Source organism: Ixodes scapularis, unplaced genomic scaffold, assembly GCF_016920785.2.
Source record: "Ixodes scapularis isolate PalLabHiFi unplaced genomic scaffold, ASM1692078v2 PGA_scaffold5__190_contigs__length_132052651, whole genome shotgun sequence".
NCBI classification, from domain to species: Eukaryota; Metazoa; Arthropoda; class Arachnida; order Ixodida; family Ixodidae; genus Ixodes; species Ixodes scapularis.
In genome coordinates, this window is record NW_024609880.1 from 6,582,424 (window position 1) to 6,634,378 (window position 51,955).

Below are 51,955 nucleotides of genomic sequence, written 5' to 3' on the forward strand. Positions count from 1 at the left end.
TGCTTTGCTTAATGTAACAGCGCAGATTGCATTTCTTGGTCTAAACGTATGTTCCGCGTCGTCATTCGCTGAGCGGACTTCGCAGGTTGCAAAGATTGGCTCTCGGAGTGTTGTGCGGAAATCGACAGGCGCGAACTTTTTGTGCATTTTGTGTTTGCACAAATGTGGATGTATGTTTGATAAAAATAACTGCTTTACTTGGTCCTATATTCAGTGCTGCAACTATTATGCAAATAGCTTACATGCGTAAACGGCGCATCAACGTAACAAATTGTTTTTGTTTTAGGGATTCGTTGATACTCACAAATGTGAAGACGCCGTGCGTGCTCGCCGTCATGTTTTGCTCATGAACCAAGAGATAACTAAAGCGCCCCTGAACGTCGACTTGATACAAGACCGCATGATGTGGACGTTTCAGTCTTGCCAAGAATGGATCCTCAGCGATGCTGGAGCCCTCACAGTCCTTGAGGAATTTCCGGCAATGACGATTCTCGGAATGGTAACTCAATATTATCTTCTTTATATTTAGTCTTAAAGTTTCGAGATTTTTACACGTCATCAGGACTTCAAAAGTTTCTTACTACCCGTTTTATCGCCTGTGAATGAGATAGGGGCTTTGGATACGTGCTAAATTAAATAATTTTACCTCGTAATAAGGCTAGGCAATCAATTAGTTAACATTCCGATTAATTAACTATTATTTTACTCTGAATCAAGCGAGTTTAACTGGCATATTGGTCGGATTTAGAGTTACGAAAAGTCTTATAAACAAAAAAGTAAAAAGAATATTCATTTAATTCTTTTTGTGTGTTTATAACACAATTGTCTCTCATGGCTACTTGAGTGTTTTATATGATTATTATCTAGAGTGGTTTTGAAGTTTAAATAATAACGCACAAATATTTTATTTTAAATGTTTTCCATGCTTTTCTTGTGTGTGAGCACAACGGCAAGTTGATATTTGAACTTGTTGTTGTACAAATATGTACATATATTTCATTTTAAATGTTAGCCATGCCTTACTTCTGTATGAGGCACAATGACAAGTTGTTATGTACTAAGCCTTATAAGACGTAGTAAAAACTTGTCAAAGAAAAAATCGGTTGTTCTAGGCCTTTTCTGGACACAATATCTTGCCTCGAGATATCAGCGCGACATATAAATTGATTAACTAGTCAATATAAAAGAAAACGTAAATTGAAATTATTTTAATTGACGCCAAGCCTTACTCCACTATAGTGACAGTAAGTGGTCATTTAGTTAATATATGTATATATATATATATATATATATATATATATATATATGTATGTGTGTGTGTGTGTGTGTGTGTGTGTGTAAACAATCCGTGTGTACAAATCCATAGCGCATAAATGTACTTTTGTAAACCAGCAACACTGTCCATTCGTTGTTTATTTTTCAGTTACTACAAGACGTTAAACTGCCGTTCGGCAAAGACATCCGGAGGACATGGGAGCCAAGATGGAAGCATTTAGAGCTTCTACACAGGTGTTCCTCAAAGGAAAAGAACGCCACTCTGAACCTCGAAGAGCTGCTTGAAGGTATACTTTAGTTGGTGTTTTTGTAATCTATCACAAGTTTCAGACTGCGACGACGCAGAGGTTTACCTTCGTCCACCATAAATATCGGGGCCATTCGTTTAAGACAGGGTTAACTTATACTCAGAAACAACTTTCTGTGGCGTTTCTGAAGTGAAGAGTGCGTGCGCATAGCCTTGATTGGCGCTTAAGATGCGCGGGCGTTTTTAACTTGGACTACATTGCCAAAAAAGTTGCCCAAGTCACCCCCGAGTATAGTGCATTGTCACAGATGGCAATGCTAGCTTGTCAGGGTTATATTTTCAATATACGAGCTAGTAATATAAAACAAATCCTTGCTTTATTTTCTAAACATAATATAGAGGAAATATAAGCGACTAAAGTCAATGACAGGTTAAGAAAAATCTAAAAGAAGAAAGCCGATGGACGCTTGAAATAGAGAGAAGGTTTCTCCTCTCCCCTACAAGCTTCTGTCCGCTTCCTCCTCTCCAGCTCGTAGATTTTTTCTTAACCTGTTACTGACTGTAGGGCAAGAAGGATTAAATATGGGTAGAACCAACGTTTCTTGAAACATGCTTAAAATTCCTGTGCATCTACTTCCCGCAGAACACTCGAGAAGCCAATCACACCAATCCACGAAGAGAGCTCGGCGAATAAAAAGGCCAAAGCATGTTTAGACATATGAATGGAGCGAGAGATGTCACTGAGCATGACGGTTCACGTACTGACTTCATGCTCAGTGTCACGTTACAGACTTCATTTTTAAGTCAAACATATTTTCAGCTTCTCCATTGGCCGAGTTTTCTTCGTAGATTGCATTGATCGGCCCCTCGAGTATTCTCAAGGGAAGTGGCCGCACGGGCACTTTTAAAAGCAGAGAAAATGCGGTGGCACGTTGGGCATTGTTTTACGTGTGTACTGCACATATATTGTAATTCATTGACTCCAATTTTCTTCCTTTACTACTTCTTGGATGGAAAGGGAACACTTGATGCAGCGTACCATTTTTCGCTTTTACACATTGTTCTAGCGAAGGGGGCTCGAAGGGGACGCTTCGTCATCCGCTGGTCGCGCTCTCTAGATCGCACTGATTGACCCACTAAATGTTTTGAAGGAAATCACATCTGCGGGTATGTTTTAGAGCGTAAGACTAAACGAGAAATAAAATGCTTAGTGAAACCTATATAATTATAATTGATCTGAAAGCGCGGCGAATGAGCAACTCGCAGCATAATAATACAGAGGAAAATACATGTGTTCATATTCTTGCTTTCTTGTTGTAGGAAGTCCGGACACTGATGCCACTCATCCATTTCCAGGAAAATGAATTTGACATCTTTTTGGACGGTGTCCTGACAGTGAGTGACATCAGAACCACAGTAAAAGCTGTGTGCACATTGCTGGCAGTGATACCCTTCTCGTCTTGAAACTGTTTCGAATTTTGTTAGGTTTTTTACTGCGAACAGAAGAATCAATTTTTGCTACTCCAATAAAGTATATGATTGGACATGATGTTTACTGTTCTGCCTGTCACCTAGTTAATTACGTACAGGAATGAAGTGTGTTGACTCTGGCCAGACTGATGTTTGTCAACCTGTCGAAAAGACCCAGTGCTAGCGATTAATGAACAATCTAAAGACACTTTGGTTGGTAGAAAAAAATGCCCCTTGTGGAGCAAGAAATACAAAATACGATTTACTAAAAACTAACTAGGAATGTAAAAAAAAAAACTCATTTGTCATAAAAGAGGGTTAGAAGTACAAAATATGGTTTACTAAAATAACGCTAACATAATCTAAAGAACTCGGGATTTATTGAAAGAACCAAGGAGGGTTCCGAATAAAACATGAAATAGGGTTCATAAAGAAAAACCACAGAAGGATCCGTAAAGAACCTCGAAATAAGGTTCATTAAGAGCACGAAGAAGGGTTCTGGAAAGAACCCAAATGGGGTTCATTAAGAAGAACCAATAAAGGATACGAAAAGAACCCTTAAATAGGGTATATTAAGAGCACCAAAAAGGGTTCTGGAACGAACCCGAAATAGGGTTCATTAAGAGCACCAGAAAGGGTTCTGGAAAGAACCCGAAATGGGGTTCATCAAGAGCACCAAAAAGGGTTCGGGGAAGAACCCGAAATAGGGTTGATTAGGAAGAACCAAAAAAGGATCCTAGAAGAACCCCTAAAGAGGGTTCGTTAAATAGAACCCAGAAGCGTTCTGAAAAGAACCAAAAATAGGGTTCATTAAGAAGAACCAATAAACGATCCGAAAAAAACCCCGAAATAGGGTTCATTAGAAAGAACCCTTTTTGTGGGTTCTTTTCTGCACCTTTAAGGGTGCCGCCCATTGGACAAGCGAAAGAACCTTAAAAGGTGCTAGTTGGCACGCTTTTTTTTTTTAGAGTGTACGGTCTGGACCGTTGCCGCCACGTGGTGCGGGAGGGGCTGTGCCTCCAGCAGGTCAGTATGGAGTCGACCTGCTTCGTGGGTTTCCAGATGTATTATCGGGACCCCGCACAGCCAGCAGGTGTCAGGCGCTCCCAAGACCCGTAGCGCCGCCGGCTGCGTGTGGCCACGGAACGGGAGTGGGACTTGGTGGTCGGGCTGGCCAGGCGTTGGTCTGAGTTGATGCTTCCAACGCCGGCGGGAAACGAAATGGACCGCCCCTAGTTTCCTTCTGAACAGGTAACGATGGAGTAAACCTAGTTCATCTTTTGCGCAAGGGAAGGGATCAAAATTTAAAGTTGTATTATGTCATTCCCTGGGTGTTGGGCGGAGCGCATACCGATCGGGCGGCGATTATTAGTGGAGGGACCTCCGTAGAGAACCTCTCGGTTGCCCGTCGTCGAGAGCCGGTAGTCCCGGCCTGCCGACCTTTGTTGTCACCCGCCGATCCGAGCTCACAGTCTGATTCCTTGTCCAGGCACGGGGATCGCCTTTCCCACGCCAGCGCAGCGTAGGCTGGCTGTTCCGGGCTATCAATGCCCGAGTCTCGCTGCGGAACCACCCCGGGATCGTCGCGGCCGAGGCCAGATGGCCAGGGCTCGCCGTTACCATCGGTCTTGCTCCAGACCTCACTGGTGGACTGCTCCGGGGTTCGTTACGGGCCAGGCAAGGCAGCTTCGCTCTGACGTTCCTTGTCCAGCTTCCAGCCTCGCCGTTAGCGCGATCAGCATGCTTTTGACATACCGATTCACTCGCTCAGTGATATTGGCTTGGGGATGGTACGGTGTTGTCCTCTTGTGCGTTATGTTCAGCGCCAAGCAGGCGCTGAACGTACGTTCAGCGCCTGATCGCGCTAACGGAGAGACACCGAGACTGGGATGAGCACATCGCTGAGATGGGTTTTGCCATCCGGAATACCGTGAACACATCGACTGGTTTCACGCCAGCGTTTCTGAACCTGGGTAAAGAGATCCCGTCTTTGCTGGAGAACGAGTTACGGAGCAACAAGGGAACACCAGGACGTCCGCTCTCTAGGAACGCGGAACTGCTAACGAACCGCTTGTCTGGGGCGCTGCACGATGCTATAGAGAATCTTGATGACGCAAGGATCGAGCAAGCGGCACAGTATGACAGGAGCCATAGGCACATGGAATTAAAGGTTGGTGACTTGGTCCTGAGAAGAACCCACCCTCTGAGTAACGCAGCTAGCGGTTTCGCCGCATCGCTTGCTCATAGATGGGAAGGGCCCTATGAAATAAAGACGCGAATGTCATGGCTTACTTATAAACTCACTATGTGTGATACAAATGAGGAGTCGGGTCCAGTTCACATCGCGGACTTGAAGGGGTATTACCGTCGCGACGGGGAACATATTCAATGAAAACTACCGCCGCCGACCCATTCGGCCACAGAAAGTGATGATTTTCCGGTGTCTGACAGTGTTCTTTCTAGACAGGATGCCTCCTTGGAGAAACCGCCCCAAGGGTCCATACTAAGGAGGCCCACCGGACGGGCCAGGTCCCGGGGCGGCTGGACCCCAGTAGTCCGGTCGACCAAACCCTCGGGGCGGCCGTCCAGGGAGGCGTCAGCACCGGGGATGGCCGAACGGCGGAGCGGGTCAGCGCCGCCCAGGCTCCGCAGGTACCGCGAGCCCGGCAGCCGGCAGGCCTGCGCGGCACGGGGCAGGGCCGTCCGCAGCAACATCACTGCACCAGGCAGGGCCCGTCCGCGACGGAGCCCCCGCACCACGGAGCGGGTTTGTCTACGACCGGGGGACCTGCCTGGAGTCGGCCCCCCTGCCACACCGTGGCCACGTGGACGGCGTGGGAGGAAGGAGGGGCGGTCTATTTCGTTTCCCGCCGGCGTTGGAAGCATCAACCCAGAGCAACGCCTGGCCAGCCCGAGCACCAAATCCCACTCCCGTTCCGTGGCCACACGCAGCCGGTGGCGCCACGGGTCTTGGGAGCGCCTGACACCTGCTGGCTGTGCGTTGTCTCGATAATACATCTGGAAACCCACGAAGCAGGTCGACTCCATACTGACCTGCTGGAGGCACAGCCCCTCCCGGACCACGTGGCGGCAGCGGTCCAGACCCTGAGGGCAAGCCGCCCGGACCTCCTGGCTCCCGCTGCCTTGGCCTCCGTCCAACCAGCCCGGCCTCTCGAAAACCGTGCCGCCGCACCGGCTGCCGCAGCCGCCGCCATCGAACCCGCCACCACGACGGCCCCTACAACACCTGTTGCCATCACATCCTGCGGGCCAAGCCATCGGGCCAGTGTCGTCGATCAGCCCCCTCCGTCCCCCTCGACTTCCGACGACGCCATCATGGCCGAGGTGGAACAACTCCTCGGCCAAAACCAGTGAGCACCCGGGGCCCTCCCGAAGACCGGGCCTTGAGGGGTGCGGAAGTGTGGGAAGCCGAGGTGGACGACGGCGCGCGAGGGAGCAGGAGCGGTGGCCGGCGGCCCGGTGCGCGGGACAGAGGGCACGAGAGATTCCGCCAGGCATGGGAAAGACACACGGACGAGCACTGCAACAGCAAGGCTACAGCGACCAGCCGAAACAGTGTGGGAACCACGGTGTTCCCCGCATCTCTATCTAGGCCTAGCTCAGGCAGGCCGTGGGGCGTCGCCACCTGGGGGCGCGTCCCGGATGCGAGGGCGAAGCCGTATTCCTTGGTGGACGGCTTTCCGTCGTCCTTCTCGGGTGATTTGCCTAAGGCACACCCCTCGGGATCATGACTTGGACGCGTCCGCCCCTCCGGGGAGCCACCTACATCCGACCCACCCCGGGCGCGTCAATTCCCGCAGGCTATATAAAACGGCCCTAATCCAACGGGCGGGACTCTCGCTGGAAGAGGCTCTGCTCGACGGAGCCTTCATATCTTTATCTGATCCTCCCCCTCCGTGATACTGTTAATAGCGGCAGCGCGGACTCCGACTGGCGATCCTGTCAAAAGAGACAGCGCCGTCATCTCCACCATTGTTGGCCCTCGGGCAAGCGTGTGACATTGCAGTCAATAAACACGTCTTTATCCGGACCCAAGGAACCTTCTGTGTTTCTAAGTGGTACCCCATAAAAGGGGAATACCACATCTGGCGCCCCAACGTGCGACCTGTCCGGCGACCCCAAACAAAGCAGCACTCTCGCAATGACAGCGAACCAGGCCAATTTCCGGCCAAGAACTTCGTGGACAGAGGGAGAGGCGAACGCCCGAAACCCGATGCCACTCAACGGCTTTGTGGCCACGCCAGCCACGCACGGACACAATGAGCAAGCCGAGCTTCCCTAATGGGTATGACTCACAATGCCCGGAATGCAACCGTGGCACTCATTCTCGGAACGCGCCAGCCTTCATCGCTGAGCCAAGCGCACCCGTGACTTTCGAAGTCAACACGGGTCCGACGAGACAAGAGACAATGACGCAACAGCAGGCAAATGCAGCCTCTTACAGCTTCGATCTCTTAACCTCAGACTGGCCGTCAGCTTCTCCACACGGAGATAACACTGACGCCGTCTACGAGCCGCAGCACAGCACAGCTGCTACAGGCGCAACAAACCAATTGGCGGGCCCATACAGAGGGAACAACCCGCCAGCCGCACATGCGGAGAGCGATTCTCACCACAGAGCAAAACACGCTTGGCGCGTATCACCCCCTGCTAGAAAACGCAGCTCGGGTGATCGAACGCCTGACGGGCGCACTGCAAACAGCAGTTAGGCCCTCGCCGCCGACACGGCCACCGGTCAGAATCCCTATCCCGACATACCGAGGGTACGGAGACCGAGTGAGTGCGACAGACTTCTTCGAAAACCTGAAAACGTACCAACAGGCCATGGGAATGTCGGACCACGAGATACTTGAACGCATCTTGCCAATCTCGTTGGTCGACCAAGCGGTGCGGTGGCTCCGTCTAACCGGAAGCCAGCTGTCGTCGATCGAGCAGTTCCGCAAGGCATTTCGCCAGGGATTCCTCCCTGCAGACTACGAACGCAGGATGAGGCGAGAGTTCGAAAAACGGACCCAACACCAGACGAGTCACTGTTGGAGTTCGTTAGGGCGATGCAAGAACTCTTTGAGCTAGCAGAACCCTCAGCGCCCAATGCAGAGCGGGTAGAGCGAGTCATTAGACAATCGCACCCGACTTTTGCGGCGTATCTCCGAGGCAGTCGCTTTCGCGACTTGAACGAACTGGCCTCGGAGGCTCGGCGGATTCAGGGAGACATTCTTGCCGCACGAGCGTATCGTCCCCCACCCCCAGCATCAACGGCACTCGAGCCGCGCTGCGCGTGGAACGGTGACGCGGCGTCCCGAAACAGGAGACACGAAGGTGCCCACTACATGTACGACATATCAGATCGTGCGCTCGACCCGTACTCCTATGAACGGCGGGCAGCAGAGACTGCGCCGCAGTTCAACAGGCGAGATCGGACCACAGAGTTACCGACGCCACGGGAGGAAACGCGGCCAAAGCGTCCAAACACACAGGACGAAAGGCGCGGCGCACATCAAAGCGCACGACAGGACTCAAGGAAAGTCCCGCAACAACGTTGCTTTCGTTGTAATAGCACCAACCACCTGGTTCGACAATGCCCAGAACGGCAGAACCCTGCTCCCCAACGGTTGGGAAACGAGCAAAGCCGCCGGTAACCAACCCGGCGGCTCAAAACGGCATGAAGCAAGAGACTCTTTTGCATACTGCCTACAGAATAGGCTTTCCGACCGGCACGCTAGCGCCATTCATAGCCCTGACGATTGTCGGTCGGACGTTCAAGGCACTGCTGGACACAGGAGCCAGCGCCTCGCTTTTCGGCGACGAAGTGTTGACCCACCTCCAGCAAAACTCAGTGCATATGAGGGAGGGCAACACGGCCTTTCGACTCGCGTGCGGTACCGCCCATTCAAGCGGTACTGTGCGGTTGGTTGCGAGATGGGAGAATCGAGTAAGACGGCAACGCTTCGTTCATCTCCCCAGTCTTTCCGTTCCGATCATCCTGGGCAGAGATTTTCTCGCCAAAACAGGGATCGTGATCGACGTGAGTAGCGGTGGCTACCGAGAGGGCACACTCGCACCTCTGAAACCCTTCTGCGAACCCCCAACGCCAGAAAAAACACTGGTTAAGAGGGCGCGGTACCTCTATTTATTCGTCCGTTTCAGCCACCAGATGGCGCGCGGCTCGAAACGTGGTTGAACGCGCAACTTCTAGATGGCGCCAGTATCGAGGTGTGAAAAGGCCCGCGTTATCCGCTGCGTGAAATAGATCCCGAAATGTGCCGTGTTCTCCCGGCGGAGGAAGTTTCTCCCTCCCTCGCGCGCGCTTGGTATGTACGCGCGGTGGCCGAGTCCGGCCTCTGCGCTGTGTGATGCAGTGGGTGGCGCTCGTTTCTGTTCGGAGGTAGGAATAAAAATGCCGGTCCCCTTTTTTACGACGCTCGTTTCTATAGCTTGTTTTTCTTTTTTTTTAATCTCAAGGGACCTACAGTACCGCCTGTTCGAAATCGTCCTTTGCGGTGAGCGATTGAGAGTCAGGTTAGCATTTTATTTGGGTCAGCACTACACGTTCAATGGAAACCTCGGGCGGCGATGTAAATATGCATTGCTCCCCAAAGTGTGTCCAAGGTGCGCAATGACAACTGGAAAGGGTATTGAAGGCGCGCGACCGTCGGTTGGTAAAATACGTGCGTTAGTTTCATTTATTCAGTCTAATCATTTTTGCCAACGTCTTTTATCTGTTTCGACAAATGACATGGTCGAGTCTATTGATAACCTTAGCTAGGTTGGACGTACGGAGTGTCCGGGCTTTAAATAAATTTGCTTCGTTTATGTGAATGGATAACTGATTTCTCTTTTCCGTGCTCGGTGCTATGCAAAATCGCTGAGATGTTATGGTAGCTCAGTGTGGCGGCATTTTGCACGCTGACTCGCTATTGCATTCGCTGTGCACAACATGTGTTCAGATGGAATGTGCCAAATCGTATTCCGATCGATATGATAGATTTACTTTGCTACAGTGTTAATTATATTTTCCTGATTTAAACTGGTTCGTCCCTGACCTGAGCCTAAGTTCAAATTCGAAGGGCAGACAGACTTAGCGTCGTAACAGCCGTAATGCGCAGAAAGAAATTAGTACCATGAAAGAAAAACAAAAAGATACGAGGTGGCTCAGTGTTATAGAACTAATGAGTGTGCAAAAGATGCCATCGTACGTGTTTTTTTTTTGCTTTTTGTTTTTTTTAACTCTTCGCATCGCTGGGAAACGCTCAAGGTAGCAGCAAAGACAGCAAGCTGGCGTGAAATTTCCATCGAGCGGAAAACGAGTGTCATTTTTATTTCATCATGCGCTTTCATTTTGATATGGCTCAAAATGGGCGCGAAATAGTAACAGGTAAGGCAACAAAATTTAGATGTTAGGTCTGGAGCACCGCCATACTCAGCCGTGTTGGGGGCATCTCTCGCGAGTCAATTAGGCAAAGGTAATGCGCGTTGAACTGTACTTACGTGAGAGTTATCCATTTCAGCGAAACCTTGATTTTGCAAAACTATTGTGGCTCGAGTCGTGGCTTCCAGTACTTGGAAGCCACGAGCGAGGAATAAATGACAGTTGATTTTGAAGGACAATCGCGACGTGGAAACCCATAAAAGAGAGTTCCAATAAGACGAGAGCTTCCCCTTCTCTTCAAGTGCGTGGGTTACGCTCTCAATCCTGCACCTGTGGTAACACTGCAGGCTCCTAAAATCGCTTTGAAAACGTTCCTGATCGCAACAACTTTTTTTTTTTTTTTTTGTCGAGGCGCTGTTTCATTTTTTTTTTCTTTTTGTCTACCTTGATACCCTATCAGCGCAAAAACTACCATAAACTAAAAAAAAAAAAAATAGTGGGCCTACAGCGACAACGCACCCACTGGGACCCGAGTCAAGGCAAGAACAACTAACTACTAAAAGGGAAAAAAAATCATGTTCGCATACACAGACAGAACTCCTCCATCGAAAGAAATGAATCATGCGCTTGTTCTGCCAGTCTCGTTGTGCGTCTGTCAAAAGCCACAAAGGAGGAAGACAGTCAGCGCCTACACCACTCCCCTCCTCCCCCCTCCCCCTTCCCCCCTAAAAAGAAGAAAAGAAAGGTTTCTTGGGCGCGCGCGCGGTCGCCCAAGCGATGACCTTGGAAGGGTATGCGTTTGTAGCACGTTTGTCCCCCGGTTGTGCCCGGCTTGGGGCCAGCACATCCATCGTGCCATTACATCCATCGAGCAAATCCGTCCAATCTCGTGCCAGTACATCCATCGTGCCAGTACATCCATAGTGCCAGTGCATCCATAGTGCCAGTACATCCATTTCGGGCCAGTTCATCCAGCGTGTAACCAAATCCAACGTGCCATTGGATCCATCGTGCCACTACATCCACTGCGCCATCACATCCATCGAGCAACTTCATCCAAAGCGTGTCATTACATCCATCGTGTTATCATATCCACCAAGCAGCTTCATCCAAAAACGTGCCATTGCATGCATCAATTACGCAAATTTTCTCCGCTACACTTTTCGTTTCTTTCTTTCTTGAAAGCTACTTCAGACATTTGCGTTTGCTTATGAACGACTCTTTGCGACCGCTTGTGCCGGTGCGAGCAGCAATTGCGAAAGGGTTAGTGTAACTCTCTTAAGGATGGTTAAAACATTTGCTTTGACTGCGTTGACTCCCCATTGGCTCGTCGTGAGGATCGTCCATTCGTTGTAACCAGTCGTAACGCAGTCAAACGCAAATGTCTGAACCGACTCTTTTAAGCGCTGTTCAGACACTTGCAACCGAGTGCGACCGAGAGAGAAAAGACGGCGTAAGACCTGCTCCGCGGCAGCGCATCCGGTCCTCCGCCGTCGCAAGAGGCTTAAAAATCGGTCTTGTCTCACGGTAGTACCTGGTTGCAAGTAGTCGCATCGTCACGAGAGGTGGCGAAACGCATCATCATAATAACGGGCCAGCACGAAATATACTGATGTGGGGAGCGGTGTAGCCTTAACCCAGCAATTTGGCAATCCTGAATATGTTCGGAGTTTTCCATACTCAAGCCTGGAAGGTTTTTCTGCTATCTGTACATTTGTAAACATGGTTCGCGTGACGCAATTTCACCATAAAGTGCCTGCAAGGCAGAAGATCAAAGAGCGAATCCGCTTAGCATGCCTATCATCTTGCCCTGAGCCCGACCTCAGTGAACGCAGCAGCAAACGAGCCATATATTTTTCAATAGTTCACATTATTTCAGGAGTTATACACCGAAAAAAATGAATAATGCACAAAAGCAAGTAAAATTACCCATTGTGCGTCATGCACCTTGTGCGGCCCTTGGCCTCACCGAAGCCGCACGAGCCTCCCCCAGTCCTGATGAATTTACCGGATTTAACGGAGCACGAACTTCAAATTATCAAGAGGGAGTATGGGTGTCATGCCATATGAAAACAGTCCGCGAACCCGTCTCGAAAGTGTTTGGTCCCGACGTGGCCGTCGTATGCCCGCTTTGCGCATGCGCCACCACTTCCGCCCTTGGGAGCCGATCCTAATGACAAGGCGTTATTTTCCTTGTTTGTTGTTTCCACATGTATGAAACATTAGTTACTGCTCTTTAACTCTCATAATTAACTCAATAGAAACGAGTTTAATTTCGCGGGCTCGACATTTCGCGAAGTGCCGGTTTCGGAAATTTCGCGGGCAGAACATTTCGTGAAGAGGAGATATACGCAATGTATTCGTATTTATGGGGTGACTTATTCGCGTGACCAATTTTTCGCGAATTTGCTAAAATCGTGAAATTCAGGTCCTCGCGAATATTAGGTCATCGCGAAAATTAAATCTTCTACAGTAAACTACTTTAATATGGGATTAGGACGGTACACATAATCTTACTTTTTATTTCGCTTTTCGACAAGAAAAAAAAAAGTTTGAATGCCCCGTTGAGTTCAGTTGTGATTCACTAATGTTCTGTGGCTTACCCCTTGTTTGCTGAGGCTCCGAACCAATGAGAATATGAATACCGCAAACAAAGTAATCAGCTTAAATATAATTGCGGCCCCACGGCGGCCATCTTGGCTTCTATGGATGTACTAGCACGATGGATGTAATGGCACGCTAAGCATGATAACAGGAACGGCGAGCAATTACATCCACCGAGCCACTACATCCAGCGAGCAACTACATCCAACGAGCAACTACATCCGCCGAGCAGCTACATCCATACGCATGTCAATACATCCATCGAGCCCGTACATCCACCGAGCCATTACATCCATTGATGGATGTAATGGCTCGATGGATGTACTGGCTCGATGGATGTGCTGACACGTAATCGTGCCCCTGTCTCAAATGCCACGGTTCGTTTCTCCCAAGTGCCCGTCTTATCTTCCCGAGTATCAACTCCGCAGTGATTCTGAATCATTCCGATGCTTTCCAACGTTGCAAAACTGTTATACAAATATTTGCACAGAAGTATACACTGTTCGCAGAACTATCTACGGCGCTAAAATTCAAAAGCGCCGTGTTGGATTCGGGAACTCGTGTAGGTTTAGCTCATTGTTGGAACATTCTTATTCGCTCGATGAACTCCACAAAACGTGTAAATATTAGAATGAACTTTCCAGAGAACGATAGTTGTTGTCGGGGTTCCAGGCGACCGGACAGGTCGCAATTATTGGCTGATTAAAAATTTTATTTTATAATCACAATCGTATCATCAAGGGCACGCCATTTCCTCATCACTTCTACGAAATGAGTTGCTGTATTCGTAGCACACACAGACGGAAACGGTTGAGACTGTGCCCAAATAATATCTTCTTTTGGCAGGTACTGCGCAGCGATTACACACAATGCCTCTAACATAAACATGCTGCTCCACATGTCTATTCACAAGATGCAATACATCGTTCTCAAAACTTTGTTGAAATGGGCATGAAAGCGCGTAACCGTCACTTTTTTGAAGTTCTACTTAGAGGTGAAGTGTTTACCGTAAAAAGTCGTTAATTATTTTTATTTTTTCCGTTCTACTACAAAGCTCGATTCACTTAAATTTTTGTTTTTATATCGTCTATACAGCGCTTTTACGTCGGTACTTTCGTGTTAGAGGCCATCACATAATGTGCGAAAAAAAAAAAAAAAAAAAAAAACGGTAGGATCGATGCTGCATAGCCTTTTTTTTGTGGACATCAAGAAAAAAAAGATAGTAGTTGTCTTCACTTCGCACTGCATGTTTTAGCACGGAAGTTCCTATTTGGTTATGATGTCTTTATTTTCTTAAAAATTGTATACAGTAAATTACCGAATTACAAAAACGTCGAAATTGTATAATTGCTTTTCGTTGGGACGCCATGACGACAGCGACACTCGTGTTCCCTCGTGGTTTTCGCAAGCATTTCTACGATGAATTGCCAGGATCGCGAGATGCAACAGCGTGACACTCCGTCTTCTGTGACGTCATTTGTTGCACTTCGGGACCACTTTTGATGTATGGCCGGCATAAGACGCTAAACACACCAGTCGGAGATGCGCTGCAGGCGCCATAGTACTGCTCCTAAAAGTAGCTGTCACGTGCTTTGCTCCGCGACTGTGATTCCCTCACAGCGGCTCTGACTGAGGGTTGCCAAATTACGGTTAAACGGAGTATAGACAAAACAGACCGGAAACGATCTGCCCGCATACGATAGTCAAACTCCAACAAAAAGGATTAGTTTCTTCCCAAGCTGGACGACATTTACCGGGCATCTTTAGAGCTGCGAAGCTCAAAATCACGCGTACTCATAAGATTTTTTTTTCTCGCGTGTTTGTGATTTTTATGATGTCCTGCAAGCAAGAAAAAAATATATATGGTGAAGTCACTCCGAGGGGGTACCGATAACTGCGAGCCACGAACATGAAGGATTCGCTAACATCCGTCAGGAGTGTGAACGGTAAATCGTCACGCAAACATATTCTCACAAGCTGCAAATATCTATTTGGCTTAGCAAGTAGAATACTAGTATACTAACGACATGTGATTATTGTACACAAGATACCATTTCTCGGTTCTTCAAAACCATTTTCTAGTCTGAACGGTCGCGCTACGGGCCGCGGCTAGCCGTGCCCTCGATAGACTACGGAGCTGCGTTGTGTCGTCTGCTACTGTACCGCCAACAGGAGAGCGATAGCTCTGTGTGCTCCACAGACGCGTGTTGCGGTATAACTCTGCACGTCTGTCCTAGAGGAAGACAAAAAGATAGGCTCTGTGACCCCCTCCTAAGCTAACAAAAACAAACAGAAGTATACTCGTTTGGACTGAAAGGTTTACAAAATAGTGACCAGAGATTGGAAAAGCATATGTCACAGAACTTGGTTTATGAAATGGCATCATTGTTTCGAGCAAGAAATCACCTGCTCACCACTGGGATGATGAAATCGTCACTATTTATTGCGTCAGGTATATTTGCGCTCATGAAGAAAAATCTGAACACATCCTTCTCCCAAAGTCTTATGTCGAATAATAAACACTTTTTTAAACATCTATGCACAAATAACTCATTTTTTTTCTACACTTGTATATACACGTTAATTAAACGACGTCAAACCGCATTTTTGATTAGATCTTGATGTCTACACCAACTACATTCATATGTTTTAGGGCTTTATTGAATGATAACTTCAACTATAGTTAATGGAACACGATGGCTCGATCTCAACAAAAACCTCAACGTGCGAAGCTTCCACAGACGGTCGCTTGCGAGTATTCTCAATGTGAGACTTTAGAAGCTTTCGCTTGCCATAGGGAGCTTGCTTTCGACTACAGCACTGCACGGGCCTGGAAAGCGCGGAGCGCGCTGCTGTGGGGAGAGGTTGACTTACAAGATGACGTGTTACGTAGTCACGTAAGATGGCGTCATTTCGTGCAGCGTGATCACGTAAGATGACGTCATTTCGTGTAACAAGATCATATAAGATGATGTGTTTGTGTCACGTGATCACGTAAGATGACGTCAGTCACGTATGAACTGACGTCATCTTACGACAACGCCAACAACATTAGTGCCGTCCGGAACCATTGACCTTAGAAACGCGCCTCTTCGCTTGAAGAGCTGATATGCGTTGATTGTTATTTGTTTCTTTTGCCTACTACAGACCATTCAAAAACTCGCCTTCTGGGTGCCACCAACTTCGTCTACTGGGCTGTGAAGCGCGTTCGAGCGTGCGCAATACCTCTCTAAGCCGAAAGATTGTACACTGAGTATCCGTTCACAGCTCAGTGACTTAGGCATTTTTCGTCAGGATAGATGCTCCCACGAGAAGAGCGTAATGAATATGTGAATAGAATTGGAAATTTGAAATGTTCTTGTCCAATCGCATTTTTATTTGGTTATCAACGCTTTTTAGCGTCATCACAAGACGTTCAACCCATAATACACTGGTGATTAAAAAATAAGCACCGAAAAACATGCACCGATTTTCGCTCAAAAATAGACACCGGAAAAAACATACCGTAATCATTACCCATGTCACCGTTTTGGGTGATATGTGAATTTCCAGAAGAACAGCGAGTTATCACCCTCCCCTAGGAATACCTTGACTACAGAGCAGGCGACCCGTTTTTCCCCGCGTTTGATTGCGGTGACCACGAACCGTACGGAGGTCACAGGACGTCCGTGAAAAATAAAAGGGAGGAAAACAACGATCTACTCTGTGCACGCTACATCCCCGATTTCCACGACCCCAAGGCCGAAGGGCGTTTGTGTGAAGGATAACAATAAAATAAAACTTTGCGTCAAAAAAAAAAAAGCCCGTTTTTAAAAGAAAAAAAAAAGTAGAAACAAGCACAACGCGTTGACGGACCGCGAGGTTGTGGAACACCTCGCGGTCCGCTTGCCACAGGACGGTTGTCTTCGACCCATAGCTCCAAGGTGAATTTGCCACTTGCGAAAACACGGAGACCTACCCAGCGAGAACCAGGAAAGCAAGACACGCACACTGACGCCTCGGCGAGCAGAATGAAACAGGATACGGGCGCGGAATACGGCCGCGGAAGAACACCTCGCACAGTGCCGATCCGGCCGACCTTCGAACGGACGATTTCGCATTTCGTAGACAGCGAGCGCCACCGCACGGGAGAGAGAGGTACCTTAAAAACGACGAAAACAAGCACCGACACCTTGGTTCTTTATATTTGCTGTAGTTACGGAACAAATCGACTTACATGAATAATTTGAATATTATTCGATTCCGTAATAATATTAGAAGACATTAAGCGCAATACTTCTTATGTTTGAATTTAGATAATTTTGTAAATTCGCTCCGAACGCAAGAGTGCCGAATTAGCCGGTTTTGACCATTTTCATGATTTTTTAAAGAATATAATTAAATTTATGATGAAACATTTGTTGCGCTTAGTGTCTCGATAATGACTCAATGTCTTTAAAGCCGAAATTTTCAAGAAGATCCGCGCAGCCGTTATTATGTGAGAATTTTTTTAATTTGGTGAAAAACCTCATGTATTCTCTATGGGGCTCTGAGGTGCGCCCCCTCTTAATGGGGCAGACAGCAGCTGCGAAAACAAGGCAACAGAATCACAAAAACCGGGTATCAACCCCTCAACAGGTACCCCGACGCGTTTGCAAACAAGCGCCGTAGCGTCGGAGGTCACCCACCCCCTGCTGACTGAGTCCTGCTGCGGGTCAGGGCAAGAAAAAGCCCGTTTGTCGACATTATTGCGGCGCCATGACGCCATGTTCACAGAGCGTCCCGGCTGCACAAACGAAGTGCGGCACAGGATCGACACGGGCGATACGCTTCCTCGGAGGCAAAACGCACGACCCGTCAGTCTGGCTAAACGAAAAGCCATCGACGTCGCTTTGGACAAAATGATCGAGACCGGAGTTGTCCGGCGGTGAAACAGTCCCTGGGGATTTCCCGTTGTGCTGGTCCCAAAAAAGGAGGGCAGCTCACGGCTCTGCGTAGACTACCGCCGTCTAAATGACGTAACGCGGAAAGGCGCATATCCCCTTCCGAGCATTGACTCGATCCTTTCCAACCTCGGCAGCGCACGGTATTTCACAACCCTGGACGCTAGCCGAGGCTACCTCCAAGTTCAAATGGAGCCAGGTGACGAGGCAAAAACAGCCTTTGTGTGTCACCGCGGGCTTTTCAAATTCACAAGAATGCCCTTTGGTCTGTGCGGAGCGCCAATGACGTTTCAACGCTTGATTGGCCGAGTACTGGCAGAAGCCAAATGGAAACATGCAATGGCCTATTTCGACGACATTGTCGTGTACTCCAACACCTTCGAAGATCATCAACGAGATCTGAAAGATGTGTTCGACAGGCTGAAGGCTGCGGGTATCACTTTAAACCCAGAAAAGGCCCAAATAGCCGAAACCCGAATCAACTTGCTTGGGTTCACGCTCGATTCCGGGCGCATCACGCCGAACCCCGAGAAGCTGAAGTCTATCCGGGAGTTTCCGGCGCCAACAGACGTAAACGCGCTCCGTCGCTATGTGGGAATGGTAAATGTTTACCGCCAATTCATCCCAAACTGCGCATCACTTCAAGCGCCACTGACACGGCTACTGAGAAAGACCGTGAGATAGAATAGAATAGAATAGAATAGTTTATTCCAGGTTTCTTTCAAAAATACCTTTCAAAAATACACAAAAATCGCTGCACCTCTAAAACGCTCGAGGTCACAGCTGAACTAAAGCTGCCCGCCTTGAACAAGCCTTTCGTGACCCAAACGGACGGGAGCAAACTGGGTTTGGGAGCGGTCCTGCTCCAAGAGCACGAGGGAGTGCTTGGTCCGGTAGCATTTGCTAGCCGCTCGCTGACACCCGCTGAGGTGAACTACAGCACATGTGAACAAGAGTGCTTGGCCATTGTATTTACCCTGAAACGCTTCGACATTTATGTCGACGGGACCACGTTCACGATCGAAACAGATCACCAGAACCTAATATGGCTGTCCAGACTTCGCGAACCCGCAGGACGGTTAGCAAGATGAGCCTTGCTACTGCAGAAATACGACTATGTCGTGCGGTAGAGGAAAGGCAGCACAAACGTGGTGGCGGACGCACTGTCGCGAGCCCCCGTAGACTGCGTAAATCTTTCCACGAGGACCCAGGCCGAGCCAATGGCAAACTCCAAGCCACGCGAAGCCGAAAATCAGTCCAAAATGGAGGCAACACCACAGACCTCCTTGGACGAAGATGTGAACCACGTAGACGCAGTGAGCGCAGTGGGGATCGTGTCCAGCAAAGAAGAGCTACTGAAAGCTCAGCAGAATGATCCGTTTTGTCGAAAGGTGATCGACGGACTCTCGAGTGAGTCGGACTCTGTGGAGTCGGGCGGCGCGTCCGCCGGGCGTACGACTGCTGGTATTGCAGTGAACGCCGAGTGTCGGGATGTATCTGGTACTGGTACTGACACCCTGGATCAATATCTGCTGAACGCCGACTGGCTCCTGCTGAAGTATATCCCACTGAGAAGGACACAGATAATGTGTTCAAGGTGGTAGTGCCAAAAAGTCTGAGGTGCGCAGTAATGCGTTACTATCACGACTCGCACTTGGCCGGACATCCGAGCGGCTCCAAGACTTACACAAAGTTATGCCACATCGGAACCTGGCCGGGCATGAAAAGGGACGCATTCCGCTACGCCCGCAAGTGCCACACTTGCCAAAGCTTCAAACCAAGAGGCGGCAAAACTCCGGGCCTAATGCAGCCGATCTACAACTAAGAACCATGGTCTTTGGCGGCTTGCAACGTGGTCGGACCTTTACCAAGGAGCCCCAAAGGACACCAGTATCTATTGGTTGTCACTGACCACTTCAGCAAATGGGTAGAACCTTTCCCACTACGAAAGCTGACGGCCCGAGCAATCACTGAAAAGCTCATGGAGGTGTTCACCCGATTCGGGTTCGCTGAAGCTCTTCTAACAGATAGAGCAAGCTACTTCGTCGGGAAGGTATTTATGGACGCTTGCAAAGCGCTGGGCATCAAGCACAGAACAACCACCCCCTACCACCCACAGGCGAACATCACGGTGCGATGTAACAGAAACATCACACCCATGCTGGCAGCATTTGCCGAAAAGCACCGCGACTGGGACGCATACATTCCCGAGATTGGGTTCGCTCTCCGTTCCACTGTCAATCGTTCGACAGGCTTCACCCCCGCCTTCCTCACATTTGGAAGAGAATTGCCGAATCCAATGGACCGCGTCCTGAGGGCAAACGCTGGGGTGAGCGACGCACAGTCGAAACAGACTGAACACGCGCGCACGCTACAAACCCGTATGACGAAAGCTTTCTCGGAGGCCCTTCGCAATCTCGGGGAAGCACGAGCTAAACAAAAAGCTCAGTACGACCGCTCTCGCCGGAATCTCCGCTACAAAGTAGGCGATCTCGTGCTCAGACGAAACCATGTTCTGAGCGACGCCAGCAAAGGCTTTTCTGCTTCACTGGCATCAAAGTGGTTGGGCCCGTACCGAGTGCACGAAGTATTTTCAACACTCGTGTGCAAGCTGACTGAGAAGGACTCAAGAAAAATCAGCGGGCCTGTGCATGTCTGCGATCTCAAACCCTACAACGAAAGGGAAGAAGAAGGGGACGAACAAACGCAGCCCCCGCAGCAATATGCACGCAAAACGCGAGACAACGCCGACGATGAACAACAGGCGTCTCGCTACAATCTGCGAACTCGGAAAAGCTAATATCCGAAGTTTTCGTAGAGGCAGCCCCAGTAAGTGGCGAAATGTCACATTAAGGGAAGTGCAAAGCACAATGCACCTGCTGCCTTCGCGAACGCGCCAGACATCATTGTTTTACTGGCAAGTGACCTAGATAGAAGGTCACCTCAGCGTTCGCTCCCGGATCAACCCGTAGGGGAATCCCCCGAACTACGGCATCCGAGGGAAAGGGTAGCATAACGGCCATCGGTCAGTTATTGCCACCTACGCTCACGTGTCCAAACGTCACCGCAAAAGCGCGGTGCGATCGTCGTCACAAGCGGTCGGAGACCAAGTGGTCATTCGACCGCAGTATGTCCCCGCATCCACGAAGAGGATCCCCAGCCAGTACGGGGCTTCGCGCCGTTCGGGAGCTGCTGTCTCCTGGCCTCGGCGGTTCAGCGGCGTTTATGGACCACGGCCGCGCGGCAGCCCCACTACCCCAGTCGGCGACGGGCCGAACCAGCGACCTGTCGTCGTCGTGCGCGTCGAGATCGACATCCGGTCAGGGACTGCCCGCTCTTCTTCAACGGGACCCGTTTCTCGAAAGTCCAGCGTTGGACTTTCGAGAAACTAGAAACAGAAGTGATGTAGCGGCAGGAGACGCGTAACCAAGCAACGGCGCACACCGCGAAACCGCCTTCTTTGACGCCGTGACGACATTGCAAGATTGGCGTCTGTCACTCACTTGAGAGCAGACATGTACAAATTACTCAAAAAAGGTAGTTAAGTTACTGAGTATCGACGCCTAAAGTAATTGGAGTAGAGTAGAAATTACGCATTTGTAATAGTAATTGAGTGAACTACTAACTACTGTAAAAAAGTAGCGAGTTACTTTGAAGTTACTTTCGAAGTTACTTTTTTATATTTTTGTGGTAGCAAAATAAACAGCTGGTTTGATCAATGAAAAACCCTGCGAGCCTAAAATAAATGTAGTCTATTTATGGCTTGCCTTTTTACGAAAATAGTTTATTCGCTCGCAGAAGCAATTGACTTTCAAAGTTCTTGATAGGAGAGTTTTCCCCTTTTCCTATTAAAGACGTCCTCAGCCAAGCTAGACAGACGTTCCACCGACGCGCTGAATGGAACGGCACCGTTGAATTTGAGAAACAGGCTGTGCAGGGTCGGGTAGGCGAGTGTCGGCATCTTAGGTGTTTATGGCGAAACATGAGGTTTCCCTCGGGTAGGGAGGATCTTGAATAACAAACTTTGCTATCTTTTTCTTTTGTCTTCGCCAAGTTGAGATTGTTATGACTCGCTTCTCTTTATTCCGACGACGTTCTGAGAGTACGCTGAGCGAGTGTACCATACTTTCAAGGGTTCAAGCAAATACTTTACTAGGGGGAATACATTCCACTCTGCTCATTTGCATTAGACAGAACGCCTACAGCGCCGCTGACGGTGTGGAGGTCCGCGTCAGTCCACGCGCACGTGCACGTGGATGTTCGCGGCGGCCGCGGCGGTGTTGTCTCCGCGAGGTGCGTCGATGCACGAGGCACGTGCAACGTGCAACCCTTGGGAAGATTACGGCGGCACAGCGCAGCAAAGTATTTGGAGCAGCACTGAGCTATACTTCGGTTCACCTTATCTGCGAGCGAAGGCAAAGCTAAAAGCGCGAGAGCAGCGCTTTTTGCGTTTCTGCCCAGCTCGCGCGCTCGAGCAAAGCCTGAACGCGGGGAGCTTTCGTGCTCGCGCTTCCAGCTTTGCCTTCGCTCGCACATAAGGTGAAACGAAGTATATTTGCCGCCCGGTAGCCGAGACCGCCACGACGATAGATGGCTCTCGCCAAGCCCAGAAAACCTGTCCGCGCCGAAGCTATTGTATTTGAGAGGAGTGGAATGTATTCCCCCTAGTAAAGTATTTGGTTCAAGTCTCGCGCCACGACGATGAGATCATCCGGACGATTGCGCATCTCGTTGTAGTGCTAGTGCTACGCTGCTGAAAAAAAAAATTGTTTTGGTTTAACAGAAGATGACCGCTGACGCCGGGTCCAACAAAAGGATCTCCCAAGGGTAACTCGGAATCCTCGATGGCGACTACAATATTCTGACGCGCCTGACCAATACCACCTAGAAGACAAGGCCTGCGCATGACGTTTCGTTAGTAGATCCCCGACCCGCCCCAAGCGGCAAACACCCCGAAGCTTGACGAGAGTAGGGGCCGCGTCGCAACTACGTCGCATTCATTTGCGGCCGCAGCTGTGTGCGTGACTGCTGAGCGCGAGCTGATAGCGAGCTTCCAAGTGCATTTGCGACGTGCACGCGAACGCTCCCTCGGCCAAGAGCGCGAGCTAGCACGCGCTCCTTGCTTTGGGACGCGCATTTCTAGCGCGCGCGCTCGTTCTGCGGTAGAACGCTTCGAAGCAGCTGCCCGAGGTATAAACAGCGCCCTCGAAAATGGCGTCCAGTGTCAGCGTCCAGCGTCCAACGAAGGGCTTTTCAGCCCTTCGCGCAGCAGTAAGGCAATTTCGCTCATGCATTTGACGCTCCACGTGAACGTCTAACTTCATCGTATGATATTTGCAAGAGACACTCGGCGTGAGCATCTGTTTCATTATCTGTTACACAAACCACTGAAGCAGGCGATGGAGCAGACGATGTAGCAGACGATGTCGCTCATCCGGGCTAGCTAGGGGGCGCTGAGGGGATCTACTAGTGATGACGTTTAGAGGAGGAAACGCGCAGGCCTTGTGTTCTAGGTGGTATTGGCCTGACACGCCTGACAAGTAAATCGTTTTTAACAAAGAGGAAATGTCCCAGGCATGGAAGGTCGGGACTCGGAAGGACGCGAAGGATTACATGAACAAGCATCGTCGCTCGTACAGTTGCAGCTGGAAGCGCGAACGTGCTCCCGTGAACGGATTATCCGTGCCTTGGTTTGTGTGTGGGGGAGTCCGGCCTTGGCAGAGACGTATGCGCTGACGACGAGGCGACCGTTGGAACAGGCGCCCCGCTGCAAGGTCATTCCAGTGGCACCTTTCAAGGACCTTACCGCTGAGTCAAAACTCACTAAAGACAGACAACACGAAAACAGCAACAGCGCTCGGAGTGAAACCGTCTTTCATGGTTGCAGCTGGAAACGCGACGCCTGTGTGCATTACCGGATTAGGCCAATACCCGACCAAGTTGTTATATATCTTCCTGCATTCGTGCGCGTCGTTGTTATGTTTTGGCTGCCCGTCGCCACCTTGGACCAAGGACGCCTTCCCGAACAAGGGGGCCCCTTGTTCGGGAACGCCACTTCATCTGCCGGCGTCTTATTCATTTCTGCGCTCAAACTTCCGTTATGAGCAAAATTAGCACTAGATTTCGAAAGTAGTTAGTAATTTGAGTAGAAGTTACCTGAAAAAAGTAGTGAAATAAAACTACTAACTGCCCAAATAAAGTTGTAATTGAAAGTTACCGTTACTCGAAAAAGTAGTTAAACTACAGTAGTTTGAGTAGAGTAGTTGAACTACGTCCAAGTCTGCTTGAGAGGCGTCAAGAGCCAACCCCCGCAGATCGGAAGTAGCTACGCTGTCCCCCTGCCGTACCTACGCTTTCTCGGCGGTACCTATCTGGAACCTAGTCTCTACGCAAGCGTCCGTTTCTCTGGCAACCGGAAGAGCATTTTCTGCTTTTAGTCAAGTGATGGCAGCCAATCCCTTGCGGCGGGGACCTTCACATCGGCTCTATTTTAAAGAAACTTGCCAAATTAAAAAAATACACGTGTTCTATTGAAATAAACCACTGATTTTGTAGCTGTCCCAGAAAATATTAGATAGAGTAAACTCGCATAAAAGGCTAGAACAACATGCGGGACGCGGATGAGCGCCTAGTTCAAATTACTGGCGCTAATGACTGCTCAAGAAACAGGCGGCATCGGCCCCGTGTTGCTGATCGATTTATTGCGTCCAAATCATCGACACCTCGGAATTTTCGGTGCCAATCTAACGAGCAAGTCTTCCCGGTCACGGGGAGGTATCGGCAGTGAGTGAGTGTCGATTTTTGGCGATTTTGTGGGAGTTTGCGTGTTCGCCGGCCTGGTGGGGCCGCTAGGCCTAACTCGAGCACGTCGACATGGAGGATCCTCTCGGCGGTTCTACGGTGGATGTGGCCAAGAATGGCGGTCCGACGGTCGTCTCGATGGTCGGGGAGGATGTCGACCCTGATTTTTGTGCAGGCTGGATGCGCGCTCGGGCACGCGGGGGTACTCAGGTGGAGAAGGAGCCCAGGCCTAGTTCCTACGTGGCCCGGAACGTCATCGAGAAGGTCGAGCGCATGGGGAGGATGCCGAGAGTGGGACTGGAGGGCGAGAACGAGGTGGTGGTGAGGCCGCGAGGTGGCCTGGATTTGAGGAAGACGTCGATCGTCGTCGTGGCGGACGCAATCCGGGCGGCGGCTGGGATCTCGGAGGAGGAGGCCTCGTTGGATACGCAGTGCCCGAAAGTGCAGCAAAATGTGGTGGTCATCAGTACGGGGAGCGACGCCAGGGCGGTCAAGTATGCTGCGGTGACGTGTATCTGCGTGGCGGGGAGGTCCTACGAAGTGCGGGCTTACGTCACGGCTCCCTTTGACACCGTCAAGGGGGTGATCCGTGGCGTCCCGGTGCACCATACGGCGGAGGAGATTGAGCGACTTCTCATCGGGCCCAGGAACCCGACGGTGCGAGCGACGGAGCGTATCGGCTCTTCGGCAACGGTCGTGGTGATCTTTGGGGGTGACGTAGTGCCGCATCAGGTGTTCTACGGCGGGAGTGTGTTGCGGTGCTCCCTGTACAGGAAGCACTATGAGGTGTGCAAGACGTGTGGCCGTGTCGGTCATCGAACTGATGTGTGCCCAACCCCCGGCGTCAGACGGTGCTTGGGATGTGGCGGAACTCCGGACCCGGGACATGCGTGTAGTCCCAGATGTGGCTTGTGTGGGGGTCCGCATGTTACCGGGGATAAGGTGTGTAAGAATCGGTGTCGTACGCCGTACATCGTTCCTAGGCGGCTGTGGGAGAGAGCGGAGCGGGGTCTGTCCGGGGATCGGCCGTCTCCTCCCCCGCGGGGTTCTGCGGAAGAATACCCTAGGCTGGGAAGGTCTCGCTCGAGGTCGCGCGAGTCTGAGAGGCCGGCGGCACGTAGTCGCAGCAGGAGCACAAGTGGTCAGGTCACGTGGGCCCAGGCGGTGCAGTCTGATCGGGGGGAGGTTGCTAAGTTGCGTGAGGAGAATCGTAGGCAAGCTGCTGAGGTCGTGGAGCTGAGAAGGGAGAACAAGAAGTTAGTGAAGACCGTGAAGGAGCTGAAGGCACTGGTCGAGGGCTTGGTTCTTCGGCTGGACAGTTCGGCTCCTCCCTCGGGACCGGAGGACTCCGCCCCTCCCGCCAAGCGCAGGAGTGTGGAGGCTCGCAGACGTAGGGGGGAGGGTGTTGAGGACAGGTTTGAGGAGATTGAGGGTCGTGTCGGTCTGGTGGAAGACGGGGTGAAACAGCTTAACGAGAAAATGGATTCGATCATGAAGGTGCTAACGGTGATGCAGGGTACTTTACAGCGAAATTCAGAGGGACAATGGCATCAACCTTAAATATCTGGGTCTGGAACTGTAACGGTTTTAGGAGTAAGAGGGCCAGGTTACAGCAGTACATTAGGGGTAGGGGGGTTAAGCCGGATGTGATAATGGTTCAGGAGGTGGTACAGGAGGATGTGAGTCTCCCCGGCTACGTCACGTACCGGTCTAGTGGGGGTCGTGCGGGCCGCCGCAGGGGGGTCTGCACGTTCGTGCGGCGGAGTCTTCCGGTCCTAGTGCACGAGCTTAAGGGGGACGAGAACGTCGAGAGGGTGTTAACCGAGGTGTTAGTGGGTAGATTGGGGGTCTGTCTGTGCAACGTGTACAGTAATCCGCGTTTCGGCAGATAGAGGTTCAGGAATCTGCTGCATGGATGTGCGCGTTGGGCCGATGGCAGGGGCTTAGTCGTTTCCGGGGACTTTAACGCTAGGCACGAGTTCTTGGGCCACGCGGCTACCACGGTCAAGGGGAGGAATTTGTTCCAAGACGCGAAGGAGGTGGGGCTGATCCTCGTCACGGATCCGGGGGTGCCGACGCGGCCCGCGCGGAACGCGATTGAGAGGGATACCACCCCGGACCTAGCCTTCGTGGACGCTCCCGGGGCGGGGTGGCGGAACGCGCTGGAGGATCTGGGTAGCGATCACCGTTTAGTGGAGCTCTCGGTTCCCCTGGCGGTTCGGAGGAAGGAGTTCAGACCCCAGGGGTTGGTGAACTGGGATGCCTTCAGGCGGCTGGGTCCGGAGGGGGAGATAAGCGATTTGGGGGAATGGTCCGCGAGTTTGGTGGACGCTGCCAGGTCGGCTGAGCGGCCCGTGGTGGTGGAGTCGGAGGATGTGGGGCTGGTGGATAGCAGGTTAGGTGCGCTTGTCGAAGCCCGGGACTCTCTGCGGAGCCGTTGGCGGGAGCGGAAGAACAACCGTGCGCTGCGGAAGCGGGTGGCGCAGTTGAATGAAGATATTCGGAGGCACAGTGAGGCCCTGTCCAGGCAGCAGTGGGACGATGTGTGCAATAGGGCGGAGGGCAAGATGCATAGTGGAGACACGTGGAAGCTGCTGCGGCACCTGCTGGACGAGTCCAGGACGAGGAGCTTCCAGTGTGGGAGAATGGGGGAGGTTGTCGGTCGGGCTATCAGGGAGCTTGGTGAGGAAGGGCTTAGAAGGCAGTTGTTGGATACGTTCCTTCCGAGTTGCGGCAGGGAGGTCCACCCGGAGTACACGGGGGTTGACAATGCCGAGTTGGATAAGGATTTCAAGCTGTGGGAGGTTAGGGCTGCCTTGCTGCGGATTAATCGGAGGTCGGCGCCCGGGCTGGACCGGGTGGATAATAAGATGCTTGGTAACTTGTCTGAGGAGTGTTTGGAGGCCCTGCTTGATTTCTTCAACAGGTGCTGGAGGGAAGGGAAGCTGCCTGCGGAATGGAAGAAAGCCAAGATGGTTCTTATTCCGAAGCGTGGGAAGCCACCGGGGCTCCAAAACCTTAGGCCGATCTCGCTCACTTCCTGTGTGGGGAAGGTTCTGGAGCACATGTTACTGCGGAGGTGGCAATCCTTTTTGGAGGACAAGGGGGTCTTCCCGAGCTCGATGTTCGGGTTCAGGGAGGGCCTGGGGGCGCAGGACGCGATGTTGGTGTTGTACCACGAGGTGATTGAGCCGAGGTGGCCGGGCGCGGTTCTGGGTCTGGACTTGCGCAGCGCGTTTGATAGAGTCCGGCATTCTGCCATCCTTCGCGGTGTGGCGGATGCGGGGCTCGTCAGACGGAGCTATAACTACGTTAAGGACTTCCTGTCGGGCCGGACGGCTCGGCTGCTGGCGGGGGACTTGGATGTTGGTGAGGGGGAGCTGGGAAGTGTCGGCACCCCACAGGGCTCCGTCATCTCTCCGGTCTTGTTCAATTTAGTGATGGTGGGGGCCGCCCGCGGTCTCTGTGAGGAGGGGATTCCGCACTCTATATATGCGGATGATCTTACGCTGTGGTGCACCAATCGGAGGAAGGAGGTGGTGCAGGGTACGCTGCAGCGAGGGATCGAGATTATTGAGGAGGCGCTGATGGGTTCGGGGTTGGAGTGTGCTCCCGAAAAGTCGGAGTTGCTCGTGTGTTATGCTGGGCGTTGTAGATGGGATGAGATGCGGCTGATCGCCGGCGGGGGACCCGTCCCGAGGGTGGACGCTTTGCGGGTTCTGGGGCTATTTGTTCAGGAGAAGGCGGGTAATTCGGTCATGCTCGGGAAAATTCAGGGTAAGGTAGCGTCTGCTCTGCGCATGATCCAGAGGGTGACCAGCAGGAGGAAGGGTATCCGCGAGGCCGGTGTGATGAGGATGGTTCAGGCTTTTGTATTGAGTCACATCATGTACGTGGCGCCCTACCTTCGCTGGAGGGCGGGGGAGAAGAACAAGCTGGATGCCATGGTGCGCAGGGCTTACAAATCTGCGTTGGGGCTGTATGCCTTCACTAGCACGAAGAAGCTGGAGATGTTGGGTGTGCACAATACGATAGGGGAGATTGTCGAGGCGCACAGGGCTTCGCAGATTCAAAGGCTGGAGCGCGCTGCGGCTGGCAGGGAGGTTTTGAGGCGTGTCGGTCTGCTGGCGGAGGATGCGTCTGACGGCGGGGGACTGACGGGAGAGGTGATGAAAAATGTCAGGGTTAGGCCTGTGCCGAGGCACATGCATCCTGTGCGTGATAAGGGACGAAGGGAGGCCAGAGCGCAGGCCCTCTTCAGGTTGTACGGGCGACAAGATAGTACTGTATACGTTGACGCTGCCCTTCGAGGGGTAGTGGGGGTGGCTGTGGCTGTGAAGGCGGGAAGTGGGGAGGTGATCTCCGCTGTGAGTGTTAGAACTAGTAATATTTGTGAGGTGGAGGAGACGGCCATTAGTTTGGCGGCCTCCCTGCCAGGGACCAAAGTGGTCATGAGTGACTCTATGAGTGCGATAAGGAACTTTGCGCGTGGACGCGTTGGGGTGGTGGCCAAGAGGCTGCTGCGTCCGACGGGCGCGGTGGACATTGAGTGGTGCCCCGCTCACGAAGCGGGCAACGTGGATGCTGACCGAAGGGCCCGAGAACTGCTTGGCCGGGCCTTCGGGGGCGCCGCGGAGTATTCGCCCAGCGGCTTTGGGGAAGCGCTAAGGACCAGGAGGGAGGAACGGCGGGTGTTCCCGCTGCCCCACGGGGATTTGGTTAGGGAGGATGCCGTGCTGTTGCGGCAGTTGCAGGTGGAGTGCGTGTTTACTCCTGTGGTGGGGCGCTATGTGACGCCTGAGGTGTACTCAAATGATAAGTGCGTGCTGTGTGGTGCGCGGGAAACTGCGGAGCACGTGTTGTGGGTCTGTGAAACTCGGCCGGCGGAGGCGGCCACGTCGAGTGGGCTTCCGCCGGACATCAAAGCCGGGGTGATGGCTCGTAGCCTGGACCTCCAGGTAGCGGTCGTCCAGCAGGCCCGGCGTCTACTGCGCAGGCAGGTCCGACCTCGGGCCCCCTGCGCTGGGGCGTCGGATGGTGTGGGCCGCACCGGCTAGGCTTGACCTAGCTCTGCAGGCAAATAAAGACGTTTGTTCCTCCTCCTCCTCAAGAAACAGGCGGATGTGGCCTGTCTGGTACGCGGCGCAACTAAGCTGAGCCCGGCGCTGTCCAGAGACGACAAAGTTCGTCTCTGCATGGAACGAGCTAACCTCCCGGCTCAACTTCCTCGGGCCTCCAAGGAAGCCTCCAAGGAAGGAGTCGGAAGGTTGGAAACGCTACTGTGCCATGCGGGAGTCGAAGGCGCGTGCGCGGGCTACGGAGCTGGCGAAACAGGCGAGGTAATTTGCGTAGTTTACTCATAGTGTGGACCAAGCTATTGAATTACTTCCTTTACCCGCAGGCAAACAGGGGGCGGAGGCGCTCGGGTGCGCTCGCTGGCGTCATCATACTCACGTATTTTGGCACTGGTGGGCGAGGACTCGGCCCTGGGCGCTCCCGGGTTTTCTTTATTTGAAACCAAGAGGTCTGCACTCTAGCCACAACTTGCCGCCCGCCTGAAACTGGCCTCCAGGTTTGCCATTTTTCTTTTATCGAAATAAAGTGGAGATTTGGACCAGTTCGTCAATTGCAAACAGAAAAAGCGCCGAAAAAAAACACAGGGACGCAGCCGAAGGGATACAGGACAAGGTGCACTCTCAACTGAAGTTAAATTTTCAATAAACTTCAGTTAAGAGTGCATTTTGTTCTGTTTCCTTCGTCTGTGTCCCTGTGTTTTTCGTTTGTTTGTTTTCTTATATCATTGTTGATCTCAACATGCCTCTACTATGGAATCTGTCATGCTTCCATGTGTGACAAAACACACACGAAATGGCAGTGTGCTGAATTAAGTGAAGTGTAGTGTGAAATAATCTCTGTGATATATCCTGGATAATGACAAAGATGTTATATGGTATTTAATAGTCCATGCTCAATTTTAAAGAAAGTATTGCAACCTGTGCTTTCAAACATGTTTATTTTTCATGTTACGGCATTGTTGTAAAAAAAAAAGAAAGCACTTTCAAAGACACTGCTTGTTGTCTTCTTTATACATTCAAACTGACACAAATTCAATATGCGATTATCGAGTAATGCACCTGGCCCTGTGGTAACCATAATAGATTGTAAAATGGAACAGGGCAATGGAAGTGTAGAGAAAATGAATCGATGTCCAAACCCGATACGAACAATATATTGCAGTAAAAGAAGCAAAACGGGTCTCACCAGTAGTCTCATTGAGTTATCCGTTTCCTGCAAGGGCGAGCCAGATGCCCTGTTGGCTAGCTACATAACCCACGAAACATTATGTTATTGTTCCAGTCACCTTATGCATCCTTCTTGCAAATTAAAAAAAAAAAAAGCTCTATCAACATCACCGGGATGCACCGAATAGCATTTCGGAGGCGGTACTACATGTCCGTAAAGGTAACACGGTGGTTGTGCGACGAACTGCGCAAGGCATTGGAGTTGACACTGTGGAGCTTGTGGATGGCCTTGACTGTGGAGCAACACGTGAGGCACATACTGCCACAGCGGGCTTCTCTGGTGGCGAGGGCGTCAGTCGAGGTGAGGACGACGAGGGGTGCGCTGTCGCGGGTGGCGTCCCTGGCGTGTGGGAGTGCCACCGTGGCGAGGACGATGAGGGGCTGCCTGTCGCCGATGGTGTCCCTGGTGGGCGCGACTGCCATCGTGGCTTGCGTGGGGCTCCGGGGAGGCACGGCTGTGGCGGGTTCGGAACTGGGCAACAAGGCGCCGCCTCAGAGCCCTCCCCCTGCCCGAGAGGCTGACCCGAGGGTGGGCAGGAGCTAGCCTCTCGTCATCCGCCACTGACCCCTCCGAGCTCGGCCCCGACTCCAACCCTGGCTCGTGAGGGTCCGGTTCTGCCTCCCTCGATGAAAGGCACATATTGTGGAGCACTGCACAAGACGATATAATGACGGTGGCTGTTGTTGGATGATAATACAGAGTCCGGTGTCTTTGCAGACACTGGAATCTGCTTTTCAACAGCCCAATGCAGCGCTCCACAATGGACCTTATCGAAGAATGTGCCTTATTAAACCGGCCACAAGCGGTGGAGGTCGCGTGGAATCCAGGGACAGGGGTGATGAGCCAAGGTTCCAAGGCATAGCCGCTGTCACCTGCAGAGTCGGAGAAGGAAATGTATGATATTAATGCTGTTTTTTGTTTTTTTTAAAGAGTACTTCAACGACAGTTGAAATATACCCGTCGTGTTCAGAAATAGGCTGATTATGATCCACAATACCCGTAAATGACAATTGCACATTTGTATTTTGAGCTTCATGGCTGTATTTTTCGAAATAAACAGCCCACACTGGCAAGCGCTCGGAGAGCAGCCAGCTGAGAGCACGTCGCATCCAGTGCAATTGTGATGTAGTTTATCTCGGGATGAGCAAAGCTGCGGCGAGGCAGACGTCGTCAGGATGCCCTAGCTGTTCCAGCAACCAAAGCGGTCGAAACACGCCAGCGATCGGGCCACCACAACTAACCCCGAAGCTGCTTTTGTGTGAATTTTGAGTGACGGGTTAATCTTCTATCATCTTGGGACACACAAAAGAGAGTCCCGTCGAGTGTGGAATTCCTCCCTCCCCTTTTCTCTTCCGCTGGCCGTAGAGCTGTCGGGATGGCGTCAGGTTCAGAGCATGTACAGTTCTAGGTAAGACAGTTATCATCCCTACCTGTCAAGGTTCCTAGACGGGCATTACAGCTTTAGCGATATCTAGAAAATGCTCTTTGCTAATTGCCTAATTTATTTAAATGCCTTTAAGGGCCTCTTTTAATAAGATATTGATGAGTTCGATGTGATACTGCTCTTTTGAACACGTATAGACCAAAAAATAAGCACCGAAATTTCGTTGTAGTATCCCTTTAAAATTGCTCACAACTACGCAGGTAAAACTGCTGTTTGCAACCTTTCCCCCCTGCAGTTGACAGCTGCGTCGGAGTGTTTCCAAGGAGACGTGTCACAGGTATGGCCAGAGCGCATGCCAGTTATCCATGTTCGGAACAATATGTCTGGTATTGTAGCTTATAAGTGGTGCAGAGCCATCATGTACAGAACCAACAAATGGAGTATGCTTACCGAGCAGGAACCTGCGGTCGTCTATCAGCCGGCCTTGCTCGAAGTTGCTCCGGAGCCACGAGTAGCGCCACGCGAAGGAGTTGTGCACCGACCCAGGATACCGTGGGTCGATACTCATCACCCGGCAGTCGGCGTTACACACCTGCAATAGTGAGACATATGTCGACATTAATTGAACTGAATCCACAAACAGTTGATTGCACTCATTTTCATGGGGCCCTGTCAAACACTATTTACATTCTGACCAACACACCACCATAAATTATGTGGTTTACAAATTTAAAATATTAAGACAGCGCAAAAAAACGACGGAATATTGGATGAAGGAGGACACAGACAGAGCGCTGCCTGTGTTACAAAGATTAAAATTATATGATAAATAGCCACTACCTTTGATCCACGTAATAGTTTAGGCAAATTTGTTTTTTTCTTCAAAGGAGAGTTTACACTTTATCATGCAGGACAGGGACTAATGCTTAGAGGGACACTGACACCCCCCCCCCCCCCCCCCCCCCCCCCAAAAATTTTTTTTATTTTTTGCCAGGCGCTTCATTATGGTGTCGGAGGACTACCCAATTAATATTTTGCAACAGAGTAGCGTATTTTTTTAATGAAGCCAAAAGACGCAACTGCTCGAAACCGAAACCGAAACCCGACAGAGGTCGGAGAAGTGGAGAGAAGAGAGTGAGTAACTACACCCGACCGTGCGTTTTTTTTTTTTTTTTTTTCTCCTTTCCGTAGCAGACGACACGACATGCGGCGTGCAGGAACTGCTCGCCCTGCGATTCTTTTGCAGTTATGTTTGTTTCGCTCGTTGTTCTGTACTCCAAGATGAGTTGTTTTGTACATTGAGGAGTTGGAGATGAGTAGTGAGTGCCCGTGGTGAATTTCCATGATCGGCTCCGAAAAGAATACACCCAAGTTGTTGCGTGAAAAGCTGGCTCACATGTCCTGCATCCGAAAAAAAGTGGCATTGTGCGACAGAGTTTCCGAAAGATCAACGGGATCGGGACCAATGGCTGGCTGCAATTCCTTTAGAACATTTACGGGCACCTCGGAAAACGGACGCTACCTGACTTATATGCTCCTTGCATTTTGTGGAAAGTGATTACATTGAGTTCGCAGGTGTCAAAACGAAAATCCCATGCCATTTAATTCAACGAAGTATCGTCCACAGCATTTGTTTGTTATTTTTTGTTTGTTTCTTCAGTGATGATTGTAAAAAAAAAAAAAAAAAAGATATGTAAACAGCAAAAAATGTTTGAAAAAAAAAATTACGGGGAAACGAACCCGGTCCTACTGCGTGTGAACCGGACGTCTTTCCCACTAAGCTACTGGGCATCTCGATTCTTGAGGATCTCTTTCCTTAGTAATAATTCAGCCGGTAAACTGTAAGTTGGAAAGTTGGCTGTCGATTTTTCTTTAGCAAAAGCACTCCCGGGTCGAAGTGGGGAAGCACCACGCTTTGGGGACATTCGCACCTAGTAAAGAAATCGTACGCGTGCATATTCAACTCGAAGTAGACACGTCGTGCTTGACGTTTGCGCGAGCGATGTCTTCAGCCACGAGAAGGGAGCGACGGCTCGGCGACGTCTTCGTGCAAATCGGCTTGGTGGCCGGGCGTGTCGTACGGGATGAATACCAATTCTTTTGATCAGTCCCAAATTTCTGTTTTAACGGTAGACAGAATTCGCCGGTACCGCGAACGACAGTTCTGAGATAGAGGTCCCACGCCCGTCGTACGCTGCCATCGCCGTCCCCGCGAGACCCACGATACGCGAAACGACGAACGCACAGAATGCTTCCGGTTGTCTGTGGAACTTTTTTTTTTCAATCAACGTATTTACAGCTTTTTAGAAGCCACAAAAAATAGGTTTCATATTTTTTTTCTATTTTTAATATTGAGTGTGTGCCTTCAGTGACCCACGACTTTGATTAAATTTGGTGGTCGCATCGATACCTTAGAAAACGGCCCGTGACCGCGAAAAAGAGAGTGAGCGAGACTCGAACCGGCCAGTTCTTGATCGGCGGTTTTCGGGGGGAAAGAAACCGAATTTCGAGCCGCAAATTCTGTTTTGGGTAATTGAGCTCTCATATGTCACGTACAACTAAAACCCTCGGTGAGCATAAATACCCTGTCAGTGTCCCTTTAAAAGTCTAACACGACTTGAAGACAAACAGAGATCGAAAGCTTTTCAGCTAACAAACCCTCCCTTCCTTCGTCGAACAAACGCTTGTGCGGAGGATGAACGACTACTAACAATTCACAACTCTCTAAAATGGCATATCCACACCGTATTAGCGTTACGCTCTTTTTCAAACCCATTCAAAACGGGCATTCACCTATAACTAAAAGCGCGAGCTAGCTGCTTTGGATAAAGCCCCGACTGCTGCACGAGCGCTCGTGCAGCGAGTGCTACAGTCAAGGCGTTCGCGCTTGCAGTCTTCTTAGTTAGTTCATGCTAAGGTGAAACGTAGTATATATGTGATCATACGTACCTCCATCGCGTTCAGAGCGTAGAATTGTTTGCGGCACCAATACGCCGCCTTCGTGACGGTGGGGTCGTTCTGTGACGGACCGACGATGGCGATCATCGTCCCGTCGACGCAACCGATGACGCCGGCTATCCTGCCGAGCCGTTGGAAGCCCCTCTCGACGTCTTCCCTCTTGCCGGTTGTCTGGGAAAAGTCGATCGAGCCGCGCCGGATCCCCAGAGGCTGCACAATAGCGAGGGACACAGCCCGCACAACGATGCCGACTGTAGCCTGATTCCTCGCTACGTGCTCGTCGCTCGCCACCATGCCCTGAAAGCTCCCCGCACAGTTTGCTCCCCGTGGCTAAAAGCGAAGTGCGCACAACACTTGCTGTTCCACAGACATCAACGTCCACGAACCTCGCAGCCTCAACTCTGGCTCCTCACGCAGTTCGTCGCACAATCAACGGACCACATTCTTGGTGAGACGGTACTGCCTCCGAAAAGCTTCCTCCGGTAGTTCAAAGGCATCGCGGTGTCGCGGTGCTGCCGGTGGAGCCTTTCCGGAAGGAAAAAAAAAGTTGAACGATAGAAAGACTGTCGCTCTGCCTCCGAGACGCCGTGTTTCAAATTTCGCTACCGCGAAGAGACCATTGACAGACTCGTTCCCTTTTCAGACGAAACACCGAGGAAACGATACGTCAAAGTGTTGTCACTTCCGGTGGGGGCGGTTCGCCGTCTCCGCCCACATTTTCGTAGGGAACTTTCGTCATTCGAGCCTCAACCAATCAGACGCGATGTCGTCACTTCCGTTTCTTTTAGGAGAAACGAAACATTTGTCCAACATAGGTCCCCTGGTCTACTTGGGGCCGGTTGCTCCAACGCCGCTTAGCGCAAAGCGGAGCTTAGCCGTTGAATCGAAGCTAAGTTTTGGTTTTGTTCGGTTGCACCAAACTCGCTTATCGCTAAACCTAGCACTAAACTACGCTTATCGTAAGCGCTCAACATTGGGCGCTTTGCTTTTGATCGTTTCTTAATCCTGGATTTAAAACATGGCGGCTGGTTTGTGGCGGTCGACGCGGTGGACGAAATTGGTTGTATAAAGTGTTTTAGGCTACAACAGCGTGACAGTCTCGACTGAATGACCTTCGATTGTGAAAAGGATGCAAAATATTGTCGCGTGAAGTGTTTATCGACCCCTGTTTTCAAGTTGGCTCTTTACTTACAGTGCGTGTTAGCCCTAACCGAGATACGTACGGAGCTGTGGGGCTCACGTCTGTTTTTCCCGTTGGTTATTCTTTCAACGAGTTTATTCGTATGTACTTACTCTACTAATTTTCGCATAACTGTAACGTATTGTTATTTACCACCTTGTTTATTTCTGCTTGCAACGCATATCCTTCCATCCGATCAGCGCATTGAATAGTGACAGTACATGATCTCGGCGATCAGCTGATTGTCGACGCTTCTGGCGTTCGCATCAGATTGCAGCGCTTTTAAATAATAAAACACCAAAAATTCAATTTCTTTCGTTTTCTGAGTTTTGAGACAATCTTCAGTAAATTTTCCTTGTCTCGCGAGCAGAATCTTGGCGTCAGAAAACTGTATCGTTCCATAACCGTAACGTTTCTGGTGATCGCGCTTTTTAGGAATATTTTTCTTTATATCTTTCATTCGTGGCGACGACAAATCGTAACGACTGCAATGCGAGATTCGTTCAGCACTGTATTGGGGCAGGCTGGGGCCGGTGATGCGAAGAGACGACTGTTCTCATGCGCATGATGTGATGTACTAGAGGGAGTTTTCGTACTTCGAAGACTGGCGCTGTCTATTTGTATGAACTCCAGATGTCCCTATTTTCACTCGCGAACGAGCCTCTGGTTCTCTATCAACAGGAAATTAAAAAAAAAAAAAACGGTTCTGGGTACTTTTGCGTGTTCGAAAATTGACAGTTTGTATGATCATCAAGGGATCTACCAGTAGTATCGCCTTGATGTATTGGTAGTTGGGTGATTTCAGATAAGATCGACCAAAGGACGGCTGGTCGACATTTTCAAATGAACTGATGTTTTTATATGTTATTTTCTAGTGTCTGGTATGAACGAATCCAAACTTAGTTTTGACTAGAAAAAATACTTGGGGACAGGAAAAATCGTAAGGCATGAGGTGGTGGACAGTTGCATTAACGCGCACTGATGGAGGGGGCCCGTTTGAGAGTGAATAACTAAAGCGATAACATTAGGAGAACTCTGATACGTTTTAGGCGCAAACTATGGGTATAGCTTGCTTGTAATATAAAGTAATCATTGTTATTTAAAATTTATTTATTTTTCTAAAAATTGACAAACATTCCTGCTCGAACGACGAATGGCAAATTTTGGAGGTCTGTATTTCATGAAATAATTTAATCATTATGATATAATTTGCGGATATTATTCTACTAATATATAGCTCAAATTTAAAAAAATAACTAAGGTATCTGTGTGATACAATAGTTCGGATATATTTAGTCAAACATGGAAAAAAAATCAAACAAAGAAACATTCCGATGCGAATAAAAAAAAAACACCACCCTCGATTTTTATTAAATTTAGGTAACCTGTTATACTCTATTTCGGCATTCATTTCCATTAAAAACATGTTGCATCATTTTATTGAGAAAGAAGATACAACTCTCCAAAATAGGGTCCTTTTTCAAAGCCTACACTTAGCAGTGTTTTATACAAGAACAGACTCTGAGTTCCAGTTTCATGAAACCAACACACATCTTTTATATATTTTTATTCAGATGAGGCCAATGATAACTAAAGAAATCGTTCACAAACTTAAATTAAGGAGAAACTACTGTGTACAAAGAGGTATCATATTACGGACTAGTGATCCGAGAAAAGATCATGCAGCCATCGGCCACTAGGAACTTTGTTTACTTTATTCTCCTGCGACACTATATGCTATTCCCTCTTCCGCTCTACCTTCATCTCTCGCTCTCTCTCTCTCATATATATCCCTGATATATATCCAGAACAAAAACATGTTCAAGCATTCCCTTTCTGCGTGGCAGTGTTCTGTGGCTAGCAAAAATCATTTCCTCGCTAAGCTCACGATTATGGCAAAATAGTTGCCGGAAATCGCAGACGACACTTGTCGCTAGTTCTGGCAAAACGGCCGATACAATCTTTTTTTCGCATTTCCCCACTCGCTGTCAAGGACAAGGGGGTTCGCTTCAACCAGCAAAACATGGCCGCCGACGCCTGTTTACTGAGCAGTCATGCCTGTCGCCATCTCACTCGCTGGCGTCACGGGCGATAATATCAGGCACAAAGGGGCACACTAACCGGCAGCATTATCCCCAAATACTCGAGCCTCGCGTAAATACACAGAGTGTAAACGCTGTCGCCATGTTATCGTAGTAAGACCCCCCCCCCCTCCCCCAACGGGGGACTGCAGTACGCGACGGCGTACTAACACAACGGCGACGATATCGACATCGCGGGCTCCGAATTTTCCCATAGTTCTACTCCACGGGCATTTCTCGAAACGCTTGATATTTTGTACGCCCGCCTGGAAGGATTTCAGGCGCGTAGTTAAGATAAGGCGGTTCTCCGCGGCAAAAGAAAGCAATTTCACAAAAGCTTAAAAGCGGCGGCGACGCGTGTGCGGTGAACGCTTGTAGTTTTGGTGTAGGCAGGGTGTGTGTGTTCTCGTTGTCGACACCAGCCGGCGATAAGGCACTGCAGGCGGTAGCTCAGTACAGCAAGGGCTAATCCGAGTGACCATCAACGTAACCCCACCGCCAACCCCTCGCGAACCGGTCGCCGACATGACTCAGGCTGTGTCATGAACCACGTGGTAGAAGCTCGGGTGCTTTCATATCAGCGCGTGGAGGGACGACAGTGCGATTCTGGAAAGTCTTTTTCGAAGGCCGCTGACCACAATTTTTTGTCTGGAGACTTTCCCTCTTTCTTCCTTTGACGTGGATCAAGCTTTGCCGACAGCCTCAGTTGTGACCTCTCTTTTCAAATGTACGTTTGCAGTGAGTGAGCTCCTCAGCCTCGGACTTGTCACTTGTGCACCCAGTAGTTCTTTCACTTGGCAATTATATGCCATCAGTTGGGGTTTAATTTCTATTATTTATGTATACATTATGAAGACGTCCTGGAGCTCCGAACGAGTGTTTTGTGCAGATTACTTTTGCAAACAAAAAAAGACTATACCAAAGCAGCGGAATTTTCGAAGTGTTGGCGAGTTGGACCTAAACTCGTTGAAGCAAATTCTTCCGCCTGACTGTTCCACCAAAGTGAGTGCGACGGACTACCTGTGCTACCATTGCTTCATGGACATCACTAAGGAGATCTCGATGCGAAGCTCAGAGCAGTGCCCTGACATTTGTGCCAGCTGAAGAAGCAATTGAAGATCTAAATCGCAGCATACTACCTACAGATGTGTCGCCGCTGAGACAACCAAGCGTCGTAAGAAGTCGGGACAGGCCTGCCTATGTCAAGAGAAAGCAGACAGAACTGGAGCAGCTTGCTGTCAAGAATATACGCTCGAGGCTACGTATTGCGTACGACAGGGACGCACCATCGGGGTCGTCCGAACCAACATGCTCCACATGCACTGAGTGGGTGGACAACTTTCGGCAGGCCTTTGAAACCGCCACCTCTCTCCGGGAACGTTGTCAACTGCTTACACTCCTGCCGTCAACACTGACGAAGAATGAGGTTCAAAAGATGATTCCACAGGCCTCAATGTACCTCATCAGTAAATCCCGAAAACTCAAGGAAAAGCATGGCGTGTGGTATGAGCCGGATCCTTACACGAGGTGCAAGGTGAGCCCTGAGAACCTGTCTGCTGCCCTAGAGTACTTCACGAAAGACGAGCTACAATGTTCGCGCCAAAGTCCCAACCAGAAGGACGTCATCTCTGTCATGCTCAACGGAGAGAAAACGTTCGTGCCAAAGCGCTTCATGACACGCTCAATACGAGAGGCCTTCCGTATATACAAAGACAAGCATCCCGATTCCGGCGTTGAGCTAACGAAATTTTATTCGTTGAGCCCTAGATGGGTCCAATGTATTCCACACCAGGAAGTGTGCGTTTGTGTGCGCTGCGCCAATTATTATCTTTGTATTGCCGCTCTAGAGAACGTTACAGGCTCAACATTCAACACTGGTGAAATGAACTCGGCATTTCTGTGCGACCCAGCAACAGAACTGTGCCTTCAAGGAGACTGTGATCACTGCCCAAAAGGACAGTTTCTTACACTCCAGGAACTTGATATCCCGGAGGATGAAGAGATTGTGCTTGCAACATGGGAGTCCGGCGACCTTGTGAAAAAAACTTTGGAACCTGAGACTTTCCTAAAAGTCATCCAAGTGACGGTTGGAAGTTGGGTACTTCACAACCATATCCGGCAAACGCAAGGTAAAGCGATCTACGATGAAAAACAGTGCATGCAACGCGGGAGCATTGTCTTTCATTTTGACTTTGCTGAAAACTGGACCATCGTGCTTCCTGACGAAGTGCAAGCATATCACTGGAAAAAAAAACGAGTTTCGATATTTACATGTGTAGTGACGACAAGAAAATCTACAAACAGCTTTGCCATCATCAGTGAGGACCTGTGTCACGACGCCGCTCACGCTTGCTTGGCTCTAGAAAAAGTGAAGGAGTGGGTTGAAGACAACGTTGCGGTATACTCGTACGTGACGTACGTAAGTGACGGCGCCGCCAGTCATTTCAAGAATCGCTACCAGCTTCACCAATTTGCAAAGGACGATTGCCCACAAGCCCAGTGGTTATTTTCTGCATCTGGATATGGGAAAAATGCATGTGACGGAGTTGGCGGACTCGTGAAGCACCAGGCCACGCTGAACAACCTGAGAGAACGTTCAGTAAGCGCAATTCAGACGGCCAGGACAATGGTGAGCGTTCTATCAAAGAAACTGAAAGTCGTGCATCTTGTATATCTGGACGAAAATGAGGTTGTTCGGTATCGTGAACAAAAAAAAGAAGAGTGGCTGACGGTGCGCGCCTTCCCTGGCATTCAGTCTTGGCACGCGTGGCGGCTCAGCAAGTCATCAATAGGAGGGACCTGTGACGTATATGTAGCACGGACAGTCGGATCTGCTTGGAAGCAACTTTATTAAATGGGTACAGCGAGGAAAACCTTAGCGTAAAGTGCCGAATTTGATTTCCCAAGGACTGCTCATTTTGAATGCAGGGACATCTTATTTATCACATTTTTCTTCACGGGGTATTTAACCTACTGTTTTTGTTGGTGGTTACTAATAATTTTTATCTGATCACTATAAAAAAATCCCAAAATGTTATCCTCGAGCAGGATAAAATATATCGGCTTGCCACGATTCATTCATACACCGAGAGCATCGAAGCTGCTCCAGTTAGGCACTATGGCATCCGTCACCTGAAATTGTTTGTAATCGTAAATACACAGCCAACCTAAATATCTTACTATTATATCTTTGTTTTTGTGTGTGGAAGTAAAGTTATTTATTTTACTCTAGATGTAAAATATACCGGAAGGTACAACTTCACACTGCATCATCTTTTCTCAAATCATTAGTCTCTAATATGATACCACTTTGTACGCTTATGTAAAATGCTGTATATAGTTTCTCCTCCCTTTTACTGTGTGACCGATCGCTCTTTTTATCAATGACCTCATCCGAATAAATGTATATAAAAGATTTGTGCAAGTTTCATGAAACTGGAACTCAGAGTCACTTCTTGTATAGGACTCTGCTAAGTGTAGGCTTTGAAAAAGGACCCTACTTTGGGGAGTTGTTTCTTCTTTCACAGTGCGATGATGCAACATGTTTTTTAATAGAAATGAATGCCGAAATAGAGTATAACAGGGTACCCAAATTTTAAAAAAATCGAAGGTGGTGTTTTTTTTTATTCGCATTGGAATTTTTCTTTGTTTGATTTTTTTCCCATGTTTGCCTAAAGATATTGTAACTATTGTGTCACTCAGATACCTTATTTATTTTTTCAGTAATAGCCATATATTAGTAAAATAATGTCTGCAAGTTATGTAATAATGATTAAATTATTTCATGAGATACAGATTTCCAAAGTTTGCCATTTGTCGTTCGAGCAGGCATGTTTGGCAATTTTTCGAAAACTAAATAAATTTTTAATAAATATTATTACTTTATATTACAAGCAAGTTGTACCCATAGTTTGTTTGTAAAAAGTTTTCAAATTCTCCTAATTTTATTGTTTTAATTATTCACTTTCAAACTTGCAGACATTATTTTACTAATATATGGCTATTACATTATTTTACTAATATATGGCCATCAGTGCGCGTTATTGCAACTGTCCACCTCTCCCTGCCTTACGATTTTTCTTGTCTCCAAATTTGTTTTCTGGTCAAAACTAAGTGTGGATTCGTTTATACCAGACACTAGACAATGTCATATAAAAACATCAGTTGATTTAAAAATGTCGACCAGCCACCCTTTGGTCGATCTTATCTGAAATCACCCAGTTATAGCTTTTTCCCTGTCACTAAAACAAAATATACGTACTTCCATTACCAAAGGGTTTGACACAATCAAGCCATTTTAAGGTTAAGGTGTCATTTCTGTGGTTGACTGCACACCCCTTTCTATGCAGTCACCAACGCTAGAAGATGTCGATCTCAGTTGCGGTAGGTGCACTGTGCAGAAAAAGTGGATCCACCAGCTGTTCATCGAAAGCATTCTGGTACGGTATACAAATCACTGGGTAGGAGCAGCGTTTTTACAAATGGGCTTTTAAGGCAGATGTTGAAAGAGATCAGTTTTGGTCTGTTCCTGCGAGATGAAGGCTTCGCTTGCTTAAACGACACCATGACACTAGTTGCGGCATCAAAGACGATGGCCAAAGGGAGGAAAGAGAGGGCTCATGTTTGCATCTTAATGTTGGTGGTTAAGACCCCCCCCCCCCCCCCTGTGACTATCACATGCATTAAAGTTTTGTGCAACATCCCTTCAACTATGCGCTCCCATTTTGTATGCTTAAAATGATGTGTGCAGTAGCACAGGCAGAGGGGTGGTTTGAAAGGTCAAACCTGCCCCCCCTCCCCCTCCCTAAAATCATCACATTATTTTTTTCTTTAATTTTTATTTTTTGTTAGTAAAGCAAGACAAATATTGAAGGACTACCACCCGAAAGTTCGGGACGGCTGTGCCTGTACCCGTCAATCGCACATTTCACTCTAAGAAAGGAGGGGAGTTCGAGGGAGTTGGACGGCATGACAACACCCACAGCGTGCGCTAGCACCCCTTCGGAAGGAATATCCTCTCTCAAATAGAAGGAGCGAGCAAGGGGAAAGAGAACGGGGTGCTACAGGAGTCCCCTGGGGATTCGAAAGGATTATGGGAAGGGGAAGCCTGCCCTCGGGCTAGGCTTCCTTTGCGAAGGGGAAATAGCCTTGTGAAAGTTAAATCCGACCCTGGAGTTTATGCTCTTACTTTACTTATTTTTTTTTCTTTTTCTTCGTTTTGTTTTTTTACGTTTTCTTATTTACTTCCAAGTTCGAGGAGTTACCTGACTGTTTCATGGAGGGCGCTGGCGGGCAGGTTGACAGACCGACACACGATGCCGTGGCTTACATTTTGCGAGTTCGAGTTTTTACAAGCTTACGATTGAGCATGTAACCTTCAAAGGAGGTTTAGATCGGTTTTGTTTACGCTTCTGATACAAATGTTTTTGTCGCAGGTCTGATCCGATATGATAGAGGACACAATCCAATGTGAGACAATCTGGGTAGCTAAAACAATAATAAAAATATCTCGCCATTAATTTGTTTAGCGCTGGGAGACACGGAAAGGTGCAGCCCGGTGACAACCAATTTAGTCAGCTGCACGCGCTGGCGACCGAAAAACGTTTAACTTAGGAAATATTTAGCAAAAAGATAAAATCGTGGAGAAAGCGTGAAGACAGCACTTATTCTAAATATGAAGTTCCGCGGGCACGACGTTTTTGCGAACTCTCGAAGCTTACCCGATATTAATTTATGCCGCGTTTTATATATCGTACAAATAAATTGTGAAATGAAAAGCCCGCGACCATACTCATTCAGAGCACAACTTTTCACAAAGATTTTGTTACACAGCGCCCTACGTCGCCCAACCGAAGTTATTAGTGCTGAGGAGTCAGGACATCGTCGGAATTTTTCACTTGGTATGATGACCCTCTCTGTTCGCGTTAGGATATTTTAGGGTAAAAACTTCTGGGAGCCATCCTTTTTTTTTTATTTTGTCAGTCTGAGAAGGTTCTTGACTGCTTCATGTACGGCGCTGGCGAACTGCCTGGTGGGCCGAGACGCCATTCCGTAAATTTCATTTTGTGTGTTCCAGTTTCGACAAGCTTACGGCCCTGGCGTAAACTGCGAGCGGATTTTAGGTCGTTTTCGTTTATTATGTCCCTGTTATACGAGGGTTCCGACCGAATAGAGGTAACATGACAACGTGAGACGGGCTGGGCGGTGGATCGAAAACAAGAATATTTAAAGGGGCGATGGAATGGTTTTAATGCTGAAGGAATTCGCAGCTTGTAATTTTTGTATCGTTTTCTTAAAAAAAAAAAAAGAAGATAGAAATCACGTTTATTTTTTAAAATAAATATCGCGATTCCGTTTCGTAAAATGCAAAGCAAAAAACGGTAATATCTCGGGTCTTTAAACCACGCGCGGCGGCTGGAGTGACGGATATTTGGGCACATCTGGGTGAGTTTTCGCGACGCTATCTGCATAAGGCGCACAAAACCATTCTCTATGATGCTGTGGTGAAATAATGCGAACACACACACGTTCAGACACAAAAGGGACGATGAAAGGGGGCTCGACCTTAAAAAGACTATTTACAGAACCCAGACACACAGGTTAAACCTGTGCTCCTGCTTTTATGCGAATGACTTTAGTGTAGATAGGTGTGTGTATTTCCGCTTTCAAGTCCAACAGGATGGCGCCATTCCACGCGGGTACGAATGAGTGCAAAAGGGTCATCTTGAAAAATCACTTTGTTGGAACAGTGTCGTGTATCAAATATCTCTAGCTTGCGGGTCTACGCATGTAGGTCAAACATAAAGACGCATTAACGACAGATTAAATGAGCATAAAAGGAATCCCAAGACCCATACAACGACCTCTGAAACAGCTAAACGTGTTCGTGAGCAACTCTGAAGTTGTTGTTGGGGCCCTTTTTAGGGAATAAAATGTACAAAATGCGAAACATGACCTTTTTCTTTTTTTTTCTTTTTTTTTTGCAGGGTTGTGTTTTTATATTTTGCTTCACGATTCCGGGGTCTGTTAGGGATTGTCTCTCTAAGTTTTCGATGTGTCACGGTTAGAAAATTGGCTTACAACGTGTTGTACTAGGTTTAGGGTTTCATGACGCAAGTTATCGGGAAGGGGCGCGGCATGGGCAGCACAAGGAGGGCGCTCCTGAACGATAGAAGGTGGCCTGCAGGCGGACATTCCCCAAGAGAGACAAAGGTCCCGAGCCCCGCAAGTTCACTTTTCCCCGCTTCTCTGGCGTTCATGTCCGCCCATCGTCTTTTCTGCGTCCCGATCAATATTATAACGTTAACAGAACGCCCTTCCACGTTACGCTTTAGTGCGATGACCGGCTATTCAGATGCTTGTTTTACAGCAATCTAGGAATCTCACGCATTAATCGAAAGTTCGAAACACATGCTCCAAAAACAAAACAAAAACAGCACCGTGATTAAGTTTAGCAAATTCAGTTTATGTTTTCGGGTGTTTGCTGCAATGCACTCTATTTGACATGTCACAAACTCAATGGTATGTACATATCTTCTGTGAGGAGGTCTAGGCAATCAAAAGTTGTTCTGGATTGAAACTGTTCCTACTGTAGACGGATAGTTTTGCCACCGCAGTGCGGAAGCTAACGTGGGATCTTAATGTTCATCGTGCAATAATAATAAATTTTGCCATGAAACGATACTGAATTTAAAGATTAAGCACTTCAAAAAAGAATGCTGACAGAAGTATGTGAACTTCATGCTCTCATGCAATGCCTCTGAACTGTGCTTTTTTTTTTTTGTATGGTTTTAAAAGCACAAGCGAACTCCTCTTGCAGTCGCTCCTACGCAAAGCTTGCTGACGCAGTTTCGGGAAACCACGACGTTGATATAGACGCTTTCAGCGAGTGAGTTACTCGAACTGCCACCAGTCGGCGGGCCCTTCGCGCGCTCTCCGGGCCGCCATAGCCGACCTTCAGTTTCTCGCCGGTGCTCCGCGTTGTGTGCTGCACAGGCCACTACCGGAGCTTCGTTTTCGTGTTCTTTTACGTTGCGCGTTGAAATATTGTATTTTCTTTAGGTCTTTTCGATATTTAGGACTTTCATTTAATCATTTGATATTTATATTTCGACATAGCTCTTGCATTTTCTTATTTATGGAATGGAATTGGACAGCGAATGGGTAGACGATACAAGATTATGTGGCTTCAATAACCATGTAAGTTTATCCCATTCTTACGTTTTTGTCGCTAATAAAGGGCAGTCAACACTATTGCGACATATGTAAATTTCAACTGACGCAGTAAGGCTATCACAGTCTTGCTTCTCGCTGCATGTGCGTGCTCGTTTCCGTAAAGCCGACCCGCATGTAAGCGATTTAGCGTGCGACTAGACGAGTGACGGAGATTTCTCACTGTCGCCCGTCGCATCGCTCGGTTTTGGGATTTCTAGAAAACGTCGCTCACTGTCTTGGTCGCTTGCTCCGTCGCTTCCGTGCGGTTTGCCTCGTCGCGCGACTGACTGCGACAGCGAAGCGGGTCGCCGTCGCTTATCTAATCGCTCGCCAAATCGCTTACATGCGGTTTATGCTCAATTAATTTCCATGCACACACCCTTAAACCATTGGCGCCTCGATATTAAGTATAAATCGCATGCAAGCGAATCGGCGAGCAACGAGACAAGCGACGGTGACCCGCTTCGCTGTCGCTCGGGCAGTCGCGCGACGAGGCAAACCGCATGGAAGCGAAGGGAGCAAGTGACCAAGACGTTGAGCGACGTTTTCTAGAAATCCAAAAAACCGAGCGATGTAACAGGCGACAGTGAGAAATCTTCATTGCTGGCTCTCGTCGCTGTCGCCGTCGCTCGTCTTGTCGAACGCTATATCGCTTACATGCGGGTCGGCTTTACGGAAACGAGCGCGCACATGCAGCGAGAAGCACGACTGTGAGAGCCTAATTGCTGCGTCAGTTGAAATTCACTAATGTTGCAATGGTGTTGACTGCCATTTATTAGCGAGAAAAACGTTAGAATGGGATGAACTTACATGGTCTCTTCAGCCATAATCTTGTATCGTCGAACCATTCGCTGTCCGATTCCATTTTATAAATAAGAAAATGCAAGAGCTATGTTGAAATATAGATATCAAATGATTAAATGAAAGCCCGAAATATCTAAAATACCTAAAGAAAACACACTATTTCAACGCGGAACGCAAAAGAACGTGAAAACAACGCTCCGGTAGTGGCCGGTGCAGCACACAACGCGGAGGAACGGCGAGTAACTGAAGGGCGGCTATGGCGGCAGGGTCACGTGACGTCAAGATGGCGGCGCCCATGAAATGTTGCCTGAAAGGGTCTATACCACGGGTATACCTTCTGAACTGTCGTGACTGATATTTGAATGGGGTTCATGTGTTGGACTCGAGCACTGCGTTGGCACTGCACTTAGGCTTAGCCGCAATTGATGCCTTGCGGGACATTCAAATTTTGGCTCGAGCTCAATCACTGCAGTGACCGCCGGAACAGCCAAATGTACGAAGTGGGGAGTGCGTACGGAGTGCGGAGTGCGGCGCGTGCACCGTTCATTGACAACCGCTGCGCATTGCTGTAATGATCATTCGCGGTGCATCATCTGCAAGAAATACATAGGGCAGGCGAGCTGGTTGGAAAATAACATGCTGTATTTGTAAACCCTGGGACGGAGAGAATTGAAAAAAAAATAGACAACACAGCTCATTGCCTCAAACTTGTGGCCACTTTTTCTGTTCCAAGTGCAAGAGCAAGTTGTTTTTATTAAATATTTTCTGCGACTGCTCGTGCGCGGCCAGAAGTGCTAATAAGGGTTTGATAGGTTATAAACTGGAGGTATCTGACGCTAGTGGAGAACAATTGTCCCTTTATCGCACTCCTGTACGATGATAATCCGAATCCAATGGGGCAGTGGCCGGGATCTAAATCAGTAATTCTACAAAAATTCACAACCTTTGTTCCCATTATATAAGCAATATTACGACTTAAAGTGAGAAGCTAAAAATAATTTTAAAAACTTCCATAAATATTCGTTTCTCGAAGCGAGAGTTTTTTTTTTTTTTTTTTTTTATACACAAGACGTGGATACAGGACGTCAAAACAAATCTGGTCAATGTTTTATTAATTGCTCTGCTCTCCCATAAAATCACGATGGAGAATACAGAGCGCGGCCTAAAGAAGACGAAGTAATTACGAAAACTAACGTCAAGGTGATCTCTCCCGAGGCTCTGAAATGTTTTCGCTGAAGCTTTCCCAGCGTACGCTCACAATGGAAGCAGGTGCGCCAGCACCCGGCCGCTCCTTACAATCCCTTGCGTCCTCCAACCCGATTTCGCTAAGCTAGGGGAAGGACGGACTCGACAGGTTTGTTGTTCCCTTCTGCCCTTGGATGAGCATTGACTTTCCTCTAAACTCCGGTTCACAGCCGTGTCATCCCGTACCCTTATGGCGTCACCGGCGACGTGGTACGGCTACGGTTGTTGTAAAAAAAGAAAAAGAAAGTTATAAAAAATAAAGAAAGCAACAACTAGAGGTGCAGGGCGAGGGAAAAGTACGCTGGGGAGGGGGAAGCAGGCGGAATGGTGGATAGAAGGGATGTTCCTTCCTCTCCGCTCCAGCAATCCGTCTGCTTCCTCCTCCCGTCCTACCTTCAACGGCGTGCACCAGTGTCACTTGTTCGTGACTTCCAAGACATCTACAAAAATTATCGTTGTTGGTGGCAGTCGAACAGAGAAAGGAGTGCGCCAAGCGTTTTTAGAATCGGCCCTCAAGGTGTTCGTCAACGAGTCTGATGATTCAGGTAAGATGTGGCGCTTCATATTTCTCTTAGTACAAATTGCTTAGAGCGCACTGGTTCCGTCAAATTATATTTAAGGCCATCGGAATAGTCTGCTGTCGACTGGTGTTATAGTCGAATAATTCGTGCTAGAAAACAAAAGTCGCATAGTCAATGGCTTGCCGAAATTGGCGAGCTCATGTTGTAAGCAGAAATATTCTCGGAATATTTATTTAAGTTCCAAAATGTTAAATACCGAAATATTGACATAGATATTGGCTTGTCTAGAAAATTCTTGCCTAAATAAAAAGACTACAAAATGAAAGAGCTCTCAGGGGAAATTCAGTAAACCATTCATGTATTAGTCTTTCAAAGCATCTCAACGCTTGGTTACTAGTAGGGCTAAACGTCGGTAAAAAAACATGTTAGCACGATTAAATATTTTTTCTTATTCACTTAACTAATTGATTAATCGGTTTCGTCTATTACCATGAATAATAGACTAAAAAAGTCAAAATGGGATATTTTGCTTTCGCTGAATATTGTTATAAACGGCGCAATATACAATTCAGGACTTTAAATCAACCTTGATGTGTAGTTGAAATCAGCCAAAAGGCATTCACACTCCCAATTTATTACTCCAGCCGCGGAGGCAAAGAGGTTCCTTCATATTCTCCGGCAATAGCGAACTGCTTTGATTATGCGCTAAACGGACTCTCGCCAGGCGCTGAACGTTACTGGGACACGTATAACTTCCACTTGCATTACGGCGAAGACGTGTTTATCGTTGGTGATCTGTTCAGGACTTTGAGGGAATGCGAAGAGATTGTTGTTTTATTCACTAGGTAGTAGGGTCCTTGTTTTATCTATGCTTAACATCTACTATATTCAACCTTTTACGCTTCTTTAGATTTATACTAATTACTTCTAAGAACAATATTAATTTCAGACGATCATTTTTGTTTCCACAGATTCTCAACAAATTTGAGCAGCGCAGTGATAAGATGCCTTATGAAAGCCTCACTGCATTTTTCGAGCCAAAGTCCTAGCAGATCCTTGAACTGACATGGAGGAGGTGGGCTCATGAAGGACGCCTCGCTATTCCTCAGACATGCGCAGCTCGAGCAGAGTACAGCTAAAGCAACCGATCAAGAAAACCTACCCATCACAAAAATGCAGCGAAACTCGTGTCGATGTCCTCACAGAATACGCGGTGGGTTAATCACTTTGACCTACAGAGCTCTTCAAGCGAATGACGCAGCTCATAATACTGTTTAAATCGAAAACGCGATCTGCGCAGGACAATATTTTCCTTTTCCTGTGCGTGCCTGGTGGGGTTCCTTACGAGTCCTGACAAATTACGAAGTTAAACTGGCCCAGTTTTCTAGCTTAGTACATGACCAAATCGTGTGCGACGTTTCGAGAATTGGCGTTGCACGAATTGGGTCCACATTGAGCTAAATTCATATTCGAATTATATGCATCCCCTAAACATGTGCCCGCTTCGTACTAGGCACATGAAGGTCATATGTATGTTAAAATAATTTTAACACTACCTGTTCACTTCATCTTGTGATATGTGAGCATTTGGTGAAAGGCCTCAACAGTCTATGCAAAGCTAATGGCTGCGAACATCGAAATCATTACGTGACATTAAAAGAAATATTATGCACTCACACAGCATACGGAAGCAGGCAATCTCTGATTATTATATCTAAATATGAAAAATAATAGAACGTATAATCATGACCCATGTTTGCTTACTTTTTTAAGTGCGGTACTTTATTATATTGCAGGTTCCAGGAGAAAGATAAACTCATCTGACGGTCCTATTCTCTACAGAGGACGCCTTCCATTCTGCAGCTGTCCAAGTCCAGGTGGCGGACCTGTTGGTGGATGTTGGCGACGTCATCCATGGCTTCAGCCTCATAATCTATTGAACTTTGGATATTCAATATGCAACGGGGATCAAGTCCGCCTTGGCTCTCTTTGAACGTACGATCGGGCTGAAAGAAACACCACTGGAAAAGGTTGCCCTGAAGCTTCTTGGCAGGCTACAAGCTTTTAGTAATTATTTTTTAAGCTTTTGACCTGTATCAAGTTTTTGATTTTACAATAAAAACGTGGTTGACAATATTGTTGGCTGACATGACTGGCAGGACTTTTTTTTCAAATGTCTGGATTGTGTGTTTCTAGAAGTTTTCAGTTAAATTTTGATGCCGGCACGTTGCCCGTGGGTATTATTCTCTTATCCCTGAAACCTCCTCGAAGTGCCTCCTTAAGGAACTCTACGCGCAAAGAATTCAGAACTCTCTCGTATGACAGCTGGCCTTAGGGATCATCGCCCCTCCAGCACACCTGAACAAGCCAGTTAGCTGAGTTTCGGGGTCTGAAAAAGTGCCTTCACTATTTGGAGCTCCGCGAGACCCATGGTGTACAAAAGCGACCCCAAAAGTGGGGAGTCGCGGAAAACCTCGAAGGTTGTGTATAGTGTCTGACAACACTCACAATTAGGGGGATCACGCGAGTCTCTAGGTATAAAAACGTGCACCACAA

At 48.8% G+C, this 51,955-nt stretch overlaps 2 protein-coding genes across 2 annotated transcripts; both read left to right on the forward strand.

The window, feature by feature from the left end:
• Nucleotides 1–24,781: 24,781 nt before the first annotated feature.
• On the forward strand, nucleotides 24,782–26,422 carry LOC121838034. The gene has a single exon (XM_042294006.1). The coding sequence runs from the start codon at nucleotides 24,782–24,784 to the stop codon at nucleotides 26,267–26,269; it is 1,488 nt and encodes a 495-aa protein (XP_042149940.1). The 3' UTR covers nucleotides 26,270–26,422.
• Nucleotides 26,423–27,512: 1,090 nt separating this feature from the next.
• LOC121838035 lies at nucleotides 27,513–29,766 on the forward strand. Its single transcript, XM_042294007.1, has one exon. The coding sequence runs from the start codon at nucleotides 27,580–27,582 to the stop codon at nucleotides 29,764–29,766; it is 2,187 nt and encodes a 728-aa protein (XP_042149941.1). The 5' UTR covers nucleotides 27,513–27,579.
• The last annotated feature ends 22,189 nt before the right edge of the window (nucleotides 29,767–51,955 follow it).

What these genes read in the sequence shown, in the direction of transcription:
- LOC121838034 (XM_042294006.1), top strand. Translation starts at nt 24,782, where the DNA reads ATGGAGGATCCTCTCGGCGGTTCTACGGTGGATGTGGCCAAGAATGGC.
- LOC121838035 (XM_042294007.1), top strand. Translation starts at nt 27,580, where the DNA reads ATGCTTGGTAACTTGTCTGAGGAGTGTTTGGAGGCCCTGCTTGATTTC.